A 72,089-nucleotide genomic window follows, 5' to 3' on the forward strand; every position below is an offset into this window, starting at 1 on the left:
CTTTATGTTTGTTATTAACTGTTTTACGTATTTGGGTGTTATCATGTTGGGTGCATAGATATTTTCAATTGTTATATCTTCTTGTTGGATTGTTCCTTTTATCATTATATAATGTCCTTCCTTGTTTCTTGTTACAGTTTTTGTTTTAAAGTCTATTTGTCTGATATAAGTATTTCTACCCCAACTTTCTTTTGACATCCATTTGCATGATAAATGTTTCTCCATCCCTTCTTTTATTTTTTTTAAGAGAGGGAGAAGGGCGGGGGGAGAAGGGCAGAGGGAGAGAGAATCCCAAGCAGGCTCCAAGACCAGCATGGAGCCTGACATGGGGCTCAATCTCACAACGCTGAGTTGATGACCTGAACCGAAATCAAGAGTTAGACACTTAACTGACTGAGTCACCCAGGTGCCCCTTTCCATTCCCTCTCAATCTGCATGTGTGTTTAGGTCTGAAATGAGTCTCTTGTATGCAGCATATAGATGGATCTTTTTTTTTAAATTCATTCTGTCACCCTAGGTCTTTTGATTAGAGCATTTAGTCCACTTACATTCAAAGTAGTTATTGATAGATATGCATTTATTGCCATTTGGTACTTGTTTTGTGGTTATTTTTATAGTTCTTCTCTGATCCTTTCTTCTCTTGCTCTCTTTCATGGTCTGCTGGCTTTCTTTTTTTTTTTTTTTTAAAGATTTTATTTATTTGTTTGAGAGAGAGAGAGAGAGCATGAGACGGGGGAGGGTCAGAGGGAGAAGCAGACTCCCTGCTGAGCAGGGAGCCCGATGCGGGACTCGATCCTGGGACTCCAGGATCATGACCTGAGCCGAAGGCAGTTGCTTAACCAACTGAGCCACCCAGGCGCCCTGGTCTGCTGGCTTTCTTTAGTGATATACTTGGATTCATTTTTCTTTATGTTTTGCATATCTATTACTGGTTTTTGATTTGTGGTTACTATTAGTTTGTATATGACAACTTCTGCATATAGCAGTCTATATGAAGTTGATAGTTGCTTAAGTTTGAACCCATTCTTACTGCACCCTACCCCAAGTTTTAGGTATATGGAGTAATATTTAACATCCTTTAATTTTGTGAATCCCTTGACTGATTTTTACAGGTATATTTATTTTTACTGCTTTTGTGTTTCCTGCTTTTCTTACTCTTACTTATGGTCTTACATATCCACTCAAAAAGTCCCCTTTAACATTACTTATAGGGATTGTTTAGTGGTCATGAACTCCTTTAGATTTAGTTTATCTGAGTTTATCTTAATTGCTCCTTCTATTCTGAATGATAGCCTTGCTGGATAGAGAATTCTTGGTTGCAGATTTTTTTTTCCCTTTCAGCGCTTTGAATATATCATGACACTCTCTTCTGGCCTGCAAAGTTTCTGCTGAAAAATCCACTATAGCCTTATGGGGTTTCCCCATAACCTTACAGGGTTTCTCTTTCTGCTTTTAAAATTTTCTCTTTATCACTATGTTTTGCCACTTTGGTTACTATGTGTGTTGCTGTGGACCTCCTTGGATTGATTTTGTTGGGGTAGCTCTCTGCCTCCTGGATCTGGATATCTGTTTCCTTCCTCAGATTAGGGAAATTTTCAGCTATTATTTCTTCGAATAAATTTTCTTCTCCCTTTTCTCTCTCTTCTTCTGGGATTCCTATAATGTGAGTGTTATCATGCTTGATGGGGTTGCCGAGTTCCCTAAGTTTATTCTCATTTTTGCATAATTTGTTTTTTCTCTCACTTCCTTAGCTTGATTACTTTCCATTACTCTGTCCTTCAGGTCATTAATTCATTCCTCAGCTTCTTCTAGCCTGCTACTTATTCCATCTAGTGTATTTTTAATTTCATTTATTGTCTTCTTTGTCTCTGATTGGTTCTTTTTAAATAGTTTTCTATCTCTTTGTTAAGGATCTCACTGATGTCCTTCACTCTTTTCTAAGTCCAGTGAGTATCTTTATGATCATTATTTAAATTCTCGATCAGTTATATATATTTCACTTAGGTCTCTTGCTATGGTTTTGTCCTGTTCTTTCATTTATAACATATTCCCCTATCTCCTCATTTTGCCTGACTCCTGGTGTCTGTTTCTGTGTGTTAGGAAAGTCAGCTAGGTCTCTTGCTCTCCAAAGCAATGGCCTTATGAGGATGAAGTCCTCTAGTGCCCTGCAGTGCAGTGTCTCCTCTTCACCAGAACCTGGCGCTTTAGGGGGTGTCTCCTATATGCATGTGTGCACCCTGCTGTTGTGTCCTGGCCACTTTTTCCTTTGATCTAGTCATCTGCCGAGACTCTCTTTGCCTGTTGTGGGCAGTGTTTTGTCCTGGCCAGAGTGGGGCATTCAGTTTTAACAAGATGCACACTGGTCTGCTTTTGACATGAAACTGCTGCTGCAGCTACTGGGATGGGGCCACCCTAGCGGTGGGTGGGCGGCATTCTAGCAGGATCCACAAAGCTTGCAAAGTGGGTGGGGCCTACGATTTTAACAAGGTATGCCTCAGGTTTACACAGAGTCCATTGCAGCCTCAGGCACTGCTGCCAGGAAAATGCGTGGGTTGGGAGAGGTGTGGGCAAGGTCTGTGCTGGTCTTCTGGGGGAGGGGACCTGCAATGCCAGGACTGACTGGGACATGGATCTGCTGAAGTATTTGGGGAGGGGGTGGTGGCCCTGCCTTTATGCTGAGCAGCAGGGGAAGGAGATGGTGTCTGCCAGCTCCTTTGTTCTTGGAGGAGTACCTCAGTGATCCCTGTCCTTCTGGGACATGCTCCAAAGTGAATAAACTACTCTCCCTCTCACATGTCCCAAGCATTTTTCAAATTTCTGCTTCTATGCTGTATTTCAGCAGGCTGTTTATCATGCTATCACTTTAAGGGTAGGGACTCAGATTCCTCTTGCCCTCTGGGGTTTCCCAGATCCAATCCTGCTGATTTTTAAAATTCCAGGCTTTAAGTCCAACCGGTTGTTAGAACCTACAAATTTTGGCTTTTTCCACTTTCAAAGCTAAATTTTATGGAGATTCGTCTTCCTGGGGGGGACTCCCCAGTGTAATAGTCTGTCTCTTGCCCTTGTCCAGGCCATGGTTCTCTCCTCCCCCCTCCACCCAGGATAGCCACAGCTCTGCACTGTCTCCACCCTTCCTATCCTCTTTAATGTGTCTTCTTCTCTGCCTTTACCTGTCGAGTTTGTTCTGCCAATCTTTGGGCTGTTTTCTGGGTTATATACACTGATGTGAGTGTTTTCTAGTTGTATCCTTGCAAGGAGGTGAACTTAAAGTCCTCCTATGCAACCATATTCCCAGCCTCAGCTATAGTTATTTTTAATTCTTTTGTCCTTTAACCTTTATTTAGGCAATTTCTTAAAAATTAAACAGTTTATCATAAATTTATCATGTGGTCCAACTATTTCACTCCTAGTAATCTACCTACAAGAAATGAAAACCTGTCTACCCAAAGACTTGTACACAAATGTTCATAGCAGGGTTATTAATAATAGCTCAATACTGAAAAATCCCTAGAGTCCACCAACTGCTGAATGGATAAGTAAAATGTGATATTTCCAAATAATAGAATACCACTCACCAATAAGAAGGAATGGGCTAGTAACACATGTATCATATGGATGAATCCCAAAATCAGTGTGTGAAGTGAAAGAAGCCAAACACAGAATGTCACATGTTATATAATTTCATTTCTATGAAATGTCCAGAAAAGGCAAATCTACAGAGACAGAAAGTAGTCGCTTGTGGCTGGAGATGGGGATTGAGAGTGACTTCAGATGGGTGTGAAGTATCTTTTTGGGGCGACGGGAATGCTCTAAAATTGGATTGTAGTGACAGTTGCATAATTCTGTGAAGTTTCTAAAACTTACTGAATCATATACCAAAAAGGGTGTATTTAATTGTGTATAAGTAATATCCCAGTAAAGCTGTCAAAAATAATAAAAGAAAAATGAAATATTTAAAACATTTCTCCAACTCTTTAGTAGAAGAGCATAAGAAAATACACCATGATTGTAATGACAGTATGTAAAAATAAAACAAAGTGAAACATCTTACCAGGGTAAAACTCTTTTGTCTTTTACCCTTTGGCCTTTTGCCTTCTTTGTGGCTGGAATGCAGGCTTGATTACTGGATGTATTGCAAGTAGCTTCATCCATGAAGATGAAAGCCACATACTAAGGAGAGTGTAGCAGGAAGATGGAAAAAACCTGAGGGCTTGATGACATGTTTGAATTGTTGCACCAGCCCAGCATTATCTCCCTCCAGACTTCTGGATATTGAGAATAAGAAACATCTGTCTGTTTATGCCAATATTAGTTGAATTTTTGTCACTTGTAGAAAAAATTATATGTTCAAAAGCTTTTCATTGCTCATAAGTAAAGTTAAAACTCTAACCAGATCTTAATGATCTGGCCTTTGACTATATCTCCATGAGGTTTAAAAGGCCACTGAGCCAGTGGTGGAAATAGATCTCTTTCTTCCTTTGTCTCCATCTCTTTCATTCTTTTGCTGGCTTTCTGCTCCATTTAGAGCCCATCCAGTCTGGTCCTCAGGCTGACCTTCTTATACAAGGTGGCCACCAAGAGATAGAAATCATCTCATAGAGGATTTAAGTGTCTAGTCTTCCATGGTCTCTAGCCATCAGGTCAACATAGGTTACCTGGCTTCCTTCTTATTCCAAACACCAAGAATTTTTGTTTGTTTGTTTGTTTTTTGTTTTTGTTTTTGTTTGTTTGGTTGGTTGGGTTTTTTTTTTTTGCAGGTTTGGGGGAGGAAGATGGCATGTTCTGCTAGGCCTAGCTTGGTTCTGATTTGCTATTTTCAAGGGCATAAGGAAATTCCAGCTTTTTTTCCTGTGTGGACACCCATAGAAAAGTCTGGGTTGTCACTTGGCACCTACCTTGACACGGACACCCCTCCCAGCTCTCCCTGCTGTTAATCTCATGCCATTGTTTCATGAGGGATATCCGCAAGGCAGCCAACTTACCATGTTTCAGGAAAGACATAGAAAGCACAGGTCTCTTGGCCTGGTATTCCTCAAATCTTTCTGGAAGACTTCATCACTTCTCCTTTTTACCAATTCTAGGACATGGGAATAGCAGCATGGCAAGAGATGGACCACCATCTGAACTTTCTCTCCTCCTCCTCCTTTGCTCAAGTACTTGGGGAGCAAGGATCCATTCTGTTTGATTATATATCTACTACATTCATTGTGGTCTTGAATTGGCTTTTATGTACCATTAACTGGCCTAATTTGAGAACTTATTATTCCTGAGACACAAGAATGGGATGATAAGGTTACTCCTAAGGGGAGTAAAGAATATGAGACCACATGAACTAATTCTTCATAATATTACTCTATCACACCTGGAATCTGGCTCACACTCTTTAGGCTTTTCTGTGTCCTGTGTTAATGGAACTTTTGGAAAGACCCAACCTGACACCTGGCTATGAAAAGATCTCTCCTCTGCACTCTCAAATGGCATATTTCATTCCTACTGATCCTCAGTGATAAATCTAGTTTGATTTTGCTATGTCTCTGTTCACATTTGGACTTTTTTGGATCATCTCCTTCTTGGAGCTGCATTTTTGTTTATTCCAGAAACTCCATGATCCCTTCAGTTTTTCCCTCCTCTTAGTCCCAGCATGCCATGCAGCTGGTGCAGCTGGGAAATCTATACCATCCCCCTGCTGAGGGATAATTACAGCAATTATAGCCTAGACTAGTATTTCAAAGAAGCAGTATTTCTACATCATTGTTAAAATTGGTTCAATTTGCCATGTGATTTGAGTGGTAAACACTTTTTTCCAATATTGCGAATTTCAGAACATTCTACTGTCAGTGCTACAGAAATCTGGAAAATGTATGGCTTATGATAATGCATTCGGCCAGAGTACAAACAACCAGAAAGGCTCTAGTTTACTATATAAGATGTTATGGCACAATTCAGCTGTATTCGGAAGGGGATTTGGCAATTTGAGCAGAGAAATAGGAAATACTTTCAAACTAAATCAGCGTAATGGGATAAAAATTAGAAAGAAAAATAGTAACATGCAAACCAGAGTAATTTCTTTCAAGTAACTTAAAGACAATTAAGTTCAAATAGGAATCTGGTTCCAATATAATTCAGTCCACCAAAGGTTAAATTTTCTTAGACTACATGTAAAGCACTCATGGACTAAGTTTCCCTTCAATTGACCACTTTGTCCTCCCTGTGTTCACATTTTAATGGAAAAAAAAACTGTGAAAAATGAAATTCACTCTACATTCTTATGGCCTCCAGCTAAGTATGATCCCAAAGAGCTAATGATTCTTCAAAAGCATCAGATTTATGAACCATGGTAATGGAAAAGGGAGAATTAGGTAAAGTGTTTCTCCTATTGACTTTATCCTAACTAGACCAATGGAAACCCCAATGAAAGTAATTTTATCTAAGAGGATTTTCTTTTAAATAGTTTCATATATTTCTGTAACTCATTAAGTTAAGGGATAAATTGGAATCCGCTTTTTCTCCCACAACTTGCTGAGGGTATTAGCAAGCCACAAATAATAACAGGATCTAGAAATTTCAGAGTTTAGAAAAATTGCTCAAATTACTTCCTATTGCCTGAAAATTTAGCTATGTATCCTTTTTTCTTTTTATCTGAGCACATTTTTAGATTCAAAGTTTACTTAATCTGACCAGTTATTTTTTTTTTTTTTAAAGATCTTTACTTATGTATTTGACAGAGAGACACAGTGAGGGAGGGAACACAAGCAGGGGAAGTGGGCCGAGCAGAGCCCAATATGGGGCTCGATCCCAGAACCCTGGGATCATGACCCAAGCCGAAGGCAGATGCTTAATGACTGAACCACCTATGCACCCTAATCTGACCCGTTCTTAAGCAGGAGATTTCCCATCCCCTTTCTCTGAACATAGTATGTACCGGTCAACTACGGGTATAATAGTGTAACCACCACAATAACAAAAATCACAAAATCTTAATAGCACACACAGCTAAGCATCTATCCAGCTCAAGATTCACTGGATGGTCTGGGAGTCAGCTGATTAATACCAGGCTTGACCATGTGGCTCAGTTCCACATGCCTCTCATCTTCTTTTTGGGATACACAGACTAATTTGAATGCATTTTTCTTGTAGCAACAGAAGAATTGCAAGAAAATTGGAATGAAAACATTCAAGATCTCTTAAACCTAGGCTCATAGCTGATACTCTGTGTCTTCTGTCTTCCTCTATTAGCTAAAGCAAGTTATGTAGCTAAACCCAGTGTCAAGAGATAGGAAAATATATTTCACTTCTTTAATGTGAAAAATGGCAAAGTCACATGGGAAAGGGTAGGAATATCAGAAAAGGTGAAAATTTGGGGCTAATAATACCATCAAACACACAACTTTTGTGTCATTCAAGACTAAAATAGGAAGGACAAAGACTTGATAAATATCAAGGCCATAATAGAGAAAAATACATGTATTGATTGATTCATCTATTCATTTACTGTACCAGTAATCTGTTGTGTAATCAATTATCCCAAAACTTAGCAGCTCAAAAAATACACTTTATTATCTGATAGTTTCTATAGGTCAGGAATCAAACTTGGCTGGATCCCCTGGCTCTGGATCTCTTATAAGCCTGCAGTCATATCAAGGTTGGACTGAGAAGAATCTACTTCCATGGTTGTTGATAGGATTTAATTCCCGCAGTCTGTTAAACTGAGGCTTTGGTTCCCCATGAGTTGGTGGCTGGAGGTCTCTCTCAGCTCCCTGCCATGGTGGCCTCTCTGTAGAACATATTAGAACATTTTGCCAGCAAGAGTGCAAGAGTGAATTCCAGCAAGAGAGAGTGGAAAGTAAGATGGGAGTCGCAGTCTTCTGTCACCTAATCTTACAGGATTGGCATCCAATGCTGTATTCTGTTTGTCAGAAGCAAGTCACTAGGTCTGGCACAACTCAAGGGGAAGGGAATTACAGAAAGGCCATGGAGGCCAAGAGAGCAGGGGTCATTGCGAATCATTTCAGAAGCTGTCTAAAACATCCAATCACTCTTCAACTTGTGGAGCTTCTGCTATGTGTAAAACCCTGGGTTTAGAATGTATGTATGCAGATGTGAAGAAACATGCATTTTTTATATGGCTGATTCAGCCATATAAAAAATAAGAATAAAAAAAATGTTCAGTCCCTAATAACCCCATGGCTGGATTACCATACGCCAAAGCATCTTCAATTTTTTACTCTATTTAGAAACTTTTACTGTACCTATAACATTCAGGATAAAATTCTAGTTCCTTAGATTATACCCATTTTGATCCAACACCTATCTATACATCTAGTCCCAGATTTTCTCCATTTCCTAGACTACTAATTTTATGAACTTTTAATAAGATTTAACATTGAGTTTGGTAAATACTAGTCAAAAAAGGCTAAGTTGCTTTGGCTACCATAGGGTTTCTCAGAACTTTCAGTATGCTAAAATGTGCATATAATCTGCACTCTTTCCCAAACATTTTACACATTTAACTATTGAATCCCTTCATCACATAGTATTTCAGGAGACTCATAATTCTTATGAATACTGGACTCAACTTATTTCTGTGACTGGGTCTCTTCTATTGTCTGATCCAGCTTGTCTCTGAAATCATCATGCTATTACTGCTTTCTAAGTGTCCTCACATCCTGGCTTTTCTGCCTAGAATGTTCTGCTTTCCATCATCCTCTTAATTTAAACTAGATCCTTGGGGTGCCTGTGTGGTCCAGTCAGTTAAGCGGCTGACTCTTGATTTCAGCTCAGGTCATGATCTTGGGGTCCTGGGATAGAGCCCCGTGTCAGGCTCCATGCTCAGTGGAGAGTCCACTTGAGATTCTCTCCTTCTCCTTCTGCCTCCCCTCCCACTATGCACGTGCTCTCTCTCTGAAAAAAAAAAAAATTAAACTAGATCCTTAAAAACTCAGCTCAAAAATCACCTCTTCTAAAAACCTTACCCTGGTTTCTTTTCTCTGTGCTTTACCAGTAACCTGTGTACTGTGCTTATTACATGATGTGGTAAACTGTTTTATTTATTTCTCTCCTCTCCCCATTTCCCTAAATTGTAATCTTCCTGAGGAAAGACCCATGTATAGCTCCAGTTCATAGCCCTGGTGCCCACAAAGTGTCAGACCTAAGCTACGAAGAAAATAATGCTTTTTGGATGCTAGAATGAATGAAAAATACCTGGTTCTTTTTTCATCTGTGGCAGAGATAGTTGGTGTTTCTCCTGTGTTGTGCAGCCTCCCTAGCCATTAGGCTGAGGACATGTGACTAGTTCTGCCCAAAGGGCTCTAGAGGTCCTATATTGAGACTGTGGAACCACACATGTGGGCATCTTAGATTTCTATGTCATTGCATGGAGAAAAGCAGCTTTTATCAGACATTAGATGAATGAAATATAAATGAAATGAAACTATGCAGTGTTAAGTCCCTAAAACACCAGTTTTGTCTATCTTAATTAAGATGTTACACCAAGGCTAGTGGAAGTCTGATGCAGGCATGAGTGTGTAGCATAAAGACTTAAAAAAAATTCCAGCAGACCGAGACAAGTGCTAGGAGATTGCTTTGGAATTACCTGGATTCTTTTTAGTTTTGGTCACTAAGAAGCTGCTAGATGCACATCTTCTTTGCAAAGATGCCTGGGGAAAACTTACAGACATGGTAGCAATTACTGCTATATTTTACATAGAGCTGCCTAATTTGACTTAGTTTATGCAGAGAAAATGAAGTATACAGAAAGGATGCCAGAATATCCAAGGAAATATACAATAGTTTAAAGAAAAAGAAGCATTTTATAAAATGAATGACAGCTTTGCTGCCTGCGCTGAGCAAATTCAGTGGAGAATTGCTCAATTTAGCTCTTGTTTTGCCTAGGCAGTCTAAACTTGAAACTCTAAGAAATTCCTTTTGGATTGATTTGATTACAGCTTGGGTTGTCAGGCCTCTAATTCTAAGAAACAGGAAACTCCTTTCTTCTTCATTTATGGAAATGTTGGGACTTTTTTGTTGTTGTTGAGATAAAATCTGTGTTAGGTTATGGTTTAATATGTGTATATATTGCAAAGTGGTCACCAAAATAAGGTTAGTTAACATTCATTTCTTCACATAGTTATACTTTCTTTTCATAGTGAGAACTTTTCGAATCTACTCTCTTATCAACTTTCGAATATACAAGAGTATTGTTAATTATATATATATCAGTAACTATATATACCGTACACCATGCTGTATATTACATCCCCAGAACTTACTCATTTTATATAACTGGACGTTTGACTATTTTCACCCATTTCTCTCCCTCTCCAACCCCCCACCTTGGTAACCACCAATCTGCTCTCTTTTTCTACGAGTCTTTTTTTTTTATGTTCCACATATGAATGAGATCCTACAAGACTTGTCTTTCTCTGTCTGACTTACTTTACTTAGCATGATGCCCTCAAGTTGCATCCATGTTTTTTGTAAATGGTAGGATTTTGAGAAGTTGGGAATTTAGGGTTTTATTTCAGAAGGAAAATGACTGCCTAGAAATCCCAAGGGCTTTGTTTTTTGGTCTAAAGTCTTAGTTGCAAGTAGCAGAAACTGACTCTGAGCTGAAAAGGGCTTTATTGGGAGGAAATTGTGGAGCCCCCAGAATGAGTGGGAAGGCTGGAGAGCCAGGTTTCAAAACGATTGAGAGACTGCAGGAACAATTTGCAAGGATACCTTGTCACTACCCAAAACCAGAAATAGTGATTATTCCAGTGGCGGTGGGGGGATGGGGCGGGAAATCAATGTCCTCACCTTGATGGAAGGGGTCTAATGCAATCAACCTATTACAAGATAACGTACGTAGGTTGCCTTGCCCTCACTCCAAGGAAATGTGTTTATAATCAGAGCTTAGGGTTGGTTGCTGCTGCTGGCAATTGGCAAACTCACTGGTGGTCACAGCCAGTTGACTTTCATGGGAAGATTTCTCTGTGCCTGTTGACTTAGCCACTTAGTTCAGGAGTTTGCAGGCTGAAGACAGAGGCTGACTGACATTCACTAGATAAAATCATCTAATTACTAAGAGTTTCCTCCACAATGGGACTCTCTCTGATCCAGCTAAACTATGAGCCACCCCCTATGAATAGGTCTTGAATCATATCTTGAAAAGTTTCTATTTCCAGTAAAAGTGAATAATGATATATATTGCTTGTGGTAGATTATACTCTTTTCCTAATTATTCACACTTCTTCCTATTAAAGAATTATAGATCCTATCCATTGTCATGTGATTGATAGTTCTCCCTGTAGTTGTCAGTTGATTAGGCTTTGCCATGTGACATGACCAATGGAATATGACCAGACATAACATCTGGCAGGGCGCCTGGGTGGCTCAGTCAGTTAAATGTCTGCCTTTGGCTCAGGTCATGATCCCAGGGTCCTAGAATGGAGCCCCACATCAGGATACCTACTCAGTGGGGAGTCTGCTTTTGCCTCTCCCTCTTTGCTCTCTTTCTCTCTCAAATGAATAAATAAAATCTTAAAAAAAAAAGACAAACAATAACAACAACAACAAAAATAACATCTGGCAGCTTCAGGTAAAACATCAGAATGGCATTATGAGTTTTGACATTGTCTCTTTTCACTCTAACATAAGAATGCAATGACATAGATGGGGGATACTCTTTCTTTTTGGATATAGGACTGAGAAAACATGTAGAACAAAGCTATGGCTCACCCAACATGATAATGAGTGACAAATAACCTTTACTGTAAGCACTCATGTTTTGGGTTTGTTTGAACCACAACTCACTGAGCAAAAGATAACTACTATCTTATTCAATCTTCTACCCATGGGGAAAACTTCTCTTTACTGTCTTTCATGGCTACCCATTAGGAGGGTTATCAGGTTGTCCACAGTCCCCTTCTGGTTGGTGACGGCACTATATTCTGGAACTGTCTGTAAGCTAAATTTCTTTCTTTCTCTCCTCAGATCACTGGTTAGAGGAAACTCCTCAGGAGGCCATAAGTGAGGGCTGAGGGAGAGGTGGCAGAAGACATGAGTGAATATTCAGGGAGTATAAACCACTTACTCAGGCAAATAACTTATACCTTTAAGATGTGTCCCAGTTCTTTATCTCTCTCTCTTTCTCTATATAATTCTATCATCTATCTAGCTAGCTAGCTAGCTAGCTATCATCTATCTATCATCATCATCTATCTATCTTTAATATAGGTAAATATATCAATATGTATCAATCATATGATTATGGTTTTGTTGACTGTGCCTGAGTTTATGGTGTTGCCATTAATTAAATAATAATATGTATGTGATGTTACAAGGAGAAGTTACATGGTCAGCTGGTATCCCATGGTGAGGTGTTGGGTCTTCATTTCCCCAGTAGCAAACCAAGAGATGTTTTTCAAAAGGACAATAGCTTGAAAAGGGCTATTTGTCCCTCAAACCAAGAGATTGCCATTAAAATCTTATGGAATTTTCCACAGAGTAATACATTCTTCCATAAGCCCATCAAGTCTTATCAGACTTGTTGAGTCAAGTGTTAGGGCTGCTCATAAGCAGCTTGGACAAGCTGGAGAATCTCCACTTGCCCTTAGCCTCACTTAAGTTGACAGCTATTGGAATCAACAGGAAATGGGGTAGAGAAGTACATCAAAGGGTGGTGTATGTTACCTCTAAAACCCAAGAGGGCCACCAAGCATTGTGACTTTTTTTTAATGGTAGGAGGCTCAAGTGGTAGCAAGTTTCTGCCACTTGGAGGGATCTTTCAACATAACCCAGAGCACTAGATCCCAGAAACTTCACTGGAGGCTCAGGCCCCTATCTTTCCATGAAATGTATTGTCCTCAACCTGGAATGCATGTGTTTATCTAAGGAGGCCAAGGACACTTACTACTTTCTGCTCTCTAGGACTTAATAGAGTGAACTAGTTGGTTACCATGTTTTGTTTATACTTTTTAGTGAGATTTTTGGCAGCTATTTTGCTATTACCCAATGGCTCTGAAGGTTATGAAGATACTGTTCAGGAGGTTTCGGCTTTATTTTAAATTTTCTTTAGGCTATGTGATATTTCTAATAGGCATGGAATAAGAAAAATGAAAGGGAGGTATCTAGTGTGGTAGCTTGACTAATTAATTCATAAAGAAGAGAGGTAAGTTATGGGTGGCTGTGGCAGAATTAGTAACCATTCTAAAGAAGTCTTGGGTATATTTGCTTATGGGTTGGCCTGTCAACATATGATATCTAAGAAGCATATTTATTTATTTATTATTATTATTTTAAGATTTATTCTTTATTTGAGAGAGAGAGCGCAAGCAGGGGGAGGAGCAGAGGTAGGGGTAGAGGGAGAAGCAGACTCCCTGCTGAGCAGGGAGCCCGACGTGGGGCTTGATCCCAGGACCCTGGGATCATGACCTGAGCTGAAGGCAGACACTTAACTGACTGAGCCACCCAGGTGCCCCCCCAAGAAGCATATTTAATCTGTGGCAGTGAGCTCAACGTTTTTGTGGTCTTAGAACCCTTTAGAAATCAATTAAATCTGTAAACCTTCTACCCAAAAATTCTTTAAATAGATACAGGAGATTTCCCAACTTGCTGAAGCTCTTTCATAGAGATCTGAGGACCCACGTTAGAACCCATGCTCCAGGAGAACTGCAGGGGTATATATTTGGATGGGAAAGGCTGTATGAGCGGCTTTGTAAAGCTTGTCTTAGGAGGCTAGAAATCATCCTCTCTCTTGACAATTAAGGCTGCTTATTTCCCCCAATGCCATTACCTTTAATCACTGTCAATATTTTGCTCATGGGCTCTTTCTTCCTTCTCAGGATTTGATTATTGTAATTCTTCATTATGTACATGCTCTTTGGGAATCAAACTCCTTAGGTAAACCTTTTAAATTGACCCAGATGCTTTTTATTTAGAACCTGACAGATAAAACAATTTTAGTTCAATTGTGGAAAAAATAAAATATTTATTTCCCTTTTGGCTAGTTAATATTGAGTACAGCAAGGTCATTGTGATTTCTGGAAGTCATACATCCCATACACATGTGGGATGATACCAGTATTGCCAACAAACATTTCAGGAAACCGTGGTACTGCCAAAAATTGCATTGGAATTTATCCTAAGGGGATATACTGAATAATCTCTCTGTTCTTTTGCCAGTAATAACATACAGAATCCCTAGAAAATAGCAATATTTTAACATTTCATTTATTAGTGGCGATAGGCTGGTAATTCAAATAATTTAATTTCAATAAATATTTACTAAGAACTAACAATGGGGTTTATAGTTCAAGGAGGGCCATCAGAATCATGATGAAAGGCAAAATTGACTTTTAAAAAAGTACAGAAAAATTATGGTCACATAAGTGGCAAACTGGAATGCATCAAGGTTTGAGCAATTAGTGGGAGTAGAGGAGGGAGAATTGAGGACAGGAAACTCATGTGACCTTGTCATTAGGAGCATTCCCCTTTGAGTGCCACAGAGACAATTACATTGTCATCTCAGGGAAGGAAATTTCATTATAGTTTCTACTTAGCCGTACTGTGAACAACAGAGTAATAGTAATGGAAATATTGTCTATTGGTTTTCAACATATAGGGCTAACTTACAGACTAAGTGCAAAAATTAAAAATGTGTCAGAACAGAATGTAAATATTATCAACCTTGACAATGGAAAAATAAAAGCATTCCTAAATGAAGTCAAGAAAATGAAAGAGGGAGGAAATGTGGAGGAAAGATAGGGTTGCAAAGATCCTTTTCTTACAAATGTGGAAAGTAAGATTCCATTTCTAGTTGGTGGAAAAAGAACTATATTGCATTAATAATCTAAAGTAAAGGTAACCAATAGAAAAACTAAAAATAATGACCTAAACATTAACATTTTTGAAATTATCATAGCAGTAAGGAAATAATAATATCTAGATTTGATAAATGAAGAGCTAGTAGTATAAACATATTATTTAAAATGTGGAGATAATCTGGGACGCCTGGGTGGCTCAGTCGGTTAAGCGTCTGCCTTCGGCTCAGGTCATGATCCCAGGGTGCTGGGATCGAGTCCCACATCAGGCTCCTTGCTTGGCAGAGAGCCTACTTCTCCCTCTACCTGCTCTGCCTGCTGCTCCCCCTGCTTGTGCTCTCTCTCTCTGACAAAAAATAAATAAATAAATAAAATCTTTAAAAAAAAATGTGGAGGTAATCTTTCAAAGAACCCAAGACATAAATTGTTGCAAGTGGTTTACTCTGGGACAGAGCACTATTGCTTTTTTGTCATTAATGTTTGCAGTGTATTTAACTTTGGGCAGGCTTTAATTTGATTAAAATTTTAGAAGACTTTTAAAAAATGAACCAAGTAGTGAGGAAAGCGGAATGGATAAAGCACGTTTTCTAACCTGGAAGAGGTTGTTTACTATGTGTCCACTTGCCATGTGACTCTGATAAGTGAAGCATGACAAACTGTCATGTCTATGCAGGGTGAATAGTGGTGATCAAATGGGTTTTTTTTTAATTGATCCATATAGAGCTTTTTTTTTTTCCCAGTTTGATCCTGATTGACTTTTAGTAGTCATAGGACAAGAAAGGGTGTATAACTGGGTACATAAGACGGCGGATAATAAAACCACTGAAAAAGCTATTTAGAAATTATGGGATGAAGTGACAACAACAGGAATGGTAGAGTAAGGACCTTCAAAAATCCTCTCCTCCATAAAGCAATGAGAACAGTGGAAATCAATGTTTTCAATAACCTTGAAAATTGGACGCCTGGGTGGCTCAGTCGTTGAGCCTCTGCCTTCCGCTCGGGTCATGATCCCAGGGTCCTGGGATCAAGCCTCACATCGGGCTCCCTGCTCCATGGGGAAGCCTGCTTCTCCCTCTCCTACTCCCCCTGCTTGTGTTCCCTCTCTCGCTATGTCTTTCTCTGTCAAATAAATAAATAAAATCTTAAAAAAAAACAAAACCCTGAAAATTAACCAAGTGATTGCAACAATTTGAAGAATATTTATTTGAGAAAATTCTGAATCAGAAAGAACACCAAGCTTTGTAGTGTTTTAACTTGCTTAGCCTATTTCCCTCTTGCCAGCTCAGTGGTCACCTTGGAGACCACTAGCATACACTGAATGCCAGCAGTGCAACAGCCTCTGAAAGGGCAGAATATGACTGGAGCTCCTCTAAGCTCAATTACCATATAACTGACATTATTTGACCAGTACGTCAGTCCCTTGGGAAATCCCCCTAAGAAGTCTTGTTTTTATTTGAACTGACTCAAAACTGGCCCACTGTAGTCTTTTCTCCAGAGCCATTTATCTAAAATTATCAGTGGCACTTATTAAACATTGCAGTTGCCTGAAGAGTTAATAACAGTTGGGGCAAACGATAAGCTGAACAAAAAATCTAAAAGGAAAAGCTGGGAAATAAGATGTATATGGAGGACTTTGGAAGGATTCAGCAAATTCCTAGAAATATAGAGAATTACATTTATATGTAGAGCTGTGTCTATTCACAGAAAAAAAACTTGAAAAGATTCTAAACTCTCATCTCCAGCTGATTTTAAGGCTGCGTGCAAGCAGGAAGTGAAGGCTAAGACAGAGTTGTAAACGGCCTGCCTGAGTGTTGAAAATGTGCCCCAGCATATACATGGAGACCCTCAGGAGAGTCTGGGAGACTTACTGCTTCCAGGCATTTAGGTAAATCTATCCAAGCATGAGATGACCATTAACCTGAAAGGGCAAAGAATCCAGTGGCCACACATAATACAGAATACAATAAGAACTAGAATACAGACAAATACAGACTAATTTCAAAGAATTAGCTCAGAAAACTGCTAAATAAACACAGAGCAGCAACAATAACAAATAGCAAAAACAAATCCTGGGGAGGAGGATCTGATTTCCAGAGTTGCCACATTATACTACTTAAAATGTTCAGTTTTCAACAAAAAAAAATGTGGACATACAAAGAAACAAGAAAGTGTGATGCATACACAGGAAAAAAAAGACAGTCAATAGAAACTGTCCTTGAGAAAGTGCAGGCATTATACTTATTAAATGAAGGTTTTTAAGCAGCTATTCAAAGAACCTATTTAGAAAGGAAATTTAGGAGGATAAGCCATGTCTAGGAACTAAAGGAAATACAAGAATAATGTCTTACCAAATAGAGGATGTCAGTGAAAAGATAGAAATTACAAACAAGAACTAAATATAAATTCTGGAGTCCAAAAATATAGTAACTGAAGTGAAATTTAGAGATTCAACAGTAGATTTGAGTTGGCAGAATAAAGAATCAGTGCACTTAAAGATAGATCACTTAAAATTATCCCATATGAGAAAAGACAGAATAAAGTGTGAAGAAAGTGAACAATCTCAGAAACCTGTGGGACACCATCAAGTTGAAGAACATATGCATCCTGGGAATTCAGAAGGAAAGGAGAGAAAGGAACAGAAAGAATATTTGAGTAAATAATGGTTCCTTGTCAGAAAAATTAGCCAAATAAAAAGCATCCATATTGGAAAAGAGAAATAAAACTACCTCTTTTCACAGATGGCATTGATCTTGTATATAGAAAATCCTAAAATTTGATGAAAAACATTAATACATATATCCAGGAACTTTAATAAACTCTAGGTAGGATTCAAAGAGATTGACACCTAGACACATCATAGTCAAACTTTCAAAAGTCAAAGAGAGACTCTTGAAAATAAGACCAGAAAAATGCCTTGTCCTATACTAGGGATCCTCAGTATGATTAGCAACTGGCTTCCCTTCAGACACCATGGAGCTAAAACCCCGTGGGATGATGTATTCAATGTGTTGAGAGAAAAAGAATTTTAATCAAGAATTGGATTTCCAGCAAATCTATCCTTCAAAAATGAAGGTGATATTAAGACATTCCTAGATAAAGACCAACTGAGAAAATTTGTTGTTAGCAGGCATGCCCTGTAAGAAATGCTAAAAAGAGTCATTCAGGCTGAAATGAAAGGTTATTACATAGTGACTTGAAGCCACATAAAGAAATAAAGAACATCACTAAAAATAACTACATAGGTAAATGGAAAAGACAAGAATTTTTTTTTGATAACCCTTTTTTCCTCCTATTAATTTAAAAGACAACTGCAGGTGTACCTGGGTGGCTCAGTTGGTTAAGCGTCTGCCTTCAGCTCAGGTCATGATCCCAGGGTCCTGGGATCGAGCCCCGCATCGGGCTCCCTGCTCCACGGGAAGCCTGCTTCTCCCTCTCCCACTCCCCCTGCTTGTGTTCCCTCTCTCACTGTGTCTCTTTGTCAAACAAATAAATAAAATCTTTAAAAAAAAAGACAACTGCATAAAGAAATAATTATAAATATGTGTTGATGGTGATACAATGTATAAAATGTAATTTGTAATGACAATAATAGCACAGAAGAAGGGGAAGAGAATGAATATAGAGGAACATTTTTGTAAACTATTAAAATTGAGTTGGTATTAATCTGAACTAGATTGTTGTAATTTAAGATATTAATTATAATCCCTAGAGTAATCACTAAACAGACAACAAACAAACAAAAAACCTTAAAAAAATGCATTGTGAAAGAAACAGCAAGGGAATTAAAATGAAACACTAGAAAATATTTATTTAACACTAAAGGAGGCAGTAATGAAGGAACAGAGGAACAAAAAAGACATAATATGTATACAAAGACATGACAAAATGGCAGATATAAATTCTTCTTTATGAGCAATTAGTTAAATGTAAGTCAATTAAACTCTCCAGTCAAAAGGCAGAGTTTAAGAGAATGGATTTTAAAATGATCTCACTATATTTTGTCTACGAGAGACACACTTTTGATTTAAAGACACAAAGAGGTAGAAAGTATAAGGATGGATAAAAGTACACCAGGCAGGTAGTAACCAAAAGAGAGCTAGGGTGGTTATATAATTGTTAGAAAAAATAGACTTTAAGACAAAAATTGTTACTAGAGACAAAGAATTATAAAGATTAAAAAATCAAACCGTCAAGAAAATATAACAATTATAGACATATATTTACCTAACAACAAAGCCCCAAAATATGTGAAGCAAAAACTGACAGGATTATAGGGAGAAATAGACAATTCAACATTAATAGTTGGGGCCTTCAAAATTCCATTTTCAATAATGGATAGAATAATTAGATATAAGATCAACAAGGAAATAGAAGATCTGAATAACACAATACACAGATCTTCTTCAGATAAATGTCTATTTAAATCTTTTTCACAAATTTTGTTGGCTTTTTGTCTCTTTATTGTTGAGTTGTACAAGCTATTTGTATATTCTGAATGCTATATAACTTAAACTTTAAAACCTTATGTACTTTAAGGGACAAAATCAAGAAAATGGAAAGACAACCCACAAAATGAGAGAAACTATCTGTAAATTTTATATAAATATATATATAGTTTGTATAAATTGTATAGCATTATTTTAAATTATATAATAATTTAAATAGACATTTATCTGAAGAAGATACGTGAGTGTCCATTCAGCACATGAAGAGAGGCTCAACATTATTCATTATTAGAAGAATGCAAATGAAAACCAAAATGAGATGCTGCTTCACATTCACTAGGATGGCTAAGATAAAAGAGATGGACAATAGCAAGTGTTGCAAGGACGCAGAGCCATCATAAGTGTCAGAGGTAGTGGATTGCTTGGAATTTCAATTTTTCTGTTCATGGCATTGTAAGGGGGACCAATCCCCTTTGGGTACTAAGATAAGTCAGAGTGGTGATGGGAAGGGAATCTACACTTCCTGAAAATAAGGCAGGTGGGAGACCCTTGATTTCCCCTCCAGTCATGATCTCGGGGCCGTGGGATCGAGCCCCGTGTCAGGCTCTGTGTTCGGCAGGGAGTCCACTTGAGATTCTCTCACTCTGCCCTTCCCCCTGTTCACATACTCTTCTCTCTTTCAAATAAATAAATAAATCTTAGAAAAAAAATAAGGCAGAGGAGAGTTTGATCATTTGAAGAAATGAAAGATGTCCTAATTGTACCCCAAGTTGGTGAATCAGGTCAGAGTGATTGCAGGGAGTGGAGGTGGAAGATTGGGAGAGGGTGGGAGAATATTCATAAATCCTCGGCTCAAAAAACTTCAGATGATACATGGCACATGGTAATAAATGGCACAATGCCATGATTTTTGTGTAATTCAGATTTCTTGTTGTGATGTTATATTCAAACCAGTTAAGACGGTGGTACAGGGTTTTGGTACAGAATCTGGTGAGGGGGTTGTTTCTGGTTTAACTCACATGTTCCCCGGCTGTGTTGTATTATCAGACCATGCTCTTTATTACTCATGTTGTCAGAGAGCCAGAGATATACCATTTGAGTGAAAATGTAGCATGCACAGAAACCACTTTAGCTGGTCAAGACCTGATGAATCAGCTGGCCTTAAATTTGGGGGAGAGTATTCTTTCCTTCTTCTGCTATATCCTTTCTTTAGAGAAACTGCAGACATTTTCAAAGCAGAAGAGTGTAAATGACCAGCAGCCTCAGCCCCTTTTCCTCTTCTGGCTGACAAACACTGGAGCTCTGGGGGCACCTGCTTTTGTGGTACCATTTGCAATTATAGCAAACTCATCAAGTACAGAAGGATATGCTTGACCTTGAGCAAAGACCTCTGATTATGTGGTGAAAAATAATGCTGCAATTTTATCTTTTCCAAAGGCCAGCGATAAGGTCTTTTGTTCTTTTGTTGTTTGCAGAGTTTCTCTGGGAAGAGAATTTATGGCAAATGCTACCCTGGAATTATAGGACATTTTAAGGACACAGTGATTTCACACTGGCCTCTAAGCAGGGGTGAAATTTTTATACAGATCTTTTCAAGTACTTATAACTATTTTTCAGGCCATTTTTGATACTGACCCTGGCTTTTTTCTAACCCTAGAATGGTATCAGAAGGAGTACCGATCTATGGCAAAGTTTTCACACAATTAAACATCGGGGGAGCTAGCAACAGATTGATTAAAGTGGATTGATCAGCATGCTTGATTTTCTAGCCACTATTCAACCAAGTTTAATATCCATAACCTTTATCACAACGGTGCTGTATGTTTTCCTTTGTGGAAAGCTTTACAGTCACGTAGTATGGTAGGGGATATGCCCTGTGTTAGGACTGGTGCTCACAGCCTATCATGAAATATGCTGGTTTAAAACAGCTCTACCTAAGGGCTGTTCAAATGACATATCTATAAAGAACAAACACTCTGGGGGGTTGAGTGCTCGACTCAAAGGAATGGTAAGTGTTATTTCTCCTCCTCCTTTCTTTGTTATTTGTCAATCCTCACAACTGTATTTATTTTTAGAATCTCATTCTATAAAATGATTCCTTGCTGCTGCCTTTATCCCCCTTCACGTCATCTGTTAAAAAGTCAAGCCGTAGATTTTTTGTGCAGAGGAGTAACCAGCATGTTTATTATGGATGTTTTTGTAGTTTGTCCTTCAGATGGCCAAAAATCAATAATTTACACAGGCAAAATCCAATTTCAAAACCTATACCTTCAAGCTAAGGCATCTCTCAAGAGGTACCTTAGCTTCTTTTGACTTGGATGCTTCTGTGTGTAGCTGTCAGATATTAACTAGTCCTTCTTCAGATCTAGGAAAGGTTGGTTTGAACCTTAAGTATCTTATCCTGTGGCTATCTACAAGATTCCTGACAATTTCCAGAGGGTTTTTCATTTTGCAGAAATCCTGGCTTTGAAAGTCTCCAGCCCTCCCTGTATGGGCTAGTGAGTAGTCCTCTAATGCCCCTTTTGTTCTCTAACATGGGGACATAGGAATGAATCTCTGTGATTTTCCTGATTTCCACAAAAGCTGCTTTCCACAGGACAATTTCTGTGCCCAGTAGACTTAAGTGAAGCTTTGGGAGTGGGAATGGCTCTGGGGATCCAGAACTGGGGGTTATATTACAGCAACACAACCTCAAATTGATCATCACACATTAGATTTCTTCTTCCTCCTTTCCCTCCTTTCCTCCTCTGTCCCACGCATCCTCTTGGCTCATACACAGCCTTTCAGCCACGTTGTGCCCTCCCCTCTGACCATTCAAGCCTTTAAATTTCACCTACTTTTCCAAGTGGCACATTGCAAATAAAAACCCTTTCCTTTTGAAAAGAAGTTCTTATATGTACTATAAAAGTAACACATTATTGTCCACTTTTGTTTTCCAATACCACCCAAACAACCAGGTTTCCTCCAGCTTGGAGGTTACTATGGGGGTTAAACACTCTGAGCAATGAGTATGTAATTTTGGTGAACATCAGAATCCCTTGGGGAGACTGTCAAGCACGCAGATACCCAAGCCCTGGTATAGCTAGATGTAATCAGCATCATTTCTGAATATGATGTATACTATAATTTTACTTAGGGCCAAGTGCCAGCGGGCCCATTATGATATCCTCCTGCTCACTTTTCTGTCTGCCCAAGAATAGGAAATTATCTGAAAATTAATCCTTTGGTTAATCAAGTCACTAGATTTTTTTCCCCTGTGAAATATATTCTGTCTAAAAAGTGACCTCACACAAGTATTTGCCTTTTAAGTCTTTTAACTCAATGGATTAAAGTCCTGCTTTCCCCCACAACCAGGTAAAGGGAATTATAGGCATTCAGAAGAAGACGGGGAAATAGAAATTAATTTATTCATTGGCAGTTTGACAAGACCTACTGTCTTGTCCTTGAAAGTGTATATATTTTACTGGGTGCTTGGGCATAGACATAGCTACTGAGCTCACCCTAGGCCTATAAACTCTGGGAAGGCCCTAGGACTTAGTTCTAGAAAATATTAAAGAAGGGAGTGGTATTCATTGGTAACCGGATTCTCTCAGGACCCTGAGCTCATCTTCTAGGATAGGTCTAGCTATACCTATAACCTCAAGACCGTCTCCAAACCCTGCCTACCCTTAATTAGTCCCCAAATTCCCAAATTATATCGACTGGCATATTTATCAACCTTTAAATTAATATAATGATGTTTTATGTGGTAACCTACTAACATCCCCTTATGCCCTAGAATATATTTGGTAACTCTGGTGGAAAATTTCTAAAAGGGAATATAGCATGGAGTTGGCCTAAGACTTTTTTGGTTTAATGATCCTATGAAATAAACCATACATTTGTTGGGGCTTTATCTTTCAGGGACTATACTAAGTATTTTATTTTTTTAGAGCCATTTTGGATTCACAACAAAACTGAGTGGAAAGTACACAGAGTTCCGATATAGACGCTGCCCTCCCCTCCCAATCCCAAGCGCAGCCTCACCTACCATAAATATCTGGCAAGAGAGTGGTACATTTGTTACAGTCAATGAGTCAATATTGACATATCATTATCACTCAAAGTCCATAATTTACATTAGGGTTTACTTTTAGTGTACATTTTATGTGTTTTTATAAATATAGAGTGACATGAATCCATCATTATTGTATCATACAGAATTGTTTCACTGTCTTGAAATTCCTCTGTGCTCTAGCTATTCATCCCTCCCTCCTCTCAAATCGGACAACACTTTTTTTTAAACAGTCCCCACAATTTTGCTTTTCTCACAGTGTCATATGGTTGGAATAATACTATATGTAGCCTTTTTTTCTTTTTTACAGATTGACTTCTTTCACTTAGTAATATCCATGTAAATTCCTCCATGTCTTTTCCTAGCTTGATCATTTCTGTTTTAGTACTGAATAATATTCCATTGTACAGGTGTACCACTCTTTTTTTATCCATTTACCCACTGAATGATAATGAGATTCACCTAGAAGGACATCTTGGTTGCTTCCAAGTTCTGGCCAATTATGAAAAAAGCGGCTATAAGCATCCATGTGCAGATTTGTATGGATATAAATTTTTAATTTCTTTGGGTAAATATTAAGGAGCTTTGATTATCATTGCTCTCCTTGTCCTATGTAAGAAAACTTAATATACCCTCAGGCAAATATTCTCCCACATAATCTAGCTTTTACATTTAGGCTTATGAGTCAATTGGAATTAATTTTGAGTATAGGGTAACATGGAGATTAAGGTTCATTTTTCTATATGAATATCTAGTTGTTCAACACCACTTACTAAAGAATTTTCCTATCTTTGGATTGATTAGGTGCCTTTGTTTTTTTATTTATTTAAAGATTTTATTTATTTATTTGTCAGAGAGAGAGAGAGTGAGCGCACAAGCGTGGGGAGTGGCAGGCAGAGGGAGAAGCGGGCTCCCCGCTGAGCAAGGAGCCTGACGCTGGACTCGATCCCAGAAATGAAATAATAATATACTTGTGAGGCTTTGTCTGGACTCTCACTTCTCTTCTATTTATTTATTTGTCTTATGCCAGCTCCACACAGTTTGATTACAGTAGTTTTATAATAAATCTGGAGGTTGGGTAGTAAGTATAGGTGTGTTTCTTTTTCAATTTGTTTCAGATATTCTAGTCATTTGTCATTCCATATAAATTTTAGAATCGTCTTGTCAACTTTTATGAAAAAGTCCTTTGCCATTATGATATGGGTTGTACCGAATGCATAGATGAATTAGTGGGGTTTGGGGGGAGACTGACATCTTAACAAAACTGACTCTGCCATTCCATCAGCACATCATATGGCTCACTTCATTTAGGTTTTCTTTAATTTCTCTCAGCAATGTTATGTAGGTTCGCTTTTTTGTAGGTTCATGTCTTTTGTTAAACATATTCCTAAGTAGGGGCACCTGGGTGGCTCAGTCGTTAAGCGTCTGCCTTTGGTTCAGCTCATGATCCCGGAGTCCTGGGATTAAGCCCCGCGTCGGGCTCCCTGTTTGGCGGAAAGCCTGCCTGTCCCTCTGCCTCTCCCCCTGCTCGTGTTCCCTCTCTCGCTCTCTCTCTCTCTGTCAAATAAATAAATAAAATCTTTAAAAAATGTATTCCTAAGTATATTATGTTTTTTGGTGGTAGTGCAGAAATAATCTTGAAAAATTGTTTTCCAATATTTGATGCCAGCATATATATTTTGAATATTAACCTAGTATGCTGTGGCATCGATCAATTTATGTATTAGTTCTTTTAGTTCTTTTCTTTTTTAAAATATTTTTGTTTATTTGTCAGAGAGACAGAGAGACAGAGCACAGCATGGGAGAGGGAGAAGCAGGCTTCCTGCTGAGCAGGGAGCCTGATGCGGAACCCGATCCCAGGACCCCAGGATCATGACCCGAGCCGAAGGCAGACACTTAACCAACTGAGCCATCCAGGTGTCCCTCTTTTAGTTATTTTATAGATTCTTTAGGAATTATTATATAAAAATTCTTGTCATCTGCAAATAGAATTTTACTTTTCCTTTACTGACCTTTATACTTTTTATGTCTTTTTCTTGACTTTTTGCACTGGACACCTCATCTTAAATAACAGACCTGATAGCATCACTGTTTTTCTCAAAAGCTTTTGACTGTTCCACCATTGTCTCCAAGATCAAGTATAAACCCCTGATCCCAGACGTATCCCTTACTTGGACTCCCTCTGTTCCCTATGTTATACTTGGCTTTACTTAATCTCATGATCACTTTTTTTTTCTACTCGATCTACTCCAAGTGAGATGCATTTCAAAATTGATCTGTATATTTAATGTGTTTCTTCCAGCTCATGTTATGTTGGTAATGTATCTAATGTTAAAGGCTAGAAGAAATGTAACATTCAGGCTTTCTGTTGCATGGCAAAGTACAGTCACATACCTGTGAGGTTTTGCTCAAATCTTTTCATCAACCAGGAATAGCATATCTATCTGTGCATGTTGACATCCTGCTCATTCTTCAAGGACCAGTTTAGATACCACATTTTTTTTTTTTCTGGAGCCAGTGTTCATTTTGGTAGGTTGGAATTTATCTCCCATTCCTGTATATTTCCATAGAGAATGCATTTTTTACCTTAGTGTAACATTAACAATTTTGCTTTGCAAATGTTGTGTTACATGTCATATTCATCTCTATATCCTTGCTGGTGCCTGGCATAGCACCCATTGGTAGTAGGAGATTGTTTCTTAAATAGCCCTGTCAACGATTCTTTTGTTGCAGTGTCTAATGGGCGAGTAGTCTCCATGTTGATATGAATATATTGACCTATGGTGTTAATGAATTGGGTGTATGAGGCCGTTTAATCAAATGATAATTTAAATTACTAATTATCTCTAGGCCCAGAGGATCCAATTGACTGAGACAGGGTCATCCTTGGGGGTCATCCTCGACTCCCCTTTTCCCTCAGCCCCAGTTCCAATTAGTCTTTAGTTCTTATTTTTAAATGTCCCTCATATCTGTCCATTTCTCTCCATTTTATAACACGTTGTTCAGGCCCCCTTGAACATAATATCACCCTGGATTATTGTAACAGATACTCTCTGCTTTCAGGCTAATCTTTCTTCAATCCCCTTTCCCCACGTTTCCAAGTAGATCTTTCTATAACCCAAATCTGACCATGTTATACTCTCACACTTAAAGCCAGTTAGTGTGCCTGGATCCCAAGGGTCATTTTGACAAATGCTTTCTAGCTGTGGAAACTCCATGGAAGAACCGCTATTTCCAGACTTCTTGCTTCATTTTGAGGGTAGGGTGGAGTGTTTTTCCTTTCTGGGGACAGTAAGATTAAGTGATGGTGATAGAGAGCAAGATGAAGAGAGACAAGGGGGTGGGGAAGGGAGAGAGGGAGAAAGAGCATTTCATTAACAGGGTGTCTGCCCTGCAGAATCTAGTTTCTGGTGAGGCAATTAGCATGCAGATCAGCTGCACGGGGTACTGCACGCATCAGCTATTGAACACCAGCTTGCCAAGCCCTTCTCTGTTTTGTCAAAAATTCACACACCTCCTGGCTTCTCTGACACAGCCCCAGTTCAGAATCCATTAACTGGAGTTTTAGTCCACGAACAAAAATGATTGTGCATGCTTATGATTAATGAGGAAGCTATTTCAAAATCACAAGGCGCCATACTGGCTAACTACTATTAATTATTTTTATCATCATTATACTGAGAAACCGTTTCATCATACTAGAAACAATTGTTCAAATTGGCTTGCTTGGATAGAAAATGCACTGTATATCATTTTGAAAAGCCAGTATTTTTTGATGTCTTTGATTTATGAAGATAATCATCATAATCATAGCCAACTGTGTGTGCTTATAATAAGTATCCCATTGCAGTAAGTTATTTGTATGTCTTGATTTATATAATCCTCACAACCACTGTATGGAGTACATATGATTACTATCTCTGTTTTATTTTATTTTATTTTTTAAAATTTTATTTATTGGAGAGAGAGACAGCAAGAGAGGGAACACAAGCAGGGGGAGTGGGAGAGGGAGAAGCAGACTTCCCGCTGAGCAGGGAGCCTGATGTGGGTGGGGCTTGATCCTAGGACCCTGGGATCATGACCTGAGCCAAAGGCAGATGCTTAATGACTGAGCCACCCAGGAGCCCCTCCATCTCTGTTTTAGAGGTGAGAAAACATAGGCTCAGTGGTTAGGTCATGCATAGGTGGTAAGTGGTAGGGCCTGGATTAAAACAGATAATCTCATGCCAGAGTCTGCCCTTGAACTCTTACCCTATAGAGTGCTGGGAGAAAAGACTACCTGTTAAGATAGCTTTTTATTATCATAGTCAGGAATACCCTAGACCAAGCTATATTTTGAGAACTAGTAGGGCAGATGCTATGCTGTGCAGCATTGCAAAAAAAGAACCAGAAGGGTAGTATATGTGATCCTCACTCTCATCTAGGTTGAAATCAGCAGTTAATATTATGATCAAGGAAGTTTAGTGAAATGCAGTTGAATCTGGAACTTTTTAAGGTTCCAACTTGAGGGAAGGAGTATGGGGGCATAGTTGTGGATAATTAGATGACCGGCAAACAAAGGTTTTCCAACTTGTAGGCCAAAGTGAAGAGAAGGGTACCAGAAGCAGGGTTTGAGAGGAACTTGGCTTTGGCAGGTCACATGGTGGTTCAGTGTGCTATGTTTGGGAGTCACACAGCACTGAGATACAAATCCTGGCTCAGCCATTATGCTGTGAAGTTCAGCAAGTTTCTTAACCTCTTCAAACTTCAGTTTTCTCATCTGTAAAAAGAGGTTAAACCTCATTACCTGAAAGGACTGTGGGTAGAGTAAATGAGATGAAGTTTATAAATCACCCAGAATAGGCCAAAGCAGGAAGTAGTCTCTCTTTAAGTGGAAGTGCCTTTTCATGACAATGAAGACAATAATGATGATGAAGATGATAAAATACTGGGTTACCAGTTGGCTGGATTGAGTTTTAAGTCTGGATCACAATCCCAAGAAAAAGCAGTGTGGGTACTGTGAATAAGGTAGAAGCCTAGGCAAAAAGGGACCTCAGGACTCCAATCTACATCCCCATCACTGTGGGCAAGATGGCAGGCTCTTTGTAGGTACTGGTTATCACTGGGTAAATCTTGCCTATGGTGTTGCCAAGTACAGTTTGGTTTGCATGCTGAGTTGTGTTTTAAACTCTGCATGATCACCTCCCCCTTCTATGCCAGGTCTATGTTTCCCAGAAACCCTCTCTTTCTGTAGTCCTGGGTTAGAGTTTACCACTGGGAGGAACTTGCAGAACTTTGGAAAGTGAAAGTGAAGGAGAAGCCATTGTTCTCAGGGGGTACTGACTGTCAGACATGGCAGCTTTGTAGACCTTTCCACAAGCTCCCACTTTGCAGTTGTGCAGCAGATGTAGCGGTTTCTTGGAGATCCCCACCAGCTCTGCTTTCTCCACCTACTCCAGTGCTTCAAGTTGAGGTTAAAAAGTGCTGGTTCCTTCAGCTTCTGGGTGTAGCTTAGAGATTTTGGCTCTTTCAGCTGCTTCCTCTTTCTTGTAAACCTGATTCCTCTATCAAACCTTTTATTATCATAAGAGTGTAGTGGCTCTGTTTTGCTGATCCAGCTTAGAATGAGACAGCTTATTACTCGTTTACTGCCTGGGGGGTGCTTGATTATCTAGAGGAGAGGTTGCAAAACTTTCTCTTATACGACAATAGTGAATACTTTAGCTTTTGTGGGTCAACTGGTCTCTGCGGCAACTCCTCAACTCTGCTCTACAGCAGCATGAAAGCCACCAGAGACAATGCATTATGAATGAATGTGCCTGTGGTCCAATAAAACTTTATTTATGGGTGCTGAAATTTGAATTCTATATAATTTTTATGTGTCATAAAAAACTTCTTTTCTACCATTTGTAACACAAAATCCATTCTTAGCTCATGCGCTGTACAAAAGCAAATGGTGAGCTGTTTTGGGCTGTAGTTGGCCAACTCCTGATCCAGAGGAGGGCTGGTAGAGTCGGCCAGATGTGCACCTAAACCTTTGCTTGTCGCTTACTATGTGATGTTGGGCGATATATTTAATCTCTGAGCCTCACTTTTACAATGGGGACATTTACATGATATTGTAGAGTAGGGTTGTTGTGAAGATTAAATAAGATAATGTAGGTAAAATCTTTAGCTGGCTGCTGGGCACACAATTCATGCTCCTCATTCATCATCGTTACTGTGGTTTGTGGAGCTGTGATTTGGTGCTCATAGTTCATTCACACAGTTAAAAGGGAACTGACAGGTTTTGCAGCCACTGGGACTTCCATGGGCAACGTAAAGTGATTTCTAGGCAAAAGAACAATGAGAGAACTCCTGAGGCTTTGCAAATTATCCACCATACTTGAATTAAAGGCAAGAATGTTGATAGAGTGCTGTCAGCAATCCAGCCACCAGCCAGATTTTTACTAGTGATTCCTCCCACTGCACAGCAGGGATTAGCCACAGGGGCATAGAGATTGGAAGGATGGGAGAAAAAAACAGATAAATGGAGAATTTTAACTTCATTATATGATTGTGTTTAAGTGGTGGGATTATGGGTGGTATTTAATTTTTTGGTGTGTTAATTTCACTTCAGATAAATTGTTAAAATGATGCTGTAGAAGAGTACTTAAAAAGTAGAAATACTGTCATAACAGATTGAGTAAATACCATGTTATAAAGTATGTAAGCCCATTTTAAAAATATAAAAAACATTCTAAAGTGTTCAAAGCCATTTGGCAATGATTTATCTTTCAGTTTTCATCTCAAATGTCACCTCTCATAGGAGAATTTTCTTCATCTAAAATATCACAAACAGAGGCTCCTGGGTGGCTCAGTCAGTTAAGCGTCTGCCTTCAGCCCAGGTCATGATCTCAGGGGCCTGGGATGGAGCCTTGCTGTGGGCTCCCTGCTAAGCGGGGCGTCTGCTTCTCCCTCTGCCTCTGCCTGCCACCCCCTACCATGTGTGCACACACGCTCTCTTCTCTTTCAAATAAATAAAATCTTAAAATAAAGTAAAATAAATTAAAATAAAATAACCAAAACAGGCACCAACCTCCATTCTTCATTGCCCTATTTTCTTTTCTTCATAGTACTTATTATTGCCAGACGTTATTTGTTTACCTGCTTATTGTCCACCTTCCTTTCTCTAGATTGTGAGTTTTCTGGGAGGCACCCTCCTTGTCTCCTTGCAACTCAAAATGGCATTCTTTTGACTGACAGACTGCTCCCTCCTGGACTGGACAAGGAAGGAAGTAAAGCATCAGTGTTCTGCAAGGTCAGACTGCTATTGCAGCTGCTGCTGGGCTGGTAACTTCTTGGTACCTGACTGTATTCATTTCCACCCCCCCTGCTAACTTTTAAGGAGGAGGAAACATCTGGAAAATTGTCTTGGCCACAGAAAATTAAAAAAGCACTTACACTCAAGGCAGATGGTACTGTCAAGTAACAACATCTGGGGATGAAAATCTAGCTGACAACCGGGTAATCGTCAAAATATTTAGACTGCACAAGTTGTTTGTTTCATATTATATCTTCATCCCTGCTGAATTTTTGATTTGGTCAGCACATATTGATTGGCTTTCCCGTGTATGTATAGAGACCATGGATTCCATTTATTCATTCGAAATGGGAGTTGGCCTCAGTGCTAGGCCCTATCTGTAGGTCCAAAATGGATGTTTGCCTGAAAATCCTTTTGAAGATCCCCACATCTTCAGAAGGAAAATGCTTTTAGGATATTAGGCTTCAGCGAGTATCTTTAGCAATGGACGTGCTGGAAGCCCTAATCTGCTTTTCTTCCAAAGGGATGTATCTTATTACTTTAAAATCATCTCCAAATGTCCTGTTAACATCCTGGGAATGAGGCAGAATGGTGAAAAATACAAAACATTTTACTTGATAAGGCTTTGCCTTGCTGACCAAAGCATTTGGTTGCTGAACTAGGAGAAGGAAGACTGTCCCAAATTAAGTTCTTAATATAGATTAGCTCATAGGTAATAGACGGATCCTAGTTGCTTTTCAGCAGAAGACACACCACTTATTACATTTTTACCTTCACACATTTTTGGGCTGTTGATGCTTTTCTAGTGTCTATTAACCTGATTAGTGTTCTTGCTCAGATAAAATCAGTCTATATTTTATCTTCTCTTTCTTTAAAATGAGAAATACCTTCTAGAATCTCAAAGCCATTCTTGTCCCAGGAGGAAGTCAGTCTTCTATCAAGAGGAAACTATGTGGGAAGTCGATCTTTAAGGCTGACTAATGACACTGGCTTAGACCATTTTTTTTACTCTATGACTAGAGCAAGCAAGACAAGCTTTAAAATGGAGTTATTTTAATATCTCTGGGAAAAGTCTTAATTTACAGAATGTTCTAGCTCCCAAAGGCTAGAAAATGATATTTCCCTTTCAGACTGGATTTAGCTAAGTAAGCAGCACTTTAAGAACCAAAGTCTAGGCGGAGGAGTAGGAGACCTGGATGTCGTCTGGTCTCAGGAATTCAGCTGAATAGGGATCAAACCATTCTGAACACCTACGAACTCAACAGGAGACCGAAGAAGAGAGTAGCAACAACTCTCTGAACAGAGAAGCGACCACTTACTGGAAGGTAGGATGTGCGGAGAAGTGAATCCGAGGTGATATTCGGGAGGAGAGACGGCGGGGGAGGGGGCCTCCCGGCCGCTTCTGGCAAGTGATAGAGCCGAGGAGCACAAAATCGGAACTTTTAGAAGTCGGCTCCGCTGAGAGACGTTGCTCCAGTGGCTAAGCGGGGGGTGGAACCCTCGTGGGACAGTGTGGTCTCAGGACCCTCGGGGTCACAGAAAGACCGGGGGTGCCTGAGTGCGGCAGAGCTCCCAGGTATCGGAGCGGGGAAGCCGGCTGCAGAGACGGAGCCGAGGCGCGGGCTCTCAGCTCGGGGTGGCCATAAACTGTGATCTGCAGCCCAGTCAGGCCACTGCTCCTCCAGCAGGGACCCAACAAGCGGCAGATCCGGGGAGACTCCTCTTCCTCCCCGGGGAGGAGCGGCGTGGGAGTGCACAGCAGGGATCTGCTGGGTTTGGAGACTCCAAACGGGGTCGGGTGCCAGAGATAGAAACACTCGGTCACAGGCCGGGTGAGCACGGAGTGCAGCCGGAGACTGGGGAGACGGGAGTGACTACTTTTCTCTGGGGGCACACTGAGGAGCGGGGCCCAAGTTCTCGGCTCCTCCGGGTGGAGATTGGGAGGCCACCATTTTCACCCTGGTCCTCCAAGCTGTACCGAGAGCTTGCAGGGAACAAAAGCTCCTGAGAGCAAACCCAAGCAGCTTGCTTAGCCCGGACCAACAAGGGCGGGGCAATTCCGCCTCCGGTAAAGACATTTGGGAACCACGGCAACAGGCCCCTCCCCCAGAAGATCAGCACCAACAGCCAGCAAGCCAAGACCAAGTTTACCGATCAAGGAGAACGGGAGAACTCCAGCGCTAGGGGAATACTGCACATAGAATTCATGGCTTTTTTACCATGATGCATTAGTTTTCCAAAGTTAATTTTTTTAACTGTTTTTTTTTAATTTTTCTTTTTCCCTTTTTCAACCAACATCTTATCAATCCCTTTTTTAAAAATAACATTTTTTATTTTTCATTTTTAGAGTCATATTTGACCCCTTCATAGTAGTTACCCTTATTTTTGTCATATATATATAAGTTGTTCTCTCTTTAAAATTTTGAGATACAGTTTCTTCTAACAGATCAAAATATGCCCTAAATCACTAGTGTATGGCTTTGTTCTAGTCTCCTGCCTGATCACATTCTCTCCCCCTTTTTTTTCTTTTCTTTTTTTAATCTTCTTTCTTTTTTCAAACAACTTCTTATCTTATCAATTCCTTTTATAAAATCTTTTATGATTTTCATCTTTACAGTCATCTTCCATCCCTTCATTGTATCAACCCTTATTTTGTACATATATAAGTCTTTCTTCCTTTAAAATTTTAGCAGGCACTTTCTTCTAACAGACCAAAATATGCCCAAAATCTAGTGTGTGGCATTAATCTATGCACTAGCCTGATCATATTTGATCAGATTCTGTTTTTTTTTTGTTCTGTTTTTGTTTGTTTTTATCTTTTTCTTTTTCCTTTTTTTTCTTTCTTTTTTCTTTCTTTCCCTTTCTTGTCCCCTGGTTTCAGGTCTTTTCTGATTTGTATAGAGTATATTTGCTGGGTACGTTATTAACCTGTTAGCATTCTGTTCTCTCATTCATCTATTCTCCTCTGGGCAAGATGACAAGATGAAAAAAATCACCTCAGCAAAAAGAACAAGAGGTAGTACCGTCAGCCAGGGACCTACTCAATACGGACATTAGTACGATGTCGGACCTAGATTTCAGAATCATGACTTTAAAGATACTAGCTGGGCTTGAAAAAAGTGTGGAAGTTATTAGAGAAACGCTTTCTGGAGAAATAAAAGAACTAAAATCTAACCAAGTTGAAATAAAAAAGGCTATTAATGAGGTGCAATAAAAAATGGGGGCACTAACTGCTAGGATAAATGAGGCAGAAGAGAGAATCAGCAATATAGAAGACCAAATGATGGAAAATAAAGAGGCTGAGAAAAAGAGAGAGAAACAACTACAGGATCATGAGGGCAGAATTCGAGAGATAAGTGATACAATAAGATGAAACAACATTAGAATAATTGGGATCCCAGAAGAAGAAAGAGAGAGAGGGGCAGAAGGTATATTGGAGCAAAAATAGCAGAGAACTTCCCTAATGTGGGGAAGGAAACAGGCATCAAAATCCAGGAGGCACAGAGAACCCCTCTCAAAATCAATAAAAATAGGTCCACAACCCGACATCTAATAGTAAAACTTACAAGTCTCAGAGACAAAGAGAAAATCCTGAAAGCAGCTCAGGAGAAGAGATATGTAACCTACAATGGTAGAAATATTAGATTGGCACCAGACCTATCCACAGAGACCTGGCAGGCCAGAAAGGACTGGCATGATATCCTCAGAGCACTACACGAGAAAAATATGCAGCCAAGAATACTATATCCAGCTAGGCTGTCATGGAAAATAGAAGGAGAGATAAAAAGCTTCCAGGACAAACAAAAACTAAAGGAATTTGCAAACACGAAACCAGCCCTCCAAGAAATATTGAAAGGGGTCCTCTAAGCAAAGAGAGAGCCTAAAAGCAGCATAGATCAAAAAGGAACAGAGACAATATACAGTAACAGTCACCTTACAGGCAATACAATGGCACTAAATTCATACCTTTCAATAGTTACCCTGAATGTAAATGGGCTCAATGCCCCAATCAAAAGACACAGGCTATCAGATTGGATTAAAAAACAAGACCCATTGATATGCTGTCTGCAAGAGACTAATTTTAGACTGAAAGACACCCCCAGATTGAAAGTGAGGTGGTGGAAAACCATTTACCATGCTAATGGACACCAAAAGAAAGCTGGGGTGGCAAACCTTATATTAGACAAATTAGATTTTAAAACAAAGACTGTAATAAGAGATGAAGAAGGACACTATATCCTTCTTAAAGGGTCTATCCAACAAGAAGATCTAACAATTGTAAATATCTATGCCCCTAACATGGGAGCAGCCAATTATACAAGGCAATTAATAACAAAAGCAAAGAAACACATTGACAATAATACAATAATAGTGGGGGACTTTAACACCCCCCTGACTGAAATGGACAGATCATCTAAGCAAAAGATCAAGAAGGAAATAAAGACTTTAAATGACACACTGGACCAAATGGACTTTACAGACATATTCAGAACATTCCATCCCAAAGCAATGGAATACACATTCTTCTCTAGTGCCCATGGAACATTCTCCAGAACTGATCATATCCTAGGTCACAAATCAGGTCTCAACCGGTACCAAAAGTTTGGGATAATTCCCTGCATCTTTTCAGACCACAATGCTTTGAAATTAGAACTCAATCACAAGAGGAAAGTCGGAAAGAACTCAAATACATGGAGGCTAAAGAGCATCCTACTAAAGAATGAATGGGTCAACCAGGAAATTAAAGAAGAATTTAAAAAATTCACGGAAACCAATGAAAATGAAAACACAACTGTTCAGAATCTTTGGGACACAGCAAAGGCAGTTCTGAGAGGAAAGTATATAGCAATACAAGCCTTTCTCAAGAAACAAGAAAGGTCTCAAATACACAACCTAACCCTACACCTAAAGGAGCTAGAGAAAAAACAGCAAATAAAGCCTGAACCCAGCTGGAGAAGAGAAATAATAAAGATCAGAGCAGAAATCAATGTACTAGAAACCAAAACAACAGTAGAACAGATCGACGAAACTAGGAGCTGGTTCTTTGAAAGAATTAACAAGATTGATAAACCCCTGGCCGGACTTATCAAAAAGAAAAGAGAAATGACCTAATTCAACAAAATCATGAATGAAAGAGGAAAAGATCACAACCAACACCAAAGAAATACAAACAATTATAAGAACATATTATGAGCAACTCTATGCCAGCAAATTAGATAACCTGGAAGAAATGGGTGCATTCCTAGAGATGTATCAACTACCAAAATTGAAGCAGGAAGAAATAGAAAACCTGAACAGACCTATAATCACTAAGGAAATTGAAGCAGTCATCAAAAATCCCCCAACAAACAAAAGCCCAGGGCCAGCTGGCTTCCCAGGGGAATTCTACCAAACATTTCAAGAAGAATTAATACCTATTCTCCTGAAACTGTTCCAAAAAATAGAAATGGAAGGAAAACTTCCAAACTCATTTTATGAGGCCAGCATTACCTTGTCCTCAAAAGCAGACAAAGACCCCATCAATAAGGAGAATTACAGACCAATATCCTTGATGAACATGGATGCAAAAATTCTCACCAAAATACTAGCCAATAGGATCCAACAGTACATTAAAAGGATTATTCACCACGACCAAGTGGGATTTATCCCTGGGCTGCAAGTTTGGTTCAACATCCGCAAATCAATCAACGTGATTCAATACATTAACAAAAGAAAGAACAAGAATCATATGATCCTCTCAATAGATGCAGAAAAAGCATTTGACAAAGTACAGCACCCTTTCTTGATCAAAACTCTTCAGAATATAGGGATAGAGGGTACATACCTCAATATCATAAAAGCCATCTATGAAAAACCCACAGTGAATATCTTTCTCAATGGGGAAAAGCTGAGAGCTTTCCCCCTAAGGTCAGGAACGCAGCAGGGATGTCCACTATCACCACTGCTATTCAACATAGTATTAGAAGTCCTGGCCACAGCAATCAGACAACAAAAAGAAATCAAAGGCATCCAAATCGGCAAGGAGGAAGTCAAACTCTCACTCTTTGCAGATGATATGATACTGTATGTGGAAAACCCAAAAGACTCCACCCCAAAACTGCTAGAACTCATACAGGAATTCAGTAAAGTAGCAGGATATAATATCAATGCACAGAAATCAGTGGCATTCCTATACACCAACAACAAGACAGAAGAGAGACAAATCACGGAGTCAATCCCATTTACAATGGCACCCAAAACCATAAGATACCTAGGAATAAATGTAACCAAAGAGGCAAAGGATCTGTACTCAGAAAACTATAAAATACTCATGAAAGAAATAGAAGAAGACACAAAGAAATGGAAAATCGTTTCATGCTCATGGATTGGAAGAACAAACATTGTGAAGACGTCAATGCTACCTAGAGCAATCTACACATTCAATGCAATCCCCATCAAAATACCATCCACTTTTTTCAAAGAAATGGAACAAATAATCCTAAAATATTTATGGAACCAGAAGAGACCCCGAATAGCCAGAGGAATATTGAAAAAGAAAAAGAAAGCTGGTGGCACCACAATTCCATACTTCCAGCTCTATTACAAAGCTGTCATCATCAAGACAGTATGGTTTGGGCACAAAAACAGACACATAGATCAATGGAACAGAATAGAGAGCCCAGAAATGGACCCCCAACTCTACGGGCAAGTAATCTTCGACAAAGCAGGAAAGAATATCCAATGGCAAAAAGACAGTCTCTTCAACAAATGTTGTTGGGAAAATTGGACAGCCACATGGAGAAGAATGAAACTGGACCATTTCCTTACACCACACACAAAAATAGACTCCAAATGGTTGAAAAATCTCAACGTGAGACAGGTGTCCATCCAAATCCTAAAGGAGAACACAGGCAGCAACCTCTTCGACCTCAGCCACAGCAACTTCTTCCTAGAAACATGGCCAAAGGCAAGGGAACCAAGGGCAAAAATGAACTGTTGGGACTTCATCAAGATAAAAAGCTTTTGCATAGCAAAAGAAACAGTCCACAAAACCCAAAGACAACTGACAGAATGGGAGAAGATATTTGCAAATGACATATCAGATAAAGGGCTAGTATCCAAAATCTATAAAGAACTTATCCAACTCAACACCTAAAGAACAAATGATCCAATCAAGAAATGGGCAGAAGACATGAACAGACATTTTTCCAAAGAAGACATCCAAATGGCCAACAGACACATGAGAAAGTGTTCAGCATTGCTCAGCATCAAGGAAATCCAAATCAAAACCTCAATGAGATACCACCTCATACCAGTCAGAATGGCAAGAATTAACATGTCAGGAAATGACAGATGTTGGCGGGGATGCAGAGAAAGGGGAACCCTCCTACACTGTTGGTGGGAATGCAAGCTGGTGCAACCACTCTGGAAAACAGTATGGAGGTTCTTCCAAAAGTTGAAAATAGAGCTACCATACGATCCAGCAATTGCACTACTGGGTATTTACCACAAAGATACAAATGTAGGGATCCGAAGGGGTACTTGCACCCAGATGTTTATAGCAGCAATGTCCACAATAGCCAAACTGTGAAAGAGCCAAGATGTGCATCGACAGATGAATGGATAAAGAAGAAGTGGTATATATACACAATGGAATATTATGCAGCCATCAAAAGGAATGAGATCTTGCCATTTGCAACGACGTGGATGGAACTGGAGGGTGTTATGCTGAATGAAATAAGTCAATCAGAGAAAGACATGTATCATATGACCTCACTGATATGAGGAATTCTTAATCTCAGGAAACAAACTGAGGGTTGCTGGAGTGGTGGGGGGTGGGAGGGATGGGGTGGCTGGGTGATAGACATTGGGGAGGGTATGTGCTATGGTGAGCGCTGTGAATTGTACAAGACTGTTGAATCACCGATCTGTAATTCTGAAACAAATAATGCAATATATGTTAAGAAAAAAAAAAAGAAGAAGATAGCAGGAGGGGAAGAATGAAGGGGAGTAAGTCGGAGTGGGAGACGAACCATTAGAGACGATGGACTCTGAAAAACAAAGTGAGGGTTCTAGAGGGGAGGGGGGTGGGGGGATGGGTTAGCCTGGTGATGGGTATTAAAGTGGGCACATTCTGCGTGGAGCACTGGGTGTTAGGCACAAACAATGAATCATGGAACACTACATCAAAAACTAATGTTGTAATGTATGGTGATTAACATAACAATAAAAAATGAAAAAAAAAAGAACCAAAGTCTAGGGTCAGACTGAGCCTAAAGTAGTCTCACTTTTTATGACTCTATTTTATGGTCTCATTATCCACAAAGCTTCTCTTCTTGTATTACAAAATATGACTTTAAAAGTTTGTGTTAATGTTACGCATTTTTAAAAAGATTTTATTGATTCATTTGACAGAGAGACACAGCAAGAGAGGGAACACAAGCAGGGGGAGTGGGAGAGGGAGAAGCAGGCTTCCTGCGGAGCAGGGAGCCCAAAGTGGGGCTCGATCCCAGGACCCTGGGAATATGACCTGAGCCGAAGGCAGATGCTTAACAACTGAGCCACCCAGGCACCCTGATGTTACACATTTCTTTTTACAGGAATTTACCTTTCTTTATAGACATCTCTGAAGCTGCCCCTTAAGCCCCACTTTTCTGACTTGATACATAGAAAGCTGAAACACTGAGAAATCCAGTTTGTAAAACCTCATGGTCCAAAGAGTCTCAGACCTAAATTTTGGAGCTCTTGCCTTCAGGGTGTACCCACACTCCCTACCTTTCATGTGGCAGCAGTATTTTAGTACATGTCCCTGTTTTCTCTGAATACTCTTAAGAATAGTTTTCCCTTAAAAAATATGAAGCCAAAACTTATGCTTCTCACATTAATATTTCTCATATTAAAAAAAATCCAATTCAATTTTTCCATTTCTAATGCTCTATCATTAAAAATGGTATTTTCTTTTATTTTAATATAAATAATGATGGCAGGATGCTTTAAAAATTCCAAGAGCTTGGGGCACCTGGGTAGCTCAGTCTGTTAAGCATCTGACTCTTGATCTCAGCTCAGGTCTTGGTCTCAGTGTCATGAGTTCAAGTCCCGTGTTGGGCTCCATGCTGTGTGTGGTGCCTATTTAAAAAAATAAAATAAATTTTAAAAATGCCAAGAGCTGAATGAAGTTTGATAAGGCCCATAGGAAAATGAAGAACTAGAATCATGAGCACTTGAGTAAAGCTAAGAGTCACTCAGGTCTGCTCTGTCTATGACATGGGGACCAGTTGAGCCTACAACTACCAGCTTGAAGGAGGTAATAAGGAAGCTAGCCAATGCCTGGGACATATGGAAAAATGGAATGTGAAATCTTCACGATTTATGGATGTAGGGTCACAATTCCCCTTCTCTGTGTTGTATGAGAATTCCTAGCTGAATAATTTACTTATAAAATGATCAGACATTATAGAAACTGTTGGATTATGATAGAGACAAACACAAAACTACAACATAAAGAAACTCTTCAGTCCGGATCATGTGGGAACCTCCTGCTATACAACTTCTACTTCCATGTTTGCAAGTTAAAAGTTGTAAGAATCAGCAAATTGGACAAATTGCAAAACTCACACTTCAATAACTATCAATTATAGAACAGTAAAAGAATGAATATTGTGAAAAAACAAAAAAGAAAATTTGGGAAAAATAGAAAATTTTAGAAAAGGAAAATATACACTTTGAAATAACTTCCATGGATAGTTTCCATAGAAGTTTATATAGAGCTAAAAATGGAATTAGGTGATACATCTTGGAAGTCACTCAAAAGACAGCACAGAGAGGGAAAGGAATGGAAAACATGAAGGAGAAGCTTAGAGATATTGAAAATAACATGAGGTATTTCAGTATAATTACACAAAAACAGAATGCAAAGAATGTTAGAGAGGCAGTATTTGAAATCATAATAGCAGAGAACTTCTCAGAATTGAGAAAAATGCAATTAGTCTTGAGATCAAAGTAGCATTACAATTCTCAAATAGGAAAACAGTTTTACATCCAAATATATCATAATGGAAATATAAAACTGCAAAGACAGAAAGAATTTTAAAAAGCCTCACAATGATATCACCGGTGAAATCCCAAAAATCAGGCCAAAAAAAAAAAAAAACCCACAAAAAAAATCCCTATTCAACATAAAAAGGTATTCCGTAAGACCATAAAACAGGTTCTGGGTTATGAAGGAGAATATGTCTGTCTATAACTCTGTACTTAGCCAAATCATCACTAAACAGTGGGTGTAAAATGACATTTTCAAACTATAAAGATTGACAAGATACTACTTACAGACCATTCCTGAATCAAAACAAAATAAATGACAAAAAACTAGTAATGGATGTATTTTACTAAAAAGGAAATTAGAAGAAGCCATATATTGCAAAAAGTAGGAGTGAAAAAGACAATTGTAAGGGGTGCCTGGGTGGCTCAATTGTTAAGTGTCTGTCTTCGGCTCAGGTCATGATCCCAGGATCCCGGGATTGAGCCCCACATCAGGCTCCCTGCTCGGCGGGGAGCCTGCTTCTCCCTCTTCCACTCCCTCTGCTTGTGTTCCCTCTCTCGCTGTGTCTCTCTCTGTCAAATAAATAAATAAAATCTTTCTAAAAAAAAAAAGACAATGGTAAACATGTTAGTAATACTAAATAAATATTAGCTATAAAAATAATGACATTAATTTGGGAGAGACATCTGAAAGCAAAGGAGAATCAAACTCCTAAGCAAGAATGTTGATGATAGAAGTAGGTATTCAGAGTCATAGAATTCTAATTTTCTTGTTTTGTTTGGGAAGAGAATGGAGATATTGATTAACTTAAAGCTTACATAGATAAGCATATTGAAAAATTAAAAATAGTTATTGAAAGGATAGATATAGAATATATAAACTTTTAACTAGTGGAAGAATTAGAATAAGATGGTAGGACAGAAAAAAACATCATTTACAGTATGCCTCCAGAGGTGAAGTGATATGAAGTACACAGAAGTATACTTATGTGAAGTAATGTTGCTCTAAAGTGTTGAGCTATGTGCACTTAGGCCTTAAGGATAATTTCCAGTTTACAGGAAACAGAGGGTTAGAAAAACTAGTTAAATGATGTAGCAGTGAAAGTGAAGCAAGCAGAATGTAAGGCATTCTATGGAAAAACTGACTTGTCTTGGGGAAAGATAAGCATGAAAAGAAAAAAAACAAGGAAGAGAGATTACTCTAGATTAAAAAGCCATAAAAATATATATGTAATATGTGAATCTTGTTTAGATTGTCATTTGAATAAACAAATTGTAAAAAACAACAAACAAAAAAAAAACCCAAATATGCCAAAAAATATTTTAAAGGCTATTGGTAAATTTGAGGGTAAACTAGAATCAGATAAGACCAACAAATTAGTGTTAATTTTATTAGAAGTGCAAGTGACATGGTAGATATAAGAAAATGTATTTTTGGAGAGGCCTTGGAAGTATGTAAGGGTAAAATGACATGCGTTATGGGATTTATTACAAAACACTTTAGCGAAAAAAGAAAAAAAAGAATAGATAAAGCAAGTGTGGGCAAACTCTAGCTAATTGTTGGATTTGCATTATGGCATAATGAGATTAATTATCTCAGGCTCTATACTTTTGTTCGTGTGTGAATAATTTTATCATATTTAAAATAACATTTTAATTCAGAAAGTTTGAAAATGAAGGAATGGAAAATTATATACTAGGTAAATACTCATATGAAAGCCAGTTTAGAGGGAGTTGTAGGGGTGAGTGAAATGAGAAGAGGAGATCAATGGGTATGAACTTCTAGTCATAAAATAAGTAAATCATGGGAATGTGATGTATAGCATGGTGACAATAGTAATATTGTGTTATGTATTATGTAACTTTATATGGTGATGGGGCACACTTATTGTGGTGATCACTTTGCAGTGTTTACACATATTGGATCATTTTGTTGTACACCTGAAACTAATATAATGTTATATGCCAATTATACCTCAATCAAGAAAAAAGGAGATACCACCTCTTACTTTTACCTTTGAACTGGAGTTGTATGAAATTAAACTAAGTGATTCGAGATTTTGAAGTTTTAGGAGAAAATTTATTTTAAATAAATGTATGTGATACCAAAAAAGAGCCAGTTTAACAATTTTTATATCATCTAAAATATAAGGTAACACAAAAATGCTAATAATGATAGAGATATAGTCTAATGATAACAATTGACTGAAGAAGCTATAAGCATCATGAACCTGTATGCATTAAACAACTTCGCCTCCAAACATAGAAAACAACTGGCAGAATTTCAAGAAGAAATTGAAAACTCTGTTACCCAAAGGAAGGTTGTAATACATGCATTTCTGAAACTTACAAGTCACGGGAAAACATTATGAAGATTATTTAAAATTTTCTAACGGATTTAACAAACTGCTAACAGAGATATATGATTTCTACCCCCAACATATATATATATGAATCTGTATCATATAACCATGCTCCCTGAACACAAAGTAATAAAGTTAGAAATGAATAATAGAAAGACAATAGAAATCCATGTATTTGGACACTAAACTATACTTGCAAATATTCATGTGTTTATAAAATTACAATGGGAAGTTTAAAATATTTAGAATGAAATAAAATAACAAATTACGTATAAAATTTGTGGGATATAGCTAAAGAAATAATTGAAATGATTAACAAAAATTCAAAGCTGAATATTTGAAATACTCATCAATTGATAAAAAGCAATAAAGAATAAATTAACAACTTTAGAAATAAAAAGGAGCATATCTACAAAGTAGTTATATAAAAAACTGAACAAATTAACCATTTTGTGCCAAATTTCTGATAACTACCAGGCAATATTATAAGTTTTTAGTAAAATAGGTTGTCAAGATTGATTCAAGGGAAATAAGCCAGATTTATCAAATAACCATGAAAATGACTGAATTGGAGTATAAATTTCCTTCTTCCTAAGGGTACCAATTACAGAGGGTGTTATTTCATCAAGCCTTCAAGAATAACCCCCTTCTAATTTGATCATTCCACAGGGAAAGCTTTCCAACTAATTTTAAGCTTGTGTTAGCTTGTTACCAAAACTGGACACGCTGTGTACAAAAAAGAGAAGCTGATTTACACAGAGATTGAAAAACCTTCTAGATATCAATAAATCATATCTAGCAGTATATAAAACATATCCTGACTGCATAAAGTTTATCCCAAGAATGCAAGATAGTTTAACTGTAGAAAATCTATTTATGGTACATACTTCAATAATACATTGAGAAAAAACTATAATCATCTTCAAAGATGCTGATAAAATTTACAAATATTCATGATTAAAAATTCTTAGCAACTAAGAAGAACTTCCTTTGCTTGAAAAAAGATTTAATTTAAACATATAAAAACATTGTAATTTTTTTAAAGATTTTATTTATTTATTGACAGAGAGAGACAGTGAGAGAGGGAACACAAGCAGGGGGAGTGGGAGAGGGAGAAGCAGGCTTCCTGTGGAGCAGGGAGTCCGATGCGGGGCTCGATCCCAGGACCCTGGGACCATGACCTGAGCCAAAGGCAGATGCTTAACGACTGAGCCACCCAGGCGCCCCTAAAAACATTTTAATTAATTCAAACAATTTAGAAGAATTTCCATTAAAATCAAGAACAAAATAAAGAGCATCTATAATTATTACTATTCATTCATTAGTGCCCTGGTGGTCTTATCTAAAGCAATAGAGCAAGAAAAATAAGTTGCCAGTGTAAGATTTGGAAAGAAAGAGAGAAAATTGTCGTACATGCAACTGGTAATTTGTTTGGTTACTAAATCTAGCAGGATGTATTGACAATGTTTTGAAACTCATTAAGAAAGTTCAGCAAATTCCCTGGATCCAGATCAATATTTTAAAGTCAATATAGTCTTCCAATACTCCAGGAATAACCAATTCAAAAATATAATGAAATTTTAAAATGACCCTATTCATAATAAGAAAACTAGGATTATTTTTTAACAACTTTGGGCAAGATCTTTAGCAAGAAAATTATATAATTTATTGAAGGGCATACACAGCCCTGAATATATGGCAAGATATAATATATTCATAAATGGGAAGAATTACTGTTTAGAAATTGTAAAACCTACTGTAAAAATTAAAAAGAGGTGTGTGTGTTTGTGTGTGTGTGTGTGTTTGTGTGTGTGTGTATAGAATATGACAAGTGGTTCTTATCATTCATATGGATGAGTAAAAGTTCAAGAATAATCTACATAATTTTAAAGAAAAAAAAGGGAGACATCTTGATCTACCAATTATCAAAGTTTTATTTTTATTTTATTAAGTTTTTAAATTCCAGTATAGTTAACATACATTGTTATATTAGGTTCGGTTGTACAATATAGTGATTCAACAATTCTATATACTACTCAGTGCTCATAATGATATAGGTATTCTTTAATCCCCAGCCCCTATTCCACCCATACCCATTTGGCAACCTCCCCTCTGGCAACCATCAGTATTTTCTCTATAATTAAGAGTCTGTTTCTTACTTTCTCTCTTTCCTTGCTCCTTTGTTTTGTTTCTTAAATTCCATATATGAGTAAAATCATATGGTTTTTGTCTTTTTCTGGCTTTTTTTTTTTTTGCTTAGCATTATACTCTCTAGCTCCATCCATGTTGTTGCAAATGGCAATATACCATTCTTTTTTTTACAGGTAAATAATATTCCACATCTTTTTTATCCATTCATCTATTGATGGAAACTTAAGTTGCTTCCATAATTTGGCTATTGCAAATAATGATGTAATAAAGAGGGGAGCATGGATCCCTTTGAATTATTTTTTAGATAAATACCCAGTAGTGTGAATACTGAATTGTAGGGTAGTTCTATTTTTAACTTTTTGAGGAGACTCCATTCTGTTTTCCACAGTGGTTGTACCAGTTTGCATTCCCACCAACAGTGCACAAGTGTTCCTTTTCCTCCACATCCTGTCAACACTTGTTTTTTATTTTAGCCATTCTGACAGGTGTGATGTGATATTTCATTGTGGTTTTGAGTTGCATTTCCCCGATGATGAGTGATGTTGAACATCTTTTCATGTGTCCATTGGCCATCTGGATGTCTTCTTTGGAGAAATGTCCATTCATGTCTTCTGCCCATTTTTTTTTATATTGGATTGTTTGTTTTTTGGGATGTTGAGTTGTATAAATTCTTTATATATTTTGGATACCAACCCTTTATCAGATATATCATTTGTGAATATCTTCTCCGATTCAGTAGGTTGCCTTTTAGTTTTGTTGATTGCTTCCTTTGCTATGCAGAGCCTTTTATTTGATATAGTCCCAATAGTTTATTTTTGCTTTTGTTTCCCTTGCCTCAGGAGACATATTTAGAAAAATCTAGCTACAGCTGATGTCGGAGAAATTACTGCCTCTGGTCTCTTCTAGGATTTTTATGGCTTCAGGTCTCCCATTTAGGTCTTTTTTTCATCCATTTTGAGTTTATTTTTGTGTATGGTGAAAGAAAGTGGTCCAGTTTCATTCTTTTACCTGTTGCTGTCCAGTTTTCCCAATTCCATTTGTTGAAGTCAGTGTCTTTTTCCCATTGTATACTCATTCCTTCTTTGTTGAAGATTAATTGGCCCCATAGTTGGTTCATTTCTGGGTTTTCTATTCTGTTTCTGTTGATGTATGTATCTATTTTTGTGTTGTTACCATACTGTTTTGATTAGTATAGTTTTGTAATATAACTTGAAGTCTGGAATTGCAATACCTCCAGTTTTGCTCTTAATTTTCAAGGTTGCTTTGGCTATTTGGGGTCTTCTGTGGTTCCATAGAAATTTAGGATTGTTGTCCTAGCACTGGAAAAATGCTGTTGGTATTTTGACAGGGTTTACATTGAATGTGTAGATGTCTTTTGGTAGTATAGACATTTTACCAATATTTATTTTTCAATCCATGAGCATAAGAATGTTTTCCCATTTCTTTCTGTTCAATTTCTTTCATCAGTGTTTTATAGTTTTCAGAGGTTTTACACCTCTTTGGTTAAGTTTATTCTTAGATATTTTATTATTTTTGGTGCAGTTGTAAATGGGATTGTTTTCTTAATTTCTTCTGCTGCTTCATTGTTAGTGTGTTGAAATGGAACAAATTTCTGTACATTGCCAAATATCAAAGTTTTTAAAAAGATGTAATTAAGACAATGTGGTATTGGTGAAATGTTATGGAAATTGATCAAAGAAAAAAGATGGAGAAGCCACTGCACATCATTGGCAAAAATTGGCATGTACTATAAGTTGCATGAGTAAAAAGATCTCTAAATAAGAAAATAAAACTTTTGGGATAAAAGGAGAATATTGTTATAAGTATAGTGTTGGGAATGATATTTTTAACCAGAACTTAAAAAGGCAGAAAAGAGAAGGAAAATATTGATGCATTTGACCAGATTGAAACTTTAACAGAATGTATGACAAAAGATAACATAAACAATTTAAAAGCAAAATTAGACTAGCATATATCTATAAAGAGCACATATATCTGAGAAAGGAAACATTTCCAGAACATATAAAGAACTCCAAGAATAAGAAAAAAAATTGCTGAAAGATGTGAATCTTACAGCAATTTTTCAAATTCAAAAATTTGAAAATTTTTTTCAAATTTTAAATTTCAAAAACCTGGTTTTGAATGAAAAGAGCAAGGTACAGAATAACAACTTGTAATGTTAATTATATAAAATTAAAATAATCCCCCTAAACTTATACATCATTCATGATTCACATGTGAATTGGAAGCATAAACACACAGACTTGATAGCTACTCATCTACTTCAGAAGAGCAGTGTTTTGGAGGAAATGAGGTAGGAAAATAAATCTAGGTAGAGTCACAGGGTGTAATTTAACTGAATTCCTGAATTTTAACCTGGAAAAGATAAAAGATCTGAAGCAAAAAAAAAAAAAAAAAAAGAAAGAAAGAAAGAAAATTGAAAACTGGCACTGCTTCTGATTTAATAAAATGTTAATATATGGCTCCATTTGAAAAGTAATAATACAAAGGCAACTTGGAAATCTTTGATTCTGAAATTTGATCTGAAACCACATCTCAAAACTAGCCAGGCGACTTGTAACCCACAGGGCATGTGTTGCTTATTTCACTTGGTTCAGATCTCTACCTCTGAAAACTGTGTCTGAAATTTTCTTTGTCGGGGCTAACACAGCCTGAATAGTTCTCATGAAACCAGGGCAAAAGGCGGGAATGCCTCTTATTAGGAGTCATGAGTGTGTGAAGCCAGAGAATCTGTATGAATAGTATTAAAAGACAACTATATGAATGGCACTGTGGAAGTGGACAGTGCACAGTCTTTGCACCTGTGTACTATAGCATTCCATGAGAGTGGTGTCGGGTCAAAGTTGAAAGAGAATGCGCAAACCTATCATACACCAAACAAGGAAAGCTTGGGATGCATATAGGGAGCCAAAGAAGTTCTCCAGTAGCAAGAAGCAAGAGCTGGAGGCGGGGGAGTTTGAGATGGACATCCCAAATAGTACTGGATTTCAGCTCTGTCTCTACCTACTGGCATGGTGCACAGGACTGGATCCATTTACAGGGTCTGGAGTAGAATGAATCCCTCTTCTTCCTGGCCCTCTATCCTGTGAGGTGGGAACAGGGCTGAAATTTTTCCAAGTTTGCTTAGTTACAGGACTTAAAGGATTTAAATCATTCTAGCATGTTCTGGAGGCAGAAGGCAGGTTTCCTTTCTGGTCCTTCCAGCTGACATCCTCTCTGGAACTAGTGATGATGTTTGTAAGACTCTAGTATTTCTTTCATGGCTTTCTCAGAGGTATCCTCTAACATGGATAGGTCCAAATTTTGGGCTGAGGGGTAGAGGCTTTTGTTGGATAGGGGCAGGTGCTGCAGGGTTTGGTGAAAGATGAAAGTGGAAAGAGTGAAGTGGTCATGTGAGTTGGAAAGCTATGGGTTTGCCCATTTAAGCTACCTGAAGCAGCTACAGCCCAGGAAGTGGTGTGATCGTCTCATTTGGATGGGAGCTCTTAGCCACGGTTGCCAGATCCCTTGAACTATCATTGGACTGCCTGCAGGGCAGTATTCTGGCCACCACCAGTATTTGCATGTGGTCCTTTTTGGGGGTGTACAACCAGATAAAAAATGATTTTATTTTGTTTGGGTATGATGGAAGAGACTTGACCAGGATGGTTGTTGCATTGTGATGGGGGCCTCGAGGATAGCATTTATGTTTCAGTCTCAGGAGAAGTGTTGGGAGGAATCAGTCTCTGAAGAGATATGTGCAAAGTTGTTGACTTCGTTCCTACTCCCCACTCTGGGCAGGCCTAGAGCTCTAGGATGGTGGAAATGTAGGAAGAACAATCCTAGCCCTGACTTCCCCAGCACTAATTGAATGAGTACCTGCCCTTTCTAGATCTTGCTCTTGAATTTAAGGATTTCCTTCTAAGCATTGAGCCTGGAAGAGAACTAGTGAAACACTGAGAAAGTGTCACCACACGACCTATTGCTTGACCCTGACACCAGTCAGACTCAGCAGGAACAAGGAGTATGCAGAAACTGGAAGCTTTTCTTATGCCCCAGGTGCAAGGGAACCTGTCTATATTTAGGTCAGGATCCTTCTTCACTTTTACATCATTCTTGGTCTGGTAACATAAACTCCTCCCACACCTTCCCCTAAAGGGAAGCCAACTGTGTGGGCCTGCCTCTAAAAAAATCTCTGTTTGTATGTTGTTCTATTACAATGCCATTCCCATAAGGTAAGGATCCTATTGTTATGACCACTGGAAATGGAATATACCTAGAGCTCTTTAACTTTATCAAGTCATTTTCTTGTCATTAAAGCAATGGCCCCTTCTTCCTCTGTTTTGTATCTTCTACCATTGTATCTGGCTCACTTAAACAATCTCTCCTAAATTTAGTCATTTAACTCCTATTTCATTTAGCTAGACTTATGCCCTTTCCCAAATTCTCTTTTGGAGCAAAATTCCACCCTTACAACATCTACCCACCTTTTATAAATGTTTTCCTAAACTTTATTGTATGAAAAAGATCCTATTTGTAATTTTTTCCCATCTGTTTTTCTTGTTTCATTTTTCTTTTGTATTACTTAGCTGCTTGGATACATTACTATCACAGGGATAGCTGCATCCCCTTTTAGTAAAAGTCCCCACACTAAACCATTTAAACTTGCAACCCATCATCCTTTCTTTCCAGGTAATCTCCTCTTAACCAGGCCCAAGTGTTGAATTCAGAAATAACATTGTCCCATTCCCGAGAGAGCTGTGACCTATTTCCTCATCCCATTGTTCCAGAGGTTGCCATGTTACCATGGTCCTTTGTGATTCACAGGCTTCTCTAATTATAACTTTATGCTATTCTTATAATAGGCACCAGAGCTCAGGGTAATTCTCCATCTGCCACATCCTGGGTATTTCTTCCTTTAGGGACCACTTCACTTCTGTGGAAACACAGATGTGGGGACCCACAGATTCCAAGGAGGCCTGTTCTATACAGCCCTGTCTAGACCAAGAGAATGCCATGTATAGTTTTCAAATGTGTGCTTCCTGGGGTAATTTAAGACCTGTCACTCAAAATCATTATTCTGATTTTTAAAATATTACGCTTTTTCCAACAGGAAGACTTTTTCCCTCTCCAATGTAAGTCACATTGCAACACATTCCTGGTTGTTGGCCTCATAACCAGATTGTATGTTATCCCACTGGATTTCTTGCTATTTCTCTATAGTTCTGGGTTTGATTCCAGGCAACTTAGCATGTGATCTCTATGAACATGATCCCCAAACCCTATAGACATCAGTCCCTAATGGCTCTCTCACAACCTCACAGACCACGTAGCCAAAGTACAATTTATTTCAACAATCTGGAGCAGCCTGGGCTACCATGGTTCATTTACAGAAAACCCAGCAAAAGCCAAACACAGTGCCCTGCTCTGAGATTCTCTTTACCCTGGATGTCACCACCGTGGGTGGGGGTATCAGATTTCAATTTTAATTACTCAGCAGAATCAAAGTTCTGCCAAAACCAGAGGAGAAGTTAATAGATTTAAAAAAATATATTAATTTCACATCTAATCTTGAATACATTCTTTGATATAAGGTGAAATTCCCCTTTTACCTCCATCCCCAATCTTAGTCTCCCAGTAGCTCCCCAGTTTTGGTCATCAATTTTTTACTTTTTTGTTGTATATTTCCAAACCTTTGTCTATACATTTTTATACATAAGCATTTTACCATAAACAATATCATTATGAATTTTGCTGCTTTTTTCTTGAACTTAATAATGTGTTGTCTTAGTTCGCTAGGGCTGCCATAACAAATGGGTGGCTTAAGCAACAGAAATTTATTTTCTCACAGTTCTGGAGGCCAGCGGTCCAGAGGCAGCTGCAGGTTTTTTGGTTTTGTTTTTGTTTTTTCCTTTTGAGGCTTCTCCCTTGCCTTGCAGATGGTCACCTTCTTGCTGTGTCCTCACACGTCCCTTCCTTTATGCCTACGTATCCCTGGGGTCTCTGTGTGCCCTAATTTTCTCTTCTTATTAGGACGCCAGTTAGATTGGATTAGGACCCACCCTAACAGCCTCATTTTAAGGTAATCACCTCTTTAAAAAGTCTCTATCTGCAAATATAGTGACATTCTGAGGTATTGGGTGTTAGGGCTTCAAACATAGGAATTTGGGTGGGTGTTAGTGGCACAGTTTAACCCTTAACACATGCCTTTGCTGATCTTTCCATGTTAGTATATATAGATTATGTTAATTATAACGAAGTTAGGTAATAGAAATCACCAAATAATTGTGGCAAGAATATAAAAAATATCTCTCTCTTACCCATTTAAAAAGTAGAGAGACAGTCAACCCAGGACTGGCTTAGTGTTGCATGGGGTCAGAGATTCAGCCTCCTTCCAACTTGCTGCTTCATCCTACATATCATTCATTCTCCATGTTAACTCATGATCCAAGATGGCTCCTGGAAAGCCAGACATTTTGCCTGAATTTGCAGTCAGCTGGAAGGAGAAACCTTAAGAACAAGTCCCTGAAGTTGTGGACATCATTTGTACTTAAGGACCCTTGGCTAGAACTTAGTTACATTACATACCAACCTGCATGTGAGACTGGGAAATATTATCTTTTAGGTGTGATGGACACGTTTCCAGCTAAGGTCTAGGAGTTCTAGATTAGATGTGAAATTAATATATTTTTTTAAAATCTATTAATCTCTAGGTTGGCCTGTCAACATATGATATCCAAGAAGCATATTTAATCTGTGGCAGTGAGCTCAACTTTTTTGGGGTCTTGAAACCATTACAAATCAATTAAATCTGGGATGCCTGGGTGGCTCATTTGGTTAAGCATCTGCCTTCCGCTCAGGTCATGATCCTAGGATCCTGGGATTGAGTCCTGCATCAGGATCCTTGCTCAGGGGGGAGCCTGCTTCTGCCTCTGCCTGTGCTGTGTGCTCTCTCTCTCTCTGACAAATAAATAAATAATATATATATATAAAGTAAGGGAACACTAATAATAAAATGAATCTTTTTTTAAAAAAATTTGAATGTGGGGTGGTTTCAGAGATCCCTTCTTGAGAAGAAATTAGTTGGAGATGAGGGATGAATTCCTAGTATTTGTTGTGAATTCCAGAAATTTCTGGACATTCTTGATTTTATACTGTGTCAGAAATTTCCCATTTACTCTTCTAAATCTACTCTCTGTCCTTCTCACTCCTCACTCTACCTGGGGAGGGTATGGATTGTATACATGAGATTCTTTGCCATCTGACTTCCAGTTGGGTTGACCTAAAAGGAAGCACTGACAGAATCAGAGAGAAGGTGGAGAGTGAAGTCAGGGATTTCTGGTCCTTGGATCCCTCCTGTGGGGTGGCCTCAGGCTGTCTGTGTCTCATGAATAAAGATCACCACACTTTTTTTTTCCACATTTTTTAAATTTTATTATGTTATGTTAATCACCATACATTACATCATTAGTTTATGATGTAGTGTTCCATGATTCATTGTTTGTGTATAAAACACCCAGCGCTCCATTCAGTATGTGCCCTCTTTAATATGCAGCACTGGGCTAACCCATCCCCCCTCCCCCCTCCCCTCTAAAACCCTCAGTTTGTTTCTCAGAGTCCATAGTCTTTCATGGTTCATCTCCCCCTCCGGTTTCCCCACCTTCATTTTCCCCTTATTACTAACTTCTTCTTCTTCTTCTTCTTCTTTTTTTTTAACAAATAATGTATTATTTGTTTCAGAGGTACAGATCTGTGATTCAACAGTCTTGCACAATTCACAGCACTCACCATAGCATATACCCTCCCCAGTGTCTATCACCCAGCCACCCCATCCCTCCCACCACCGCCCACTCCAGCAACCCTCAGTTTGTTTCCTGAGATTAAGAATTCCTCATATCAGTGAGATCATATGACACATGTCTTTCTCTGATTGACTTATTTTGCTCAGCATAATACCCTCCAGTTCCATCCACGTCTTTGCAAATGGCAAGATTTCATTCCTTTTGATGGCTGCATAATATTCCATTGTATATCTATACCACATCTTCTTTATCCATTCATCTGTCGATGCACATCTTGGCTCTTTCCATAGTTTGTCTATTGTGGACATTTCCGCTTTAAACATTGGGGCATACATACCCCTTTGGATCCCTAATACCCAGCAGTGCAATTGCTAGGTCATAGGGTAGCTCTATTCTCAACTTTTTGAGGAACCTCCATACTGTTTTCCAGAGTGGCTGCACCAGCTTGCATTCCCACCAACAGTGTAGGAGGGTTCCCCTTTCTCCGCATCCCCGCCAACATCTGTCATTTCCTGACTTGTTAATTTTAGCCATTCTGACTGGTGTGAGGTGGTATCTCATTGAGGTTTTGATTTGGAGTTCCCTGATGCCGAGCGATGTTGAGCACTTTCTCATGTGTCTTGGCCATTTGGATGTCTTCTTTGGAAAAATGTCTCTTCATGTCTCCTGCCCATTTCTTGATTGGATCATTTGTTCTTTGGGTGTTGAGTTTGATAAGTTCTTTATAGATTTTGGATACTGGCCCTTTATTTGATATGTCATTTGCAAATATCTTCTCCCATTCTGTCAGTTGTCCTTTGATTTTGTGGACTGTTTCTTTTGCTGTGCAAAAGCCTTTTATCTTGATGAAGTCCCAATAGTTCATTTTTGCTCTCGCTTCCCTTGCCTTTGGCGATGTTTCTAGGAAGAAGTTGCTGTGGCTGAGGTCGAAGAGGTTGCTGCCTGTGTTCTCCTTTAGGATTCTGATGGACTCCTGTCTCACATTTAGGTCTTTCAACCATTTTGAGTCTGTTTTTGTGTGTGGTGTAAGGAAATGGTCCAGTTTCATTCTTCTGCATGTGGCTGTCCAATTTTCTCAACACCATTCGTTGAAGAAACTGTCTTTTTTCCATTGGACGTTCTTTCCTGCTTTGTCGAAAATTAGTTGACCATAGAGTTGAGGGTCCATTTCTGGGCTCTCTATTCTGTTCCATGATCTATGATCACTGCACTTTTCAAGGCTGCCTTTTCCACATAATTCTTCCCCCCATCCCCCTGCATCTCCCCCCCCTAGCACCCCACTGCCCTGGCCCTTTGCCCCTTTAGGCCTGTGAGTGGAATATGCTCTCCCACTGTGTCCACCCCTTGTGGTTTCTTTACGCTTCACCCATACCTGTATAAATACATGAAACATTACCCAAATTTGAGTGGACCAAGTGATTCCTATCAAGACCCTGAATAATAAAAATACTAAGGTTTGAGTTGTCGGTTCTCTAGAATCCCAATACCAACCTTACTTTGTGTTGTGTGAGATTTCTACCTGGTTCTTGTCATCCATTTGAGCAACTTGTTTCACTTCTATGGGGTTCAGTTTGTTCACCTCCAAAATAAGAAACTGTCAAGACCAGGAGTTTTCAAACTTGAGTGTCCACCATAATCACCAGGAGGATGCAGTAAAACACAGATGGATGGACTGTACCTCCAAAGTTTCTGAGTCAGTTGGTCTGGGGTAGGGCCAAGAATTTATATTTTTAACCAGTTCCCAGGTAATGCTGATGCTACTGGTGCAAGGACCTTACTTTGTGGAATAGTGGTCTAGAAGATGATCTCTAAGGCCTAACCTGTATCAGTATTCAGTGACCTAATGTCAACATGCCAGTGTGGCATAACTCCGTTTTATTGTTATAGTGGATGAAATGAAACTACTGGTTGTCTTTTGGAAGAATCCTTCTGTTAATAGTGACCGCAGATACTGGGCTATGGCCATCTAAATAAACTGGCCATCATGTTGAATTATTCAGCTAATAATAGAAAGTAGGTCAAGGATCCACACTTGAAAAGTGGTCATTCAATTCCAGGTTTGGTTTTAAAGCACACATTCAAGGGTTTCCTATGTATGCAGTTCCTCTGTAGATTGCAATATGCAAACATTTTCATTTGTCTCTCATTTTTATATTTGACTTGCCTCTAAATTCTATTGTTGGTCGAAAGAATCAGAGAGTAGAAGACTATGTTTCCAAAACAATTATTTTGTTAAACTTTGTTAGACTTACTGGATCTTTTACAAGACATTGTATTTGTAAGTGGAAAGTTAGGAGAAGGTTTCAGGGATAAGATGCAGAAGAGAAAAGGAACAATGAAATATAATTGTACAGTTTCTCTCTTTCTCATTGGTAATTCAGTGGAATGAAATAGGAAGAAATATTTTGGGGCTATAGGTATATAAAGAGCAGACTAATAAATACAGAGCCGACACATAATAAACACAGTAAGTTGGTTTTCCCTCCAAGGTACTGATCGGCACGCAGGATGACCAACCACATAAACTGTATATGTTTAAGACATGTTTATAAGCCCATAGGTAAGTGCATATATAATGGATATACACATATACATACATATATGTTGTCTAACTGGCAGTCTATTCTTTTAGAACTTTGTATAAACAAAAACAAAAAGCCCGTTTAATTCAGCTGATGAAAATTGTTGTAACGTCCATTCATGGTTCATTCTACCTGCATTAAGATTTATGTAGGTGCCAGTAATTTTTATGGCTAGGATATGCCAAATAAATGGTCCCAGAGGTGGTATGTACCTGAAAGCAGCCTGCCTAGGGCAGGTTATGTTAGTAGCCAAGTGGCTACATTATGGGCCAGTAAATATTGTTTACAGAAGCCATGAGGAGGTGCCTTGAGTTAAGCAAAAAACAAAAAACAAACAAACAAAAAGTCAACAGCCACACAGAGACCAGGCATGGGAGGTGATGGTCAAGGTAGAGAGAGAGTTGAAAAGTAGCTGTTTCCTCAACAGTTGATGAAACCCTTACTATGACATTTTTCTCACCTGACATTCTTCATCATGGCTGGATCCCATGTGGGTTGACTTTTGTCCTGGACTGGTTGCACCTGACAATTGGACATGTCAGCCATATGCTGGAGTCTAAGTCTATAGACAGAGATCTATATCTACTTTTTCTTCACCCAACAACTCCTATTAGAATTTCCAGCATATATTAGGCAGTTAATAGACGTTAAAGAGAGGCAATCCTCTATTTTGTTTTAATTTACTGATGCTATGACCTGTCATGAACATTGAGTTATATTGTGCAATTTTTCAATAATGATGTGATTCTCAGTAAGCTGTGTGTTTCAGATCTGCTGGAGATGTTTGCAAGCTATTCAATCCCTGGATGTTACATCAAACCACTGCCAATCTGAGCTCATTAATGTGAATTTCCTGTTGACAATGAGCTCATTGCCAGCCTCTTAGACTACTGCCAGTCTTCAACTGCCTGGATATTTATTTATATCTTACCTGTTGGTCATGGAAGGAAACAAATAAGACATATACAAATAAGAGGGATGGAAGCAGTCACATGATGGACTGTCTTTTGATATCTAGATTCTAAAATATGCAGTCTTGGAAACCAAGTAGACAAGCCTGTGTTTTATTAAATGAGACTGAATCCTACAAGGGAAGTTTTAAAAACTCAAACTCAAAATATCTCTGGGTTTGTGGTGAAAGAAAGAGATTGACTATACTCAGATAGCATCTGGTCCCCTTAACCCACTGAGCCACCCAGGCGCACCTCCACCCCCCTCCCCAGATTTTTGAGGGCAAATATTATTTCATTCATATATGTTTGCCTCAACTCAGGTAGCATAAAACATGACTAATAATATATGTTTAGTAAATGACTGACAAATTAATAAATGGCCTTGGGTCGTTGAAATTTCTCCACCATCTTGGGACAGATCAAAAATTATAGTGGGAACCAGTATCTATTGAGCACTTACTCTGTGTCATGTGGTATACTAAGTGCTTAACAAGTATCCAGTCATTTAATTTGTGCTGTAGATTCACTTTAAAATTATTTCCATATTTTGATGGGGAGACTAAAGCTTGAGAAGGAAGTAAATTTTTAAAAAGTTACATAAATTTACATTCTTTTATATTAATATATTTAGACCTGCCTCATTTAAAAAAAATGAACTATATAGTGTTCCTTAGGTAGTATGTGTTTTGCCATTCCCATAGAAGGACACTTAGATTGTTTCAGGTTGGAACAGGGACTAGGATTTGAACCTAGGAGTCTCTGACTTTTAAGAATCAGTTCTAAACCAACCTGCTGTAGCTTTCTCGTTTTCTTTGGAAAAGTTTTAACTTTATTTCTTTTAGTCTGACAGGTGCATTTTATTTATTTATTTATTTATTTAAATTTAAATTCAATTAGCCAACATATAGTACATCCTTGTTTCAGATGTAGAGTTCAATAATTCATCGGTTGCGTACAACACCCGGTGCTTATCACATCATGTGCCCTCCTAATGCCCATCACCCAGTTACCCCATCCCTCCACCCACTGCCCCTCCAGCAACCCTCAGTTTGTTTCCTAGAGTTAAGAGTCTCTCATGGGAACACAGAGAGGGAGGGAACTCCCTCTCTGATGACTTCCCTTTCAGTTTTCCCTCTCTTCCCCTATGATCCTCTGCTCTGTTTCTTATGTTCCACATGAATGAAACCATATGATAATTGTCTTTCTCTGATTGGCTTATTTCACTCAGCATAATACCCTCCAGTTCCATCCACATCGATGTAAATGGTAAGTATTCATCCTTTCTGATGGCTGAGTAATATTCCATTGTATATGTGAACCACATCTTCTTTATCCATTCATCTGTTGATGGACATCTGGACTCTTTCCACACTTTGGCTTTTGTGGACATTGCTGCTATAAACATTGGGGTGAAGGTGGTCCTTTGAATCACTGCATTTGTATCTTTGGAGTAAATACCTCGTAGTGCAATTGCTGGATCATAGGGTAGCTCTATTTTTAACTTCTTGAGGAACCTCCATACTGTTTTCCAGAGTGGCTGCACCAGCTTGCATTCTCACCAACAGTACGAGGGTTCCTCTTTCTCCGCATCCTTGCCAACATCTGTCCTTTCCTGACTTGTTAATTTTAGCCATTCTGACTGGTGTACGACAGGTGCATTTTATTCCATTCTTTATTCCCTACTATTTTAGCATAGTACTTAAAAAGCTTAAGATGTTTCTCTTGTCTGTTTGTACTCTGGAAAAACATGTTGAGGAGTAACAAGGGTATATTGTGAAAAGATGCTCACTGAAGAGTTTTTATAAAAGCAAATAATAAAAACAACCTAAGTATCTATCAATGGAGAATGGCAAAACACATACTAAAATTCTCAAGGAATACTATGCAGCTGATCACAAAGATTGAGGCAGGTCTATTTGTACTACCATAGAAAGTTCCATATCTCATTGGTCAGTGAACAAGAATAGATATTCAGAAATGTGTGGATAATATGATTCAATTTGTGAAACACAAACACCACAAAATGTATGTGCTCTAATGTGTATATTCTAGAGATAAGGGATTGGAGAAAGCAGGCAAACTAAAAGGAAGTGGGAGGAGCCAGATTTGGTGCTAAAAGTCAAAGAGAAGTTTAAGCATTTCTATAATGTTCTATTTTTTTAGCAAAGAGAATGTTTTCAAATATTACTGTTATTTAATTAAAATAGTATAGGGAATGTACAAGCTTTGTCAAAGTTTTGTTAATGAGCATGTTTACCAGGGAGACATTAGGGTCTGTTTTAGCAGGAATTAAGTAAGACAGATATTGACTGAGTCAGAGTTTCCCCTCTGAGCAGGTTGCCACTTGGAAAAGGATCCCAATCTTACATTCTTAGGTCGAAATAGCCAATCAAAGGAAGTGAAAGAAAAGGCAGTTTTCCTTTGCCAAACAATACAGATTTGTCTTTCATAAACATATATTCCTCTCCTTGGAGACTTTGTAACCCAACAGGACAAATGAGTGTTATTAGGAAACTTGGAATATTCATTTGTGATATTCTCTTTGGCCAGTGTCCTAGTTTTACCATTTGGACAGACATGCTAGAGAGGTGTTTTTATTTATTTATTTATTTATTTATTTATTTATTTATTTATTTAACAGAGAGATAGAGCCAGAGAGCACAAGTGGGGGGAGGGTCAGAAGGAGGAGGAGAAGCAGGCTCCCCACTGAGCAGGGAGCCCCATTGCGGGCTCAGTCTTAGGACCCTGTGATCATGACCTGAGCAAACGCAGACGTTTAACCAACCAGCCACCCAGGTGCCTCCCCACCCCCTTTTTTTGTTTTTGTTTTTGTTTTTTTTTAAGATTTTATTTATTTATTTGACAGAGAAAGACACAGCAAGAGAGGGAACACAAGCAGGGGGAGTGGGAGAGGGAGAAGCAGGCTTCCCGCTGAGCATGGAGCCTGACCTGGGGCTCCATCCCAGGACCCTGGGATCATGACCTGAGCCGAAGGCAGACGCCTAGCGATTGAGACACCCAGGCGCCCCTTGTTTTGTTTTTAATAAAAGGAAATATGCTATTTTAAGAATACATTTCCTTTAATTATCAGATGAATCTACTGGTTATGCAGTGGCTTCTCTCTTTGGCTGCGATCTGTCGTGTTCTGTAGTGCTTCTGGGAATTTTTATCTAATTTTTCATCTGCTCCAATTTACATTTCCCAAAGCTTATTTCTCTAATTGATTTTTGGTGTGATTTTTGCACCTCTGTGATTTTTGTACTAGTTTTTCCTGGTGTGCCTGTTAGGAATATTGGCCGAGATGCCTCACAAAGAATTGAATAAAAAACAAATTTATTGACTTAGCACAGCCTTTTTATCACTTCAACCCAATTGCCCAGCAGTCCTACTTGGCATTTAGAACCACCTGATGATTCAAAGCCCCTTTGAGGTGAGTTGAAATCATTAAAACAGATATAAAAATCTCTTGGCATTTTCCATCATGGTTTTCTTAACTGCAGTGTATAGTTGCAATCCCCGCTTGAGACTTCACCTCTAGATGCAAGTTTTCAGACAAAATCTAACTTAACATCGCCTTTGTTTGAGAAGAAGGAGGCTGCTGACGTTGGAAGACTCTGCATAGCAGAGGTGGTGCCATCTCCAGCTGTGAATTTTTGCAAGTGTTCCACATTTCCCTTTGCAACACTATCCTTCATTTTGTGTTGGCTCTGCTGTGTGAAAATTGAAGCAGGCAAACACCACAGGATTCTAGTAAGTGTCTCAGTTTTGCAAGTGGTGTGACTTTTCTTACTGTGGAACAGGATCACAAAGTGAAACTCTAAACCACTAATGCACCTCCAACAACAAAATCTGTAAAACTCTGCAATATAAACTTCAGCTCCGGAAGACTCCAGAACCTAGCCCATTTGAGTGCTTCCTCTCCTGCTTGTTTATTTTGGAGAAGATTAATATATTCCTTTTTGTTCAGTCTTTTTTTTTTTTTGGAAAAGATTTTATTTATTTATTAGAGAGAGAGACAGAGAGAGAGGAAACACAAGCTGGGGGAGTGGGAGAGGGAGACGCAGGCTCCCCGTGGAGCAGGGAGCCCAATGCAGGGCTGGATCCCAGGACCCTGGGACCAGGACCTGAGCCGAAGGCAGACGCTTAATGACTGAGCCACCCAAGCACCCCCCTTTTTGTTCAATCTTACTTGCTAAGAAGGCTATTGAGTTTCAGGGAGAGAAAATATTTTGGTAGCATATGCTGGAAGATTGACTTTACCTGTATGCACCTTCAGAGAAAACAAGGGACTCCTGCCACAGGGACCAGAGGACCGGAATCGGAGGAGCTGAACGTAAATATTCCTGGAAGGACTTTGACCCGTTTTGTCTTCTGAGGATTTACAGGGCTTATGGGGTTTAGGCAGATGAATCAACAAAATGAACGCAGAACAAAATATATTTTATAATGATAGATGCGCTTGGAGAGTTTTCCTCCAAAGACCAGACTGATGCACTATTACCTTATAAAAGAGGTAGATTCGATGATCACTGAATTAGTTGAAGTTCAAAGAAATGCAATTTATTTAAGGAATGAAAAGAGATGCAAAAATATCTAATGGAGCCAGATGTGTGGATTCTGGGAGCTCATGCAGAGTGTATAAAATATCTAAAATATATAGATAAGAATATCACCATTGGGAAGAACAATGAACTCACACTAAGCAATCTCAGCCAGCACTTACATGAAAATGATAGAAATTTATTTTGGAGGGGCACCGGGTTACTCAGTCAGTTGAGCATCTGCCTTCGGCTCAGGTCATGATCCTGGGGTCCTGAGATTGATATTGGGGCTTCTTGCTGCGTGGGGAGTCTGCTTCTCCCTCTCCCTCTGCCCCATCCCTGCTTGTGCTCTCTCTCTCTCCTCTCTCTCAAATAAATAAATAAAATCTTTTAAAAAATTTATTTTGGAGATAGAAATAACTAAGAGGGTCTGCTAAATGTCACCTTTGGGAATTTTCCTTCTCCACTTCTCTACAGTCACAGCATCTTTCAGGCACCTTTGGTATTTTGCACTTATTCCTTACTACCTGTAGTAGTCAGCTCAGACTGCTATCACTGAATATCACAAATTGGATGGCTTAAACAACAGACATTTGTTTCTCACAGTTCTGAACTGGGAAGACCAAGATCAAGGTGCCAGCTGCTTCAGTTCCTGGTGAGGGATCTTGCTCATTCTTCTTTAGAATCATTGCTCCAGACTCACTGGTCTCCTTATTATCCCTTGAATACTCCAAACTAGTTTTGCTCCAGGGACTTTGCACTTGCTCTTCTCTCTGTCTGGGTGTTCTTGACCATTGCTTGCTCTCTCATTTTTTTTTCCAAATTTCCATTCAAATGCCATCTCTTCAGTACTCCTTGATCACTTGGTCTCTGCATTCTCCCATTATTCTCTAGCTCCTTTTCCTAATTTATTTATTTTTCTGTATACTATAGATCACATCCTGATAATTATTGCTCATTCATACATTTACTGTCTGTTTCTCCTATCAGAATGTCAGCTCCATGAAAGCAGGGTTTTTGTCCTATTCAGCACAGTATTCTCAGAATCTAGGACAATATGTGGCACTGTTGTATGAAGGAAGGAAGGGAGGAAGGAAGGAAGGAAGGAAAGGAAAGGAAAGGAAAGGAAAGAAAAGAAAAGGAAAAAAGAAAGAAAGAAAGAAAGAGAAAGAAAGAAAGAAAGAAAGAAAGAAAGAAAGAAAGAAAGAAAGAAGAAAGAAAGAAAGAAAGAAAGAAAGAAAGAAAGAAAGAAAGAAAGAAAGAAAGAAAAAGAAAGAAAGAAAGAAAAAGAAAACAGGCACATCTACAGCTTACTTAGAATGACACGTATAGTTTCAACAGCTTCTGGTTGAAATTATGGTAATTTTGGTGAATAAGGAAAAGGGAGTTCTCTGTTAAGAGACTCTTGGACTTTGTGAAAGATTCGAGAAAATAATCTTTCCTCAAATGGAGTTTCCTGCTATACAGAAATTAGCAGCATGAATTTAATTGGCAAAGTATTTTGCATGTAATTATGTATTTCTTTCAAATAATAAAAGAAAATTCTTTGAACCTTTTGTTTTTCTGTGGCTTGTATCTTGCCATATATCTCTGCATAATCTCCTGTGTTCAGGGGTGGTTACTAGGAGGGTTTGGGGGCATGCCATGGTGCTACCACTGCAGAGGATATGAAGACATCCAAGGAGAGTTCGTGTCATCAAGTTTGTGATCTGGCTGGGGAGACAAGACTTTCCCTTGCAGCATCTAAGACAGTGCATGTGGGATTAAGAGTGAAAATGAATACTGTAGTTTAAAAATACTGATTCAGAGAAAGTGATGCAGGTAGCCCAGAAAGGAAAGAAAGCCTTGTAAAGAAGACAGCATTCGCCCCATGCCATGAAGGAAAGAGAAGATTCTGCTGGCACAGAGAACTAGGGAGGATGGACAGCATGATTCAGTTGCAAAGGTGGACATGCCTGGTGAGTCTGAGGGATCGGGAGAGCAAGGTACTCTGTCTTTAGCTGCAGCAACAGAGTAGAAGCTATTTGCTTCTCTGGGTCTTTTAGAAATACTACTTTTCATGGTGGACTTTGACATCTAATTTCCTTTTCAATTTTTGTTGTTAAGTTGGAGCTTTTTTTGTCTTGGATACTTTTTGCCCTTGAGCAAAAGCGCCACAGGTAAATCACAGGACCCTCCCTTTTCTAGGTATAGATGGAGCACTTAATCTTGTCTCAGGGATGTGACTTTGGCCTCCATCATCCATATTGACTTGGGAACTTTACTGCTGGTAGTGGAAAAAGTGGAACATGACAGCTTTCTGAATCCCTGTCTTTAGAGAGGTGGTGTGGGAAACTAGCTCAGCCAGGCAAATCACTGGGTGTGGGATGGGGCGATGGCATTTCTCAAGATTAAAGTTGTAGGGAGCCCTGACATTAAGGACATCTCAGGAGCTCCTGCCATTCTGTGATTCAGGGCCTCATAAAAGGGCTGAAGCCAGCTGGGTAACAGATGTTCCCTGAATTAAAAAATAGTATCCCCTGCCGATTTGCGGTTTCATCTTTTCAAGGAAGCGCGGAGAACAATTATTTATTTATTTTTAAAGCAAAATCACTAAGCCTGCAGGTTGTCATCTGGGACACAAGTTGGGTGATTTAGGAGTAATTTTGGCTTCAGTGATGATGTTGAAACCCATAAAGTGGCTTTGAGTCCAGATTTACGGCTGGGATGGGGAGGTTTGTGGTACTCTGTCATATATCCTGATTTCAGCTCTAGCTCTTCATCCAGGGGAGGGTTTCCGCTTATTGTGGCATCTTCCTACTCACAGCTCACTTCCCAGCTGCCCTTGAAGAGGAGAGTGATGCCCAGGAAAACCTGACTTCTTTGGGGAGTTCCAAATGTCACCGAAGAAGGCGGCGGATAGGGATTTGAGGGATCACATAAAAGACACTGTCTCACTTGCATCTGCACACATCAGGGGCAAGCTGGTGGTTGAAAACATAGCTTTGCATATTAATCCTTATGCAGGTATGGGGCCTTGCTCTGGGGCAAAAGGGATAGCAAGGAAGATCCAAGAACAGATGGAATTCCTTTTACCTTTACTGTGAAAAGCTATTGTAGAAATCATCAGTTTTGGAAGAAAGGTATTTTAATTAAGTGAGTCTTTGAGAAGGGGACAGGAGGGAACAGGGAATTTCATAGTGGAGATCCTTTCCTCTTTCTCGAACATTTTTCCTTCTCTATTTCTCACAACACTGTGTTATCCCAGTTCACTTCCTGCTTCTGCATCCATGTCTCAGCCTCTGCTTTCTCGCTTTCTCGTCTGGCTCCCAGGGAACAGGTGCACCTTAAAGACACACTGCGGGTTTGGCGCCTGGGTGGCTCAGTCATTAAGCATCTGCCTTCGGCTCAGGTCATGGTCCCGGGGTCCTGGGATCGAGCCCCACGTCGGGCTCCCTGCTCAATGGGAAGCCTGCTTCTCCCTCTCCCACTCCCCCTGCTTGTGTTCCCTCTCTCGCTGTGTCTCTCTCTGTCAAATAAATAAATAAATCTTAAAAAAAAAAAAAAAAAAAGGACCCACTGCGGGGAAGCTTCCATTCTCTTCCCATCCTTTGGTTCTCTTTCTTGGTTTCCTTACCTTCGTCCGTAGCCTCAACTGTCATCAGCCCATGGATGAAGCCCTGAACTTCATGATCCCCAATCCTGAGAGTCTATCTTTTATTCATCAATTCGCAAATCAGAACCTTTCGCCCTCTCCTAACCTTCAGACGTGTGCTTGCCCTGGCTTTGTAGACATCTCTACTGGGAGGACCCCCTATAATCATGCCTTTTCATGTCTGTTAACCAATTTCAAGGCTTGTGGTGGGCAGCTTGCTGATTCTGTTGCATGAACATGTATTGTTTGATGGGCGCACTACTTCTTGTTTTTTGAGTTTATAATTTGATTTTGAATATGCTTTCCCCAGCTCACCAAAGTCCCCACCAATCCTTGACATTTATTCCTTCCACTTAGCTTCTTTCTGCTACATGCCTGTCCCTGAAGACATTTGAGCTTGGAACTCCAGCCAGGGAGGATGTTTTACTTTTTTTTTTTTTTTAAGATTTTATTTATTTATTTGAGAGAGAGAGAGGCAGAGCAAGCACAAGCAGGGGGAGCGGCAGGCAGAGTAGGCAGAGGGAGAAGCAGCCTCCCCGCCCAGCAGGGAGCCTGATGCGGGGCACGATCCCATGACCCTGGGATCATAACCTGAGCCGAAGGCGGAGGCTTTACCGACTGAGCCACCCAGGCACCCCTTTTTGCTTTTTCTTTCTCCCTGCCTGCTTTATTCTTTCCCCGTCAACCTATCTAAGCAGTTACCAAGCCTGCTTTATACCGTCTCCTCAGTGTCCACCAAGCCCGTGCCACCTTTTCCTTTCCTGCTGTATCTGAACATCTGGATTGAATCCTAGCTCTGTTCTGCTCACATGTGATTAATCAGCCTGAAAGCTACCTCGGATGGTGGCAATTCCCTGATCTAACATTCTGAATTGACTTCACATTCTGACCGAATTAAGTCAGTTTGCTTCATCCTGGCATTAGAAAAAGTGCATGGAATTCCCCCTCACTTGTCCCAGCCACCATTTGTCTATTTTTAAATTCAGCTCGTTCTTTTTTTTTTTTAAGATTTATTTATTTATTTGAGAGAGAGGAAGAGAGGACTTGAGCAGGGGAAGGGGCAGAGGGAGAGGGAGAGAATCTCAAGCAGATTCCCCACTGAGCACAGAGCCCGGCGCGGGGCTCCATCTCATGACCTGAGCAGAAACCAAGAGTTGGATGCTCAACCAACTAAGCCACCCAAACGCCCCCAAATTTTTCTCATTCTTAAGCCTATTCTGTGAGCAAATTGCTTACAGTTCCCTAAACATAGCCTAAGCTCTTCTGCCTCCGTACCTTTCTCTGATCTTCCCTCTCCAGCTCTGTGTGTTGATATTCTGTCTGTTCTTTCAGGCAGACAGGAGCATATAGGATCAAAGCAGACAAAAGAAAAGAATGAAGCAGGCCAGGGGTTGGTGCAACAGGGAGTGGTGGAGACTATAGCAAAGTGGAGAGCTGTGTCGGTTTCTGTTCCACTCTAGGTAATTATTGTCAGGCTGGTACATGGGCCCAGAATTTTCAAATCATCTTATTTTGCAAGAGAATCCAGAATTCCAGATATGTATAAGCAATATTCCAAAGTTTCAGTGTTGGCAACGAATTTACATACAATATTTTTAAAATATCACAGGAGCTAAATGGAATCCATGGACCCCATTTAGCCAGCAGGTGTCCACCGGCAATGCAGAATCCAGCCATATCTGAAGCATTCCCTGATTCTCCCTTGTCATGTGTCCTTCCTTCTTACTCTGACACCACAAAGCCCTTTGCCTATCTTGCACCGTGGCACTTACCTGCTTTGTATGTGGGTGATTGCTTACCATGCAACCTCCTTGAAAACTAAGTCTGTATCTTGCTCAACTCTGTCTCAGTTAGCCAGAAATTGGAATAATGTTTTGCCTATATTAGGCCTGTGTTAGTAGGTGCATTTTTAAATGGACCATATAGTGGTAAACTTGCATTATATACTTCTATTAATTAAGACCCAATAATGGGACAGACTGTACATATTAGGTGATGAAAATGTACATATAAACTTCCTAATCCTTGCCCCCACTACACCACCAATATTTTGTACTTGGTTTATCATAGCCCAGGAATGCCCCCTTACTCTAGGTAGGAATTCTCCAATTTAGGAAAATACTTCACATTCATTTATTTCCCCAAGTCTACAAATTCTTTCCAGTTCATTTAGATTCTGGTCCCCTATATAGAGAAGGGTAGTTTGAAATTTCCATTGTTAAGCTTTACCATTGTAGAGAGGGCGACTTTACCTTTCATAGTACAAGTTTCCCTTACCTTTCGAAAGTTTGCCATACGTACTTTTGCTTTTATGAATGAACTATATCAGTACATGTTTTCGCTAGTGGGGAGAAATCCAAAGAGGATTTTCGCTTATGGCAATGAACTGTGATAGAGGCAAGAGTGGCCTTGCCAATTCCTTCTCCGGGAACTGTACTCAGCATCTCAGCATCAAACCACCAAAGCTTTGAGCTGTGTTTGTGAGCCTCTGTGCTGTATCTGGATTTATTTTGGGCATCTCTCAGCAAGATATGTTCTAAGGCATCAGAAGAGCCTCACAGAGGTGATTTTTGGGGTCTGGGAATGCTCAAAAAAGTTTCCACATAAATTAATGGTAATTGCAACTTCGCTTTATGCCATTTTTGCTTACGAAAGGTTTCACAGGAATGCTCTCACTTTTGAATAGCGGGGGGAACCTGTATGATTTCTGGTGGGGAAGAAAAAGGGTTCAAGGACAGTGTCTTATAAAGCAGTCTTAATATATGTTTCTTATTATGGACTTAGGTTTGGGATCTTTTTTCCCTGTTAGCTTTGAATATTTAATGCATTTTATGATCCCGAAACTCAGAACTGGAGGTATTTTGAAGTGAAACTAGAAAGAATCCATTTTCTGCTTCTTTTGCTCTGTTTTTCATGAAATGAAAAATGAGAATATAAGGTAAAACTTGAATGCTTTGTATTAACATTAAGATTCGGTAAAATCTCCTGTCTTCTAATTTACAGAAAAATAAAAGGGAAGATTTCTGTGGCAAAGGGAAAAAAAGCAACAGATGAAGGATGCTGTCCCTGCCGGCTAAATGACTGCACACAGCCACTGAACCCCATTTTCTGCAGCCTGCCAAAATTGAGAAATGGAAATGCCACACAAGCCAAAGAGCTTGCTTGGGTTGTGAAATTCCACACGGTTACCCCAATGCGAAGGGTAACAGCTGAGAGAAACCTGAAAATAATGAATGTGATTGATTACACTTGGGAAACATAACAAGACTTGTTGAAACCAGTATAAAAATAACATAACATATAACAGCCCCAGAAATAATCACAGTGTTGAGGCCAGGTCACATTGTGTGAAATAACTCAGGTATTTCTGATTAATGTGGTCTCTGGGCTGCGTTTGCTAGGAACTCTTGGTGTGTGTGTGTGTGTGTGTGTGTGTGTGTGTGTGTGTGTGTGTGTGTGTGTGTGTGTGTGATGTTTATTAGGGATTCAGTTGCTTTGGTTGGCAAGCAGAAAGCTAGGGCCTGTAACTGATTTATAGAGTATTTCCTTCTCCTAATTGAAGCTGCACGGTACAAATCCCATTTTGTGAATGTGGAGGCTTTTGCAGAAATATCAAGCACAATGGATCTTTTGTGAAGGTCAAATTTTGTTTCTTTTACATTTTACAGCCCCGCCCCCATCTCCCAGGGTACTTTACAAAGGTCAAATTTTTTAAACATCCAGTTCTTTTTTTCCTCCCTGCCCCCCACCCCAGCTGCCTCCTTCTGAACTAGGCTATTTTGCTTCAAGAGGATTCGATGGAGATTTCTTCCAAGGGACAGATTTGTTGCAAACATCCCTAGTCATGTTGCTTTCATCGTGTCAAGGCAGAATAACCAGGTATCAGAAACTTTGAGGTTTTCAGAGAATCTAGGCAGTGAAAACAAACATTCTTTTTTAGGGTACTCCTGCAATGTAAATGAACTTTAACAGTCTTCTGTTGTTAGGTTACACCACTCGATGACAGAGATACAAGGTGAAGTGGGAGTTTAAGTGCTGTTTAAAACGTAAGCTCAGACCAGCACACTGCCGCTGTCATCACCTTCATTTGCCAGAGAAAAACACATCGCCAATTGCAACGCCCAGGAGGCTGGGAAAGGTCTTGCCTCTAGCTGCAGGGAAGATCATAGTCACGTGACAAAGGGAGTGGCTACAGGGAGGGCCAAATCATTGTGGCCAATCATTCAATCTACCATAAAGAGAATATGAAGTAATGATATCAACAGGGGGGATTAATGCAAGGCAAGCAACAGTCTTCAGTGAAATAGTGGCACCATTTATAATTTGTCTTGGGTATTGGGAGTGTTTGTGAAGGTCTCTCTATATAAGATTGTGGGTATCAAAAGAAGTTCTGGGTGACTTTTGGCGAGCAGGGTTTCAGTGTGCACATGTATCTGTGGAAAACTGCTTCTCAGGTTGGACAGTGGGAAGTGATCCTGGAATTGCCCTTCCTGTCTTTGGAAAAGGGAAGACTGAGGTTGTTCTTCTGACCATCACATCTGGTGTTGCAGAAGGCAGAGGCTCAGCATCAAGCAGGCACCCAGCTCTTAGAAATGTGCTCACGCCATCTGGATGCTTTTTGATGTAGTTTTCACCCTTCAAGGTTGCTTTTATGTTCATTTTAGCTCTTATTTGCAAAACGATGGTGGAATTATAAGGAGGATTCACCGTGGGCACCCACATCCTTTATGGATGTTCAGGTTATTTGTTACTGTGTAACAAATTACCCCAAAACTTACTGCAAAAAACAGCTATTTATTATGCCCATGGATTCCGTGGGCCAGGAATTTAGGCAGGAACCCAAGGACAGTTTGCCTCCATTCCACAGTGTGTGGGGCCTCAGATGGAAGATTCAAGAATAGCATGATTGACAACGGGGGGCTCGAATCATCTTCCATCACTCACATGCTTGATGGTTGATGCTGGCTGTTGGCTGAGACCTTAACCCTTGAGAGCATAGGCTAGAATATCTACACACTCCATCTCCATGCAATCTGGGCATTCATTCTTCACAGTGGTTTCCAGGGTGAGCATCTCAAGACAGAGAGCCAGGTGGCAGCCATATTGCCTTTGTAAACCCACCCTCTGAAGTTGACCATATGGTGTCGCTTTGACGGCATTGTACTTACTGAGGCAGTTACAAAGCCTTCCATTCAAGGGGAATGGAATAGATGTGAACTCTCAATGCCGAGATAATGGAAGAACATTTGGAATCCAGAACATAAATGCAGCTGTTTTTAGAAAATACAGTTTGGCACAGCCTTACTGTCTGAATACAGTAATACAGATCCCTTGCACAAACTTATCCTTCCCTCAAAGGTCAGGGAAGGGTAGGAAGGGTACGCTTCCTTCAGACTTCCCTGAAGTTTCATCTGCTTCTGGCATCAGACTCAGGCTGAGGCCCAGGGCCAGGGTTGGGCAGGGCATAATGAAGGAGCAGCTGTCCTGGACCATGCTTACTTTTGGATCCATACTCAGGGACCCCTGCTGAGGTTCTTGCATTGATCAGTCAGCATTTGGGGAGATACAACTAGCCTGGTCCAAACCAAGAGTGACAGTCTGTCAAAATTCAACACAGGTTCCATGTGAGCTCAAGATCCAGACTCTCTCAGCAGAGAACTGGAGTAAAAACTTGGTGCAGGGCAGAAACCAGCCGAGGGCAGGCCACACGTATTAGGAGATAGTTAGGGAGGCTTAGGTCATATGTTTTCATGGTTGCCACAGGGACGTGGTGGAGTCTGGGCCTGTCAGATGCATGAGTGGTAGAGAATGTTCTCTGAAGCCAGGCCAGACCTGGGCTGGGAAGGCTCATGGCCAACCCCTTGTGGGAAAGAGGGCAAGGCCTGAGCAAACAGGGCTGATACTTTACCTATATTACTATCGATGGTAATTCTATTCTGCTTTGTGGGCCTTTCAGTGGGCCTGCTGGCTGTCATTACTCCAGCCTTTTCATTGAAGATACTAGGTGAAAGTGTACCTTTAAAAGGCATTTAAGTATTTCTTCAACTCAGGCCCAATGGTAAAGATATCACTTCCCCTTCAAATAGTATACTCTTCGGTCAATTTTTCTTGACCCCCAACAACCCCTCTAACTCTTGGTAATGAAATATTCCCCAGATCAAAGCATCTCAGTGTTGGCAGGGACCTCGATGATCATTGAGCTCAACAAAGGGATTGATCATAAAAGCTGCAGTGTTCCCCAAGAAAACATGAGGGTTTACACGTCTGTGTGTCGGTACAAGATTTAGGATGTTTCAAAAATATACATCAATCCTATTATATTTCTTATATCTGGAAGAAGGCCAGCTGCTTTCCCCCCTCCCTTGCAGTATGCCCCATCAGCCTGGGAATGGTTGGGAGTCAAGTGAGGCAAAACCACTTCAGGCTTGGCGAGGTCTCTGAGCAAAATCCCACCATTAGGCAAAATCACAATATAGTTCTAGTTTTTGTTTGGTCTTTAAGCTGCCTAATTCTATTCTTTGTTCTGTTCTGCACTGACCTGTTTCAGGGACCCTAAATACCAAGACTTTGATTTCACCAAGATTTAACCCTCTTGTCACAGAGAAAAGACAATGTTATTATTCTTGACTGTCCTTGGTAGTATTTATACTTGGAAATGCACAAACTGGGGGGCGATAATGCTTAAGAATCTGGCGTACTTGTTAATAATGAAATTATAGGCCACAGTAGAAAAAGTTTGCAGTGTCTTTCTGCTCTTCCTCAAATCACAATCTTTTTATAGGCAACTGCTACTAGATTATAGTGCTCTGCTCTGATTGTAGTGTTTGCTTTTCCATGTTTTTTTCTTCTTTTTCTTTCCCCCCCACCCCCCTCACTTTTTTTGGCCCTCCCCCCCCTTTTTTTGGCTCTTGGGAAGGAAAAAAAAAGATATTAAAGTTCTCTGGTGCTATTTTTTTCATGAGCTCTTATGAGGCTTTGAAAATGTTTGCATTCAAAAAGATTACAGCTGTAACAATAGGATTCCCAGTCCATGAATTCAAGTAGGCAAGAAATAGCACATTTCTTTCTTTCCTCTCAATCAACACAATACCCTTCTTTCTGGCTGGCAGGAAATTTAGCCTCAGTCCTTCATGAGACTCCTTCTCTCCCTAGGGTCATGCTAAAACTTCAAGGTCTTATGTGGTATGAAGCCATTGGGGGAACTTCATCCTTTTGTATGCTTTTTCCCTATTCTCACGGTCCCCTAAGGTCTTATGGCCCTGCCACCTTTCCATTTTCACGGGCAAGGGAATTTTGACAATGCTGTGAGCCTCAGAGCTTAGGATATGGTCTTCCTGGGAGCATCCCAGAGATATACCCCTGAGGTTTTGCTGTCTGCCTGCCACCCCTCAGGAAGAGCCCTCTTCCCCACTGCTCAGGAGACCTTCCTCTCAGCCCATCTCACTCTTTGTGGCTTCTCTTCCT

Source organism: Eumetopias jubatus, unplaced genomic scaffold (assembly GCF_037043125.1).
Source record: "Eumetopias jubatus isolate StellerSeaLion01/CBP00866 unplaced genomic scaffold, mEumJub1_p1.0 scaffold_1, whole genome shotgun sequence".
Taxonomy (NCBI): domain Eukaryota; kingdom Metazoa; phylum Chordata; class Mammalia; order Carnivora; family Otariidae; genus Eumetopias; species Eumetopias jubatus.